General features: G+C 39.7%; 1 protein-coding gene across 1 annotated transcript; it reads right to left on the minus strand.

Annotated features, from left to right (window-relative positions):
- Positions 1–36,999: 36,999 nt before the first annotated feature.
- LOC145126165 (uncharacterized) lies at positions 37,000–42,710 on the minus strand. Its single transcript, XM_079061567.1, has 6 exons — positions 42,408–42,710; positions 40,122–40,582; positions 38,833–39,025; positions 38,311–38,363; positions 37,999–38,209; positions 37,000–37,517 (listed from the first exon to the last, which is right to left on the minus strand). The coding sequence occupies exons 1-6, from the start codon at positions 42,591–42,593 to the stop codon at positions 37,185–37,187; spliced, it is 1,437 nt and encodes a 478-aa protein (XP_078917693.1). The 5' UTR covers positions 42,594–42,710; the 3' UTR covers positions 37,000–37,184.
- Positions 42,711–72,089: the final 29,379 nt, after the last annotated feature.

Below are 72,089 nucleotides of genomic sequence, written 5' to 3' on the forward strand. Positions count from 1 at the left end.
TAAACTAGGTTATATCCAAAAAGAGAAATCGATGAGATTCTATCGGCGTCGAGAACTACTGGAGTGTGTTCTTGATTCCGACAGAAGGCGTTCTATGTCCCTTATACGCCTGCCAGATCTTACTTGCTGAGCTCGAAGTTCCCTGACTTCAGCTTGGGTTCCAGCAAGTTCTCTCTGCAGAGCTGCATTGTGGACCAGAGTCCTTTCATGAGCAGACTCTAGTTGGCGAATGCGGACTGTGTTAACGCCAGAGTTGGCGTCAATCTCCATGACTCGGTCGATGGCAGCTCAACCTTGTTCAGTGTTCCGGGAAATCCTACGAACCATGATGGGTAGGACTCTATCAGTTGAACCTCCCTCAGTGAGGCTGTAGAAGCTTCTGTCTCCATTGTAGGGAAAAGGTTGACCCTGTTCCTGACTCCATCTATTCAAGTTTGTGGCCTACAGGGGTGTGGGTCTTTGAAATACTGGGCGAGGGTTTAGGTTTGGGTTTTGAGCAGCTGGAGGTAGGTTGTTGACTTCAGGCTCCGAGTCAGAACTATCAGAAAAGCCTTCAGCATGGTGATCATCCAAAGGGATTGGGTGATCATCTTCTGGTTCTTCCTCTAGCCATCCAGCATTGCCGTGGTTTGGAAAGTACGGGTCGTCGTGGGGATGGAATCCAGCCATGATATCTACGCGAGAAAAGGGATATATGAATCAACTAGAATAGACGTACTAATTAGATAATTATAAGATGATCTTTATCAGTTACTCCAATACTTGGTTAGTGCATACCAGTTATATGTAATTAGGACGGGATAGACTTTCGAATAAGTGACCCTAACTTTAAGCCCACAACCAAACGAGGACAGGAAGTAAAGCAAAGATTCACAGATTCTAAGTCTATGACATACTAGTACCTATAACCTTAGTGTATCCACTAAACAACTATTGACATACTAATAAAGATCTATTTAATTCTCAGATAAGTAATTAAAGTAACACTAAATACCCCTATGGTAGTTCATTGTAGAAATGTTGGTAAGTTTTTAGAGTTGTTGCCACATCACAACCATTCTTGGGCATATGCTAATCACTCCTCGGACCAGCATAGTTGATCAGGCTATGCCACTCCCAGGACTGACCATACATCCCCGAGCTTACTTGTGATATTCAACAATCGTAATACTTTTGTTCTTGTCATTGTGACACTGATTTTAGTATGAATGCAAGCACATATACTTTATTAAATATTTTATTATTTAAAAGTATAAACTCTTGGTCAGAGTATTTTATTGTAATGCCCGTGTTTCTAGGCTAGGCATTTATATTGACATTATAGTCTAGGTTAACCTTTGTAACTTATTTTGAAGACATGAAAAGGAATTATGTGAATATTATGTGAATTATGTGTTTTATGCTTAATTATTAGGGCTTAATTAATTAAGAATAAAAATGAGCGTCAAAAATTAAATTTTAGATAAAGCCGATATCTATTAAGAAACTTGTAGGGGGCGTGACAAGGATTACGAATATATAAAGAATGCCGAAATCCGAGTTATAACGAAGAAGTTATGACCTGTCGAAGTTTCGCGACAAACCGGCACGGGGCCGAATGTCGTAAAAAGTGAGTTTTTGATAAACTACTTTTTGGCCTTAGTGATCTAAACGAAACTTGTAGTGTTCGTTAAACCGAGAGTAAGTATAAAAAGAACGCCCAAATCTGACTTCGTATGAGGAAGTTATGATTTTTCGAAGTTTCAGCTTAGTAGTAGACAGCTAAAAACTCGAATTTTAGATCGAGTGATTTATAGCCGACACGACCTAAACGAGAATCGAAGGTCTTGTCATTAGTAGCACAACGGTAAAAAGTCTGACAAAAACGGACGTCGGATGAAGAAGTTATGAATTTTTAACAGATTTCCTGTCCCGGTCTATTAAAAATAATAATTTAAAAATTAAATTCAAACTTAGCCGATGAAGTCCAAACGAAAGTTGTAGAGCGTAATTTTACCTACGCGTGCATATAAAGAACGTCAAAAACGGAGCTCGTATGCGAAAGTTATGGATTTTAGAAGTTTTGGCGCGAAAACCGAGGAATTTCGCATAGGTGGACTTCGGCCACGTGTCCTCGCCTCGCATGTGCCACGTGTCCGAAATAAGGCTGAGTCATCCGAAATTCTGCTGAGTCAACCGAGGCCACCTGTCGACGCGTGTCACCTTCTCCTCGGACCGAAGGCTCGACCAATCAGGAGTTGCCTCGTACCCCTCTATGACGCGTCCGAGCTTCGCAAACGGTGCCACGACTCCGAGCCTCGCACATGGGTCACGAGTCCGCGGTCCAATCAGCAACTGCCACCGAGTCCTTCGCACGTGCAGCCTCGTGCGAGCCATCCCCCTGCGAGCTTCGGATCTGCGACACGTGGATTCCTTCTCAGCCGTCGGATCAGGACTTCGGACCCCTATAAATAGAAGGGTCCTGCGAGCCTTCTCGGATACTTTTGAGATTTTGCCATCTTTCACCCCTTTCTTCATATTTTCTTCATCTTAGAATCCCCCCAAGCCCCGGTATCGATTATAAGCCCCTGAATACGCCACGAAGAGCCCATGAAGCCCGGAAAAATTATCTTTTCGGTTTCGAAGCCCGACCTTGCAGAGCCCGGTTTCTCAATAAAACTCTCGGTTTTATTAGAAACGAACGTTTTAGGAAACGAATTGCTGCCCGATTATCATCAAAACAAGTGAGTGTATAGTCACTTTCATTTTACACATAGATATGAAGTATTTACCTTATAATACGTGCTATGTGTAAATATATTAATTGTTTATTTGAGGTGACTATTGAGTTGATGTTTTATACAAGTTTTAAACTGTATATGTATTTTTATCTACAAATATGTTGGGTAGAACATGGGTAGATAGTGATGTGTGATAAAATAAAAGTGATGAGAGGCCTCGTTGTGATTTGTGATTCAGTCATCTAGCGGAGTTTGGATGACGACCACGGACTTTCTAGACAGTCCAGTGGGAAGCACTAGCAGGCCTGCAACCTGTAGGTGTTAATGAACTTGGGTGTTTATTCGTTGTACTCCATCCCCCTCATGGTTGCCTTTAGGACATGTATGGCTGAGGAAACACCTTAGCAGTAGTGTCCATCCCGATCATATTCTTTAGGCTAGGTCCCTTGTGAAAAGTGTTTAGGGACGTAAAGTAAGGATAACGGGAACGGGTAATCAGGGTTATTGTTGATTGGTGAACTTAATAAGTTTATTATTACTGTGGGTTGAAAACCCTATATGCTCACCAGGCTCCCAAGCCTGACCCACTCAGTTTTTTTATGATTGCAGGTAGTGGACCCCGAGCTTAGTCGGAGGATGACGTGAGATTTTTTGGATTATAGGCCAGTAGTTGTAAATAACTGTAGTAAGGGTTATAATGTCTTGTTTATGCTTTTGATCTGTATCGGAACATGACATCCCGAGGTTTTGATATATATGGAAAATATATACCTTCTTAATGAAGGGTTTTGATAAACTTTTATCATATGTTGTTTGGGGACCAATTCCGCAACATCTTTTGAAAAGATTTCTCTAATTTTATTTTAAAAAGCATAAATTAAATCGGTCTTTTCTGGCCGAGAAATTAGGGGATGTCACATTTATTCCCATTGTATTTATAGTCTGTGTATCTTTTATGGGTTGATACACTCAATTCACTATAAACAAAGCTCTGATACCAATCTGTCACACCCCAAAACCAAGAATGGCAGAAACATTCAGGGGTGGAGGACGTCATGTAAAGTATCATAACAGTGTAAAGTATCTTAAACATCGATACCTCTCATCACTTTTATTTCATCACACATCATCTAATTCATCTACCCATGTTTTACCCAACATATTTGTAGATAAAAATATATATACAGTTTAAAACTTGTATAAAACATCTATTCAACAGTCACCTTAATTAAACAATCAATATAATTACACATAGCACGTATTTTAAAGAAAATACTTCATATATATGTGTAAGGTGAAAGTAACTACACACTCACTTGATTTAACGATAACCGGGCAGCACTTCGTTGCCTAGAATGATCGTTTCTAATAAAACCGGGAGTTTTATTGAGAAACCGGGCTTTGCGAAGGTCGGGCTTCGAAATCGAAAAGATAAATTTTCCGGGCTTCTCAGGCACTTCGTGGCGTATTCTGGGGGTTATAATTGATACCGGGGCTTCGAGGGAAGTTAAAATGAAAGAAATATTGAAAAAAGGGCTAAAAATGACAAATTTTCAAAGTATACCCGGGAGGTCTCGCATCCTCCTTTTTATAGGGTTGCGTGTGCGAAGTTGTCACACCCCAAAACCAAGAATGGCGGAAACATCCAGGGGTGGAGGACGTCATGTAAAGTATCATAACAGTGCAAAGTAGTAAACAAGCAACAACATCATCCATTGCATTAAAAGTAAAGTTTTAATACATGAGTGTTCTTTCATTGTAATATGACACCAAAATATGTAATCAAAATAAAAGACGAGTCTTGTCTGTGCTCCGTCTTCTCAAAACCTGGTCATCATACCTGTCTACTGGTGACCTGAGAATACAAGTTATTTTGAAACTGTAGATCAACATAAAGCTGGTGAATTCATAAGTATTTAAGTGTCATTGATTTGGAAAGCTGTTATGAAAAACATGCAATTGTTGATGACACATTTGATATAAGTGTGAAAACCCTAGAAAATCCCATATTTCCTACTAGTATAAAAGTAGTCTTCTACCAAGACCTGACTGTTTTGAAAGTACATTTCCGTAACAAAGATGGTTTTTCCCTTGAATGACTATTATTATAAATATATAGTCAACCTCATTGTTCATGTGAATGTGTCACAAAATAAAAGAAAAAGGGAAATTATATAAGTATTATCCTTTGGTACTAGGATAAACACGACGTGGAAACTCGCCGTAAATGTATTAACCGTAGACATCCGTCGATGTGCATTTTCCATACTGTAGCTAACAGTCTTGGGTGTAGAATGGTTAGTCCCGTACGTATACAATAGTATCTACTCATATAACATGTAATAGTATCTCATCATATAGTATTTATGTAACAGTATCCCTGTAAGTATATCCATGTAAGTGTATCCATGTAAGAGGATCCATGTAAGTGTATCCATGTAAGAGGATCCATGTAAGTGTATCTCTTCATATAGCATTTAGTATAGACTCATAAATGAACTGACTCTGGTGTAATTCCTTGTAATAGGAATAATGTTTTGTATCCCCTAAACTATTCCTATAATAGTTTACTGGAATGTAAAAGATGTCCAAGAAGGTTTATACACCCTTGCTACTCAAGAGTGTGGGAAACTGAATGAAGAATGAAAGAGGTTTTGTAAAACATTTAAGAGTTTTGAAGAATAAATAACAATGACTTGATGTCATTTTATAAAACATTTCAAAAGTAATTCATTTGATAAACAAAGTATATCAGAACTAAAAGCCATTGCGTGTATCACATTTTGAAGAATGTGAATCGGTTGGTTGAAAACACAGATATAAATCACATGTGATTGATTCTATAACATGTTGTTTTCTACTTGTATTCCCCCCTTTAAAGCATTTAAAATCATTTAAAAGATTGATTAAGGGGTATGAACTCACCTGTAGTTGGTGGTTTGGATGAACGGATGATGTAGGATGTTAAGTGTCAAGTGAAGACTTGAACACACACTATGATCCTAGTTAACATATAATCACACATATATGTAACCAATTAGTCTTTAAATAACTAATTAACAAAGTTCAAGACATCCTAAGACATGTAAAACACCTTATTTAAGTGTTATAAGTCATAAGAATTGTATCTAAGTGTGGTAGGACATTGCTATTGAGTTTAGGGTTCAAGGGGACCCTTCTTTGGAGTTTACGGTTTTGTGACCATAACTCCTTGAGTTTACGGTCGTAAACACATGATTTTACGGCCGTAAACTCATGTTTCCTTGACCATTTGTTGTTTTGAAGCTCTAAAAGCCATTAGAAGCATTCCCCCTTCAAGTATAAGCCTATGGAAGTGATTTGGGCACCATTTCACTCCTAAAAGGAGTTTACGGTCCTTGGACCATTTCCTTTTGGGTTTACGGTCGTAAACCCCCCAAGGTTTTGGTCTTCTGATTGTTTTGAGTCCTAAGCACAATAGGGAAGGGGTCTAGACTAGTTTCCAAGGCTTGTGAAGGGACTAGGGACATTTGGGCACCCTTTATAGGGTTTACGGTCCAAGGTGTTCTTGGACCGTAAACACCTTGATCTTGTGTTTTCTTGTTGATTTCTTGATATATGGAAGTGTAACAAGCCTTAAGATACTCTATGATAGAAGTACTTACAAGATAGAGGCTTGAAAAGGTACCAAAAGGCCAAGAACACTAGTGTGTGTTCTTGGTGTTCTTGGTGAAACTTGAAGATCTAACCTTTTGGAATGATTTCACGGATGGAAGTGTGTTAGATCACTAGATTAAGTAGTATATCAACTTATTAGGGCTAGAAACACTTACAAGATGAAGATCTAGAAGGAAAAGTCGAAGATACTTGAGAGAGAATTGAGCTTTGTTCTTGAAAGGTGGAAAAAGTGGTAAAAATGACTAAGTGTCACTTATATACCCCCTTCCCTTAGGGTTTACGGCCGTAAACACCTTTGTTTAGCCCGTAAACTCCAAATTCTTGGAGTTTTGGAATGTTATTGTTGCATAATAACCCTAATGCATCCTCTCTCCTGTTATCTCTTGAAGTACTAATCTATAAACCCTTGAACTTATTCCTAAAAACTTGAAAGTTAGCAGAAACAGTTTTTGACTTCTATTGAAGTGTAAGGTTGTACAGAATAGAAATTTCGGGTTTTCACAGAAGTGGCTGCTGGCAGCTCCTGATTGAACCGAGGCCTAGGTCCGAAGTAGGAGGTGTCCGTGGCTTCATTCGAGGGCTCGGTCACGTGAAAGAGGGTAGGTGTCGCCTTCTTAGTGGACCGCTCCGGATCAGCTCACGAGATCGGATGACTCAGCAGTTCGGACACGTGTCTCGCATGACTCACCAATTTTGGACACGTGGCACGTTCTAAGCGAAGGTGACGTGGCCGAAGCCACCTATGCGAAATTTCTCGGTTTTCGCGCCAAAACTTCTAAAATCCATAACTTTCGCATACGAGCTCCGTTTTTGACGTTCTTTATATGCACACGTAGGTAAAATTACGCTCTACAACTTTCGTTTAGACTTCGTCGGCTAATTTTGACTTTAATTTTTATATTATTATTTTTAACAGACCGGGACAGAAAATCCGTTAAAAATTCATAACTTCTTCATCCGACGTCCGTTTTCGTCTGTCTTTTTACCATTGTGCTACAAATGACGAGACCTTCGATTATCGTTTAGGTCGTGTCGGCTAAAAATCACTCGATCTAAAATTCGAGTTTTTAGCTGTCTACTGCCAAACTGAAACTTCGAAAAATCATAACTTCCTCATACGAAGTCAGATTTGGGCGTTCTTTTTATTCCTACTCTCGGTTTAACGAAAACTACGAGTTTCATTTAGATCACTAAGGCTAAAAAGTAGTTTATCAAAAACTCACTTTTTACGACATTCGGCCCCGTGCCGGTTTTGTCACGAAACTTCGACAGGTCATAACTTCTTCGTTATAACTCGGATTTCGGTATTCTTTATATATCCGTAATCCTTGTCACGCCCACTACAAGTTTCTTAATAGATATCGGCTTTATCTAATATTTAATTTTGACGCTCATTTTTATTCCTAATTAATTAAACCCTAATAATTAAGCATAAAACACATAATTCACATAAAATTCACATAATTCCTTTTCATTTCTTCTAAATGAGTTACAAAGGTTAACCTAGACCATTATGTCAATATTAATGCCTAGTCTAGAAACACGGGCGTTACACCATCAGTAATATGCAGGGTCACGGGGGCCGGAGTCTGAACCTCCCTAAAAGCAAGCTGAGGACACTCGACCCTCATATGTCCTGTCTGGTTGAAATTGAAGCAAACTCGAAATCCCTTGGGGCAATCTGTGGCCAAATGCCCCTCCTTGCCACACAGGTGGCAAGATGCCCCTGCCCGACAGGGTCCCTCATTCCCCTTGCCGCACTTAATGCAAGTGCGGTCCTTCTGGCCTCTAACTCTTGAGTAAACGGGCTTGGGCCGCTTAGTCACTGTATGCGACTGTACTGGCCTCCTATTTCTCACCTGGGTCTCCCTATCCTCTCTAGCCTGGGTCTCCAGTTCAATCTCTCTCCCCTGCCATTGGTCTGCAACTCAGCCAATGTCTAATATGAAGTGTTCGCCACGAACTCATGAGTATCCCTCCTCAGAATACTCAGATACTGACTCACACGTGCATGCTCAGTAGACACATGCTCAGGACAAAACAAAGTCCCTATCATGTAACATCCTGGTGATCTCAGTCACCGTCTTTGTCTTCTGCTTGAGAGACAGGAACTCCTAGGCCAACCTCTCTCTCTCTCTCTCTCTCTCTCTCTCTCTCTCTTAACCACAGGTACAAACTCATCCCTGAACATCTCAGTAAATCTCTCTCAGGTCACCACAGAACGCTCTACAAGGGTGTAATGATCTGTTATAAACTTCCATGAATCCTTCGCTCCCATAGAAGCAATCGGACAGGAGCAAGTGTAAAAACATTCCTCGACATCAGAAATCCATCTCATAGAAGCAATCGGATCATGTTTCCCATCAAAATCGGGTGGCTTCGTATTGTTGAACTCCCGGTACCACAACGAATCACCCTTCTGCGGTCTCGCAACAACAACTACAGTGGATGCGGCAGCAGCAGCCTTAGTGATGGCGGCATAACGCTCGTCAAAAGTCTCAATCAGTATGGTCTTGATAGACCCAAAATCTATGGAAAAGCCCCTCTGATTGCTGCGGCCACCTTGGCGGCAACAATCTTACATATCTCATCATCACTGGCACTCGACCTCTCGGGGTTGCTGGAGCCTAAACCTCTGGTTACCACCATACTGAAACACACAAGAAAACCATCAGAATCAGGCTAAATCCCACACACAAACACCCACACACTCCTACAAGTTCCTTAGTTCCTTAAGATTCCTTCTTGAGCCGCATACGGATCCGGTGCTTTCAACAGTACGGGCCCAATACTACTTTCCACACCAACCCGTATATGTCCCAAGTCGTCCTCTCAAGACCCTAAGTCACAAGGACTCTATTTCCCCATATCAACTATACACTCGCCCTGTTGGTTCCTTAGAACCACGACTAAGCATCTAGACACTAACTCTAGAATGCTCCCCAACACTACTCCGCCTCACAAGATCTCCGCTATCCTCGCCATTTGCTTCGCGCATGCCAATTGTGCACAATACGAGACTCGATAGACATTCGAATAAATGATTCTACCTCAAATCCACAACCAAACGAGGAACAAGAAGAAAGGCTAAATCAGGCATTCTAAGGCTATAAAATCCTAACTATGTACAACTATACAACATATAAGAAGTAGATAGCAATGACGAATTCAATCTCATAATAACGAACTCCTAGGCCAAAGTCATCACAAACCAGGAAACACTATCACACCATTCCTGCAGGATCCTTATCCTACCACTAACTAGCATGCAGTTCTATCAACTCATAAAATATCAGCTCTACACTACTCATAATATAAATTGAGGTATTTTGGGAAACTACCGCTCCAGCTCTGGTTGATTGTAAATTTGTACACACTACTTCACAGGGTTTTTCTCCTGTAAAGTTTTCATTTCTTTGAAAATTTTTATGAAAATATTCAGATCCTTAGCTTGAGTTTGGAATTACCCTAGAGTTCATCCAAATCCCTCAAACCAGGGCTCTGATACCAAACTGTAACACCTCAAATTTTAAACCTTTTTTTTCATTTTTAAATTACCAAAATATTGTTCATAAACCAAGTCATCAAAAACATAAGTGTCAAATACAAATAATCATCACTAAATATCAGAGTATCCTAGAATGCCCCAATAACAAATCTCCCATCGAGTGTGTACAATTACACCTTTGCCTTCCTGTGATCCTCAGAAGTACCTGAAACACATATATCAACAACTGTAAGCACGGGGATTAGTGAGTTCCCCAAGATACTACATACATCACAACATAAGTAAACAACTATGGGTTATCAACAACCCTGGGGACGATCAGCAGCCCTAGTGGGCAACAGCAGGCCCTATGGGTTATCAGTAACCCTGGAGAATATCCGCAGTCTCATTCACAGAAAAACAACATAATACAAAATAACAGTTAGACCCAACTGGTCATCACAAATACAACTATTCTACCAAATAGGTAAGAATAAGTGATGAGACTCAACTGATACCAACGACAAGTAAATCTCACACCCAAACTGTCGGAACTAGACTCCGTCTAATAACACAATAATTAACCCTAATAATAATTAAGGTCCATAACTCAACTCGCGAGTCCAAATCCCACAACTAACCCCCTTAGGGGCAAAAAAACCATTTTTCCCCTCCCATGGCCCAAAACCCTAAATCTTGACCAAAGGTCAAAAGTCAGCAAAAGTCAACTGCCCAGCGCGTACGTTGGGCGTACTCCTTCTGACGCGGGGCGTACAACTCCAATCACTGACCAATGGGGACGGGCATGGCTACGCGAGACATAGCCAGGAGTATGCCCGTCATACTCTACCTGATCCAAATTTACCAACTTTTATGTCTTAATCCATTAAGACACCTATCCTAACTTCAGATATGACCATAACGGAATGTCTTAAATCATAAAGTCACCGACCTTAATCCTTTGCATGGCTAGAAAGGAACCAATACACAAAACTCTAACTTCCATCACACTCTAAGTCACTTAACTCGTGCATGGGCCAAGGGAAATGATCAAGTACCCATTTTTTTTAATCTAAAAGACCTAATATGCATGAAAGGACAACTAATATGCTCTAGAGTGCTCCATACTCACAAAGGTCCAAGATTTGGAACAAAAAGCTCATAAAAACTCATCTATGGAGATCTAAAAGGAAACAAATCAAGTTATAAACTTTATACCTTCAAAAGATGCACAAGGTGAAATAGTTTCTGGATCTAGAAGCTTGCAAGCAACACCTCCTTCTTTAATAGCCTTCTTCTTCAACAAATGATCACCAAAATCACTAATAAGCTCCAAACTCTCACACACAAAGCTTAGAATCGAGATTAGGGTTTTGAGAGAAGGGTGGCTGATAAGGAATGTCCAAGGGAGGCATAAGGTGGATTAAATAGGGAGCAAACCCTTAAAATTAGGGTTTAGAGGCTGAGCTAGTACGCCTGACGTACTACATGTATGCCCAACGTACTAGCATGGCTTTCGTGATCCCGGACTTCTCACGAGTACGTTACACCCAGTGTATGAGCTTAATTGTGATTCTTTAAACAAGGAGGGACCAATGTGCAAACTTTTATTAGATGAAGGGCTAAAAATAAAAGTACCTGATAATCCGATGTTACAATTATATCGATTAAATAATAGGGATTTATTTATATTAAGAGGGTATGCTACCATAGTAAATTAGTTTGTTATTTTGTTTCACTTTGCATGTTTACTTCCCTGAGTAATTTAAATATTATTCAAAATTCCACAATCGGTCATACTTTTGGGAGTAGGTAATGATTTAAGACTGTCATGAAGTATTAACAGAATCGTTCGTGGTAAAGGTGTATTGCAAGAGGATTGTTATTATGCTCATAAGTGATTGAAGGGATTTTAAGAATTAGATAAACTCATGCTTAGAGATTACTTCATGGATTCAATTACAAGTAATTCTAAGACGATAACATCTACTATTCTTCAAACTAAGAGGCATAAGGTATAGTTTATGGATCTATTATGCATTTGTATTGCATAAACGCATCCGTAAATGGATGTTATAAAATGTAGTTCCATGAATGACATGATGATTAAAGGTTATAAATATGTAGTCAAGGTTTATTTGTTCATTTTGCCTATTATGGAAAAGCGATATATTTGGACCCCTTGGTGATTTGAGTTGATCTATAAGAACCAGTCCTGGTCCGAACTAAATTGATGTGTTCGATTTCGTAGTCTGAATTAGATCATAAAATCGGAGACCGAGAAACAAACTAATGAAGATGAGGTTGACTATTTAATCCATGACTCTGTTCATGTGATATCTTGTAGAACGAAGGAATAGATGATCACTTATCTTAGGAACATTGTCATATTTAATCAGATTTTGGCAGTGGTTTGGAAAACACTCTTTGTTGGTTATTCAAAAGTATATACTTGCAAATTTCGTTCATATCATTCCCAAGAGACTTATCGCCAAAACTTTTCTTCCTTCTCACATCTCTTCAATTCTAGGGTATTGGGTGTGACACATTTGAGGGGTGACACTTGTGACCATTGCTTTCCAAGTCAACCAAAGAAAAGATTCAAGCAACAACAATCGTTGTTGACAAGGTACACACATTCTTTCTATTTTTATGTTTATAATTAAGTCAGATCTAGTTTTCATAAGTATGTTTCTATTAATGTGTAAAGACATAAATCCATTAGGTTACATGTACCCTAAAGTGTTAAGTGATTTTCTGCATGTACATTGATTTTATGACCTATAAATTCCATCAGTATAAAAGTGTGTTCCCGTGAGAGTAAATAAACAGGGAGGGATCAATCTTGGACCCTTGAAAACTTATAAAACGAAGAGCGGTAGAAAACCTATGAAAACACGCTCTAGGAGCATGCTTTAATCCATACAAAGATTTGTGAAGTAGGCAAACATGATCTGGTTTGGCTGGGTCAACAAAACCAGCTGGCTGTGTTAAGTAAACAATCTCGGTGGGGTCACTGTGTAAGAAAGCATTTTGCACGTCCAACTATCGAAGAGGCCATTTCTGGGTGACAACCAAGAAGAGAACAACACATATGGTTGTTGATTTGACTACTGGACTAAATGTTTCCTGGTAATCAATACCCAGTTGCTGTTGAAATCCTTTGGCAACTAATCTCTCCTTGTAATGGGTTGTAACGCCCGCTGTGACATCCCCAAATTTCACGGCTAGAAAAAACTAATTTAGTTTATGCTTTTAAAATAAAATCAGAGTAATCTTCAAAAAGGTGTTGTGGAATTTGTCCCCAAAACAAAATATGATAAGAATTTATCAAAGCATTTCTTAAAGAAATGTATTTTCATTATATAACAAAACCTCGGGATGTCATGTTCCGATACAGACCAAAAGGATAAACAGTACATTATAAGCCTTACAATAGTTATTTACAACTACTGGCCTATAATCCAAAATCCCTCGTCATTATCCAACTATGCTCTTGTTCCACTACCTATAATACAAAAAGCTGAGTGGGTCAGGCTTGGGAACCTGATGAGCATATAGGGTTTTCAACCCACAATAAATAAATTTATTAATTTTCATCAACCAACAATAAATTTATTAATTTCATCACCTAACAATAAATTTACTAATTTCATCAATCAAAAATAACGCTGATTACCCATTCCCATTATCCTCACTTTATGTCCCTAAACATCTATAAAAAGGGACCTAGCTTAAGGATCATCATCGGGCTAACAACACTGCTTAAGGGATACTTCTGCAGTTTCTTAAGGTTCCACCTTAAGAATCCTCTATCATTCACTCATTCATTCCAAAGGATTATCCTAAGGTATAGGCACAAAGTCCATCGTTAACAATAGTACAGCTGCCAACGTTCTCTATTAGGTAGAACTATCAATATTATCCTTTAGGCGCAGCTACCAGGATTGTGTTGTTCTCAACCAGGCGCAACTGCCAATATCATCTATTAGGCGCAGCTACCAATATTATCCTTTAGGCGCAGCTGCCAAGATTATGTTGTATCTATTAGGTACAACTGCCAATATTATCCATTAGGCGCAGCTGCCAGGGTATTTAGATTACAACTGGTGAACACGTAAATCAAAAACATCTAAGGGTTATGGTGCAACTGCCAATATTCATCTATATCATATTTTATCCCTCATTATTTATCTACCCATGTTCTACCCAACATATTCGTAGATATAAAATGCATATACAATTTAAATCATTTAAAACATGTATAAAATATTCATTCAACAACCATTTCAAATAAACAAACAATATAAGTATACACATAGCATGTATTTTATACAAAATACTTCATATCTATGTGTAAGATGAAAGTGACTATACACTCACTTGATAAGACGACGATTGGACAACGCTTCGTCCCATAAAACAATATTCTTCGATGAAACCGGAATGTTTTCTAAAAAACCGGGCTTCTCGCGGGCAGAGTTTCGGCTCGAAAGATGATTTTCTCGGGAACTTTGGGGCGTCGGGACTTGCTTCGGGTGTTAGGGACGATACCGGGACTTCGGGGGGTGTTAGAGGGGCTTGAGAGAGGCTAGAGAGTGAAAGAGAATGAGAATTTGTAACATAAACCCGAAGGGCTCGATTTCTATTTATAGGCTGAAAATTCGACTTTCACGTCGTGAACCATGTATGTTCACGTCGTGACTTTGATCCTGGTCATCCCCTAGGCTTGTCGTGTGTCTTCTAGGCTTGAAATGTGTCGTTCATCAAGTTCACGTCGTGAACGCAGTCAGGTCTCGAAGTTTGTGCTCCGAACTTCAAAAATCCATATCTTTCACATCCGAGCTCCGTTCTTGACGTTCTTTATATCCACGCGTAGGTGAGATTATGCCTTCAACTTTCGTTTAGACTCCGTCGGCTAATTTTGAATTCGTTTTTAATATTATATTTTTAACGGGTCGGGACAGGAAAAGTCCGTTAAAAATTCATAACTTCTTCATCCGACGTCCGTTTTCGTCTGTCTTTTTATCGTTACGCTACTATTAACGAGATCTTCAATTCTCGTTTAGGTTATGTCGGCTAACAACCGTACGATCTAATTATTCGAATTTCGGGCTGCATACTGCTAAGCCGAAACTTCGAAAAATCATAACTTCCTCATACGAAGTCAGATTTGGGCGTTCTTTTTATGCACGCTCTCGGTTTAACGTATTTTACGAATTTCGTTTAGATCTCTAAGGCAAAATATCGCTCTATCGTAAATTCATTATTTACGTCACGTTGTGTCGTGCCGGTTCTGTCGCGAAACTTCGACGAGTCATAACTTCTTCGTTATAACTCGGATTTCAGCGTTCTTTATATGTACGGAATCCTTGTAACATATACTACAACTTAATTAAGATTAACCCTTATAAATAATCTTCCATCAAAAAGTCATTTTGACGCTCATTGTCCTTAAATTGACTAGCCCGAATCTACGGGCGTTACAATTATCTCCCTCTTAGGATGATTACGTCCCGAAATCATCAACGAAATAGGGCTTGTATAATGATTCCATACGTTATCTTTTCATCCTAAGTATTAATCGTAACTTCTATGTTCCTTCGAATGAGTATCTAACTCTTGGACTTCTTGACCGCAGGCGGTGCTCGATCCTGCATATGCTCCGCGTATTAGGTCGGACTAGATTTGATATGACCACTAAGGTCAGATTAACAATCATCTCCTGAGTCATTACCGAAACGATGGTAACGACATACATGAATACAATGGAATCAATTACTAGCTTCTTGGTAACCTTGTGACTTTCCCTGATCCAAGTGTGAGTCATGTGCTTCCGGTAGTATAAGCCTCTACTACTATTCACACCTACTCATACTCGTCCCAAGTATTGTCTTGCAGTTTCCAAGTCACCATTCAAAATTTTTCACATAATCATTTAACACATCAGATAACAAAATCAAGGTTTTATATTATTTCTTGAAATAGTTACATAAACGTTCGAGTTCAACCTATACTACGCCTCTACTAGGCTACACCACCAGATTCTATCTGCATGTCTACATCTTATCTTGATCTTAGGATATAAAGTCCTTACTCCTGATTCCTTGCATTTCCACCTGCTTCATCAAGGATAATCTGGAATGCTCTCGCCTTTGGCTTTGGCGCCGCATTTTGCTTTGTAGCTCCTTTCCTCTGTGGGCAGTCTTGCTTGAATTGCCATTCCTCATTACATTCGTAACATACCCTTTTGTTGAATGTACACTCGTTGGCGTAATGCCCATGCTTTCCACACTTGAAACAAGTCACCTCTTCGCCACATTTTCCCAAGTGTTTCTTCTTGCACTTGTCGCACAACCTTGTTTCATCTCCTCCTCCTTCGAACTTCTTCGAACCTGACTTCGAGAATTTCCTCTTCTCGTTGGACCTTAAAGATACTTCAAACTTCCTTTTCTCGCCAACTTCAACCTTGTTGGCGGTTCTGCCCTTGATCATTTCTTCAATAGACTTAGCAACCCAGATGGCTGCCTCAAGGGTGGGTGCCTGGCGTACTGGCACCGTGTACTCCCATGGTAGTCCCTTTGCATACCTATCTATTTTTGCCAGCTCGTCTGGGACAATACGCAAAGAAAACTCCATCTTGTCTGTGAAGGTACTTGTGTATTCATCAATGGACATGCTGTCCTTCTTTAACGTCAGGAATTGGTTTTCTAGTTCTAGAAAATTTTGGGCCGAGCAGAACTTTCGTTTGAACTGCACCAATAATTCTGCCCAAGTCAGTTGCAGTGGCTTATTAGGGCTTAGGGTCTTCCCCAGAGTGTTCCACCAGCGAACAACGCCACCTCTGAACTGACGCACTGCAAATATGGTTTGTAACTTGCCTTGGTAACCACATGTCATAAAGGGTAATTCCATCTTCGAGATCCAATCCATTACTCCGACGGGATCTTCCTTTCCAGTAAAAGTTGACGGCTTGCAAGTCATAAAGTCTTTATACTTGCATCCATTTTTCTCAACTCCATCCTTTTGATTATTTCTCCTAACAACAAGCGGTTCATCTTGACCAACAGATCTACTGTAATTTCCTCCCTCCGACTGATCATCATTTAATTCAAGTTGTTCAACAGGTATTGAAGGTTCACTCATGTTGCTCAGCAATAATTGTCTCATTTCTTCCATTTGATCACTCATCATTGCCTGAATCATGGCTCGTACTCCAGCCATTGTGATGGGTTCTGGTGCAGCTTCTACTATCGGCACCTGTTCCACCACTTGGGGTTGGGGTTGCTGATTTCTATTTGCATTTCCATCTCCACTTCGGGTTCTCACCATTTGATCTATATACCAAATTTTGCGAATTTAGATCTTTATTCACGATAGATATTTAAATTCTCCTTATCACTCCGAAACGTTACATGTTAGTTCTAATATCGTAGTCATACGCTTAGAATCCTAAACACATAAAGTTTCTAGATCTGGTCGGCAACAGACCATAGACCCGAACAAATAATATCATATATGGCAAACATATAACATTTAGCACATAAAAGCATTTTAGGCATCCTTCCTAAAATATACTAGTGCTCTTGTCTAAAATATGGTATACACTCATCTCACAATCATTGCTTAGCATTCTAAGTTTAAGTCTATAAATCCTACAATTTCCTAGTTCGCTTAAACTAATGCTCTGATACCAACTGTGACATCCCCAAATTTCACGGGCAGAAAAGACCAATTTAGTTTATGCTTTTAAAATAAAATCAGAGTAATCTTCAAAAAGGTGTTGCGGAATTTGTCCCCAAAGCAAAATATGGTAAGAATTTATCAAAGCATTTCTTAAAGAAATGTATTTTCATTATATAACAAAACCTCGGGATGTCATGTTCCGATACAGACCAAAAGCATAAACAGTACATTATAAGCCTTACAACAGTTATTTACAACTACTGGCCTATAATCCAAAATCCCTCGTCATTATCCAACTATGCTCTTGTTCCACTACCTGTAATACAAAAAGCTGAGTGGGTTAGGCTTGCGAACCTGGTGAGCATATAGGGTTTTCAACCCACAATAAATAAATTTATTAATTTTCATCAACCAACAATAAATTTATTAATTTCATCACCTAACAATAAATTTACTAATTTCATCAATCAACAATAACCCTGATTACCCGTTCCCATTATCCTCACTTTATATCCCTAAACATCTATAAAAAGGGACCTAGCTTAAGGATCATCATCGGGCTAACAACACTGCTTAAGGGATACTTCTGCAGTTTCTTAAGGTTCCACCTTAAGAATCCTCTATCATTCACTCATTCATTCCAAAGGATTGTCCTAAGGTATAGGCACAAAGTCCATCGTTAACAATAGTACAGCTGCCAACGTTCTCTATTAGGTACAACTATCAATATTATCCTTTAGGCGCAGCTGCCAGGATTATGTTGTTCTCAACCAGGCGCAACTGCCAATATCATCTATTAGGCGCAGCTACCAATATTATCCTTTAGGCGCAGCTGCCGAGATTATGTTGTATCTATTAGGTACAACTGCCAATATTATCCATTAGGCGCAGCTGCCAGGGTATTTAGATTACAACTGGTGAACACGTAAATCAAAAACATCTAAGGGTTATGGTGCAACTGCCAATATTCATCTATATCATATTTCATCCCTCATTATTTATCTACCCATGTTCTACCCAACATATTCGTAGATATAAAATGCATATACAATTTAAATCATTTAAAACATGTATAAAATATTCATTCAACAACCATTTCAAATAAACAAACAATATAAGTATACACATAGCATGTATTTTATACAAAATACTTCATATCTATGTGTAAGATGAAAGTGACTATACACTCACTTGATAAGACGACGATTGGACAACGCTTCGTCCCTTAAAACAATATTCTTCGATGAAACCGGGATGTTTTCTAAAAAATCGGGCTTCTCGCGGGCAAAGTTTCGTCTCGAAAGATGATTTTCTCGGGAACTTCGGGGCGTCGGGACTTGCTTCGGGTGTTAGGGATGATATCGGGACTTCGGGGGTGTTAGAGGGGCTTGAGAGAGGCTAGAGAGTGAAAGAGAATGAGAATTTGTAACATAAACCCGGAGGGCTCGATTTCTATTTATAGGCTGAAAATTCGACTTTCACGTCGTGAACCATGTATGTTCACGTCGTGACTTTGATCCTGGTCATCCCCTAGGCTTGTCGTGTGTCTTCTAGGCTTGAAACTTGTCGTTCATCAAGTTCACGTCGTGAACGCAGTCAGGTCTCGAAGTTTGTGCTCCGAACTTCAAAAATCCATATCTTTCGCATACGAGCTCCGTTTTTGATTTTCTTTATATCCATGCGTAGGTGAGATTATGCCCTTCAACTTTTGTTTAGACTCCGTCGGCTAATTTTGAATTCATTTTTAATATTATATTTTTGACGGGCCGGGACAGGAAAAGTCCGTTAAAAATTCATAACTTCTTCATCCAACGTCCGTTTTCGTCTGTCTTTTTATCGTTACGCTACTATTAACGAGATCTTCGATTCTCGTTTAGGTTGTGTCGGCTAAAAACCGCTAGATCTAATTATTCGAATTTCGGGCTGCATACTGCTAAGCCGAAACTTCGAAAAATCATAACTTCCTCATACGAAGTCAGATTTGGGCGTTCTTTTTATGCACGCTCTCGGTTTAACGTATTCTACGAAATAGGGACGAAAAAATAAATTCAGAATTAGCTGATGAAGTCTATAGGAAAGTTGTAGATCTCGTCAATAGCTACGCGTGGATATAAAGAACGACAAAAACAGAGTTCGTATGAAGAATATACGATTTTCTGAAGTTTTTCCAGAAACGCCACACAGGTGGGTTGCACGGTGCGCACCTTCTAGAAGGTGAGGCGTGGACCACCATATTTACGACACGTGGCGGAAAATGGGAGGAGCAACATCTCAGGTGTGCACGGCGCACACACTAGGCGCGACGCGCAATTGTGCTATAAATATGTTTCGGTGCTCATTTGCTTCCTCACTCCCAATCCTCCTCTCTAACGAATTCCTCTTGATTTTATCCCATTTATATTAGTTTTAGCCTTCGGAGAAGCCCTGCGATCCATGAAGTAGTAGTAGTAGCCAGCAAGTAGAAGTTCTGCCAGCGCAATTTCCGGACTTTTGTCCAAGAAATCTCTGTAAGTTAAGCTACATTCTCATTCTTTCAGTGTAACTTATATTTATAGTCATAGTCGTTATTATGAATCTATAAATTAGATTTATCAGTGATTCAAAGTCATTATACTGATTAATCTACTTACTGGGATGATGTCTAGGCTGGATTTAGTGAGTTGTTTAAAGTGAGATTTCCAAACAGTATACTCTGTATACCAAACAGACCCTATATCCGATATGATCCTACCTGGTTATCCCTTATCAGCTATAGATTAGTATACTTTGTAATTAATGATGGATCTAGTCTATCTTTATTCATAAGGAATATTATCCTAAGACTTAGTGTTAATTGAACTTAGGTCATGTCAAAGGAAACGCCAAGTGCTAAAGCGAAGCGCTGACCGAGTTTCGAGTCATCACTTTAACAAGTGAGTGGATAGTTACTTTCAAGCTTACGTATAGATACAAATATTCTAAATGATTAACTGCTATGTGCGCTATCTTCGTTGTGTTTAATGTAGTTGTAAAAATATGATTATTACTTGATTTATTGGTATGTTTAACATACTTAATAATATGACTGGGTAGTGAGGGGCTGTGCAAAACAATAAATGAGAGGTTGTGATAGGGTTTTGTGAAATAGTGGTTGCGATAGGTTAGAGAGAGAGTCGAGTGAGATAATATGCCATGTTTTTCGTGTCTATCTCAAGTACTTTTGTATTGTTGGGCTAAAACCAAGTACTTTTGTATTGTCGTGCTAAACCCAAGTACTTTTGTACTGCCGCGCTAAACCCAAGTACTTTTGTACTGTCGTGTAAACCCAAGTACTTTTGTATTGTCGTGTTAAATCCAAGTACTTTGTACTGTCGTGCTAAACCCAAGTACTTTTGTATTGTCGTGCCTGCCATGATTATCCAAAAAGTACTAATGTACTGCCGTGTTGTCATGAGTATTATAATACCGCCGTGCCTAATCATCTAGGAATTATAGTTGTTCGCTGATAAATACCCTTTAGGAAAGATCACTCAAAATCATCATAATAGGATTAGTAAGTGAGAGTGACGGGAAATGGGGTAAGTGGGTTATTTGAATGTTGATGGTTATATAATTAAAAATTAAAAATTATAATATTGTGGGTTGAAAACCCTATGTATCTCACCAGGTTTCCCAACCTGACCCACTCAACGTCTTTGTATCAAATGAGACAATAATGATGATGCCTAAGAGATTTGAGGAACTTTAGAGTATATTAAGATGTTGTAAGTCTTCGTTTATACTTATGTTTCTTGTATCAGTTATGACATCTCGAGTTTTTAATAAATCAACGAAAAACATTCATTCGGGAATATTTTATGGGACAAATTCGGCATTTATAAATTAAAACCATGATTTAAAAATAAGCATAAACTGGTCTTTTATGGTCGTGAAAATGGGGATGTCATGAGGGTTGTTGCCCCTGTCTGGTCCCTTTTAATTTTTACAACCACTTGCAATCATCCATATTGGAGCCTAGAACACATGGAATACATATTAGCGCTGGATACTCTTCAGCCATGACATTACGCCAGTGAGGGTCCCTGTTAGTAATGGTAAAAGTTGTTAGCTCAATGTTTGGTTGGGATTGGGTATGACAAGAGGTGACATTATAGGGTTTGGTATGTTTGGGAATGGAACATAGATTAGCTGGACGAGTATGAGAAGGCTCAGCAATGGTAGTAGAGGGTGCAAAAGGTGTAGGTTGAGAAGATTGTGAGATTACTTTTAGGCGAGGTTGATATGTGTGGAGTAGAGGTGTTTAGGCTATACGAAGGGAAGCAGGTGGGGTTGTAGTTTATTCTGGTTGGGTAGGTTGAGTTGTAGTTGGTGGTTTAACCAAGAAACACACAAGGTGTAGACTAGAATGGGGATCATAGCACCGGTAGCCATGGTGGGCAGGGTTGTAACCAAGAAACACACAAGGAGTATACCAGAATTCTATTTTGTGTTTATTGTATGGACGAAGATGAGGGTAGCATTGACAAACAAAGACTCAAAGAAAGGAAAAATCCAGTTTACGGTGAAACACATGTTCAAAGGGTAGGGTGTTGGAGTTTGTTCTGGTTGGCATACGATTGATGGGATAAAATGTTTTTTCAAAGGCAAAGTTCCAAAAGCGTTGTGAGACATGGGATTGAGCGAGTACGATAAGACCTATTTCAACAACATGTCGATGTCGACATTCAACAAAGTCATTTTGTTTCTCAATCAAAATTCACATTTATACTGATCTTTTACACAATGAGATCCAATCACCTCTCATTGATCCATAATGTAAATCTCATGATCACAAACAAAAGTTCTTATTACTCAATATCATTATATTTACATCCTTTTCTCTCTCTTATCTTAACTCATTCGACATCTCTCTCATTCTCTCTCTCTCTCTCTCTCTCTCTCTCTCTCTCTCGGATTTAATCATTTCTCATCTTAATCAAAATTTCTCGTTATAGCTTCTCATATGTTATCAAATTAGGATTTATATCATTACTCCAATTCACACTCTCGTACTCTATATACTCTTGGCATTTATTCTCTTAACATTGCTCAATTTACATTTATATGTACTCTAACTCATTTTCCAATAAGCACCACACCGTGATAAACTTCTCGTCGCGTCGCGGTCTATCGTTATAAATCATATAATAATCTACTTTCAATCCGTGTCGCGGAAAACTCCATCGCGTTGTGGTAGCTCTAAGTACATTACTTCATTTACTCGCTCTTAATAACCACGTCGTGGTCTTTTCTTCACCGCATCGTGGTCCGACCACGTCGTAGTCTCATTCTCACAATGTCGTGTCCTCTAGTTGTTTAACTATAACACTCTACTTTATGACCGTGTCGTATTCACTCTCCATCCGCATCATGGTTAGCAAAGTACATTGTTATTTATTGATCTTACTGCATTGCATATCTCTAATTACTACGTCGCGTATCTCTAGTCGTCACGCCTCATATTTCGTTGTGGATCTCGCAATCCTTCTCCACAATGCTCTACGACATCATTTTTAGGGAAATTATATATATATATATATATATATATATATATATATATATAAATTCTCTAAATGTCTAATAGTGGACAAACTCATAGTCATCAGATTAGATCAATTATCATATGTACTCTATGGTTTAAGATTAGGAATCTACTATAAGAACCTAATTCACTTAAACCACAACTCTGATACCAACTTGTAACGCCCAAGTTTTCATACCATGTACACCCCAAAAGTTTCATTTCTCATTTAAAGTTTATTAATAACATTTGGTGTACACTGGCACTCTGGTATACAAGAAGTTATCACAAGGATCGTATTGGCTTCAATTATAGGATTGAGTCGGGCGTCACAATAATCTACCTACAAAATAATTATCACAGGAACGTAAGCCTCACTACTTAGTGAATAACAACTACAATAACATAATCACATAAATAAGACATATCGCAATCAAATAATCATCACTAATATGTAACAAATAAATTACAACAATTAGTGGTATTCTCATACTCTCTTATCAGCTAGAATAATAATCAATTTCTCAATAATGATCTATTACTCAGTAATGATCTCTCTATGTCTCTCTCAGTGTGATCTATCTCTCAGTAATGATCTCTCTCTCTCTCTCTCTCGCTCGCTCGCTCGCTCTCTCTCTTTTTATCATAATCGATCTCTCACTCGTGATCTGTCTCAATCATGATCAATCTCTTATTCAAAATATCTATCTCTATCATAATCTATCTCTCTCAATGTTAATAAATCTCTCTATCAATTATAATCTATTTATCAATATGATCAATTCCTCACTCATGATCTCGATAAAATCTATCTCTCAGTAATGAATAGTTTCTCAATAATAAAAAATTATTTAGATTTCTATATAATTCACATATCATATATCACAAATATAATAGATATCACATATATCACAAATCTAATACAAATCATTACTCATAAATTATCTATCTTTCAGTGTGATCTACCTCTCAATTTTAATCTATCTCAATCAGAATTTGTCTCATCAAGGATCTATTTCATTTATAAGTTATCTTTCAATTAATTATCCATCTCTTAATCAAGATCGGCTTATCAATCAGATATTAATCTCTCAGAATAATCAGTCTTTCAAATATTAAACGATTACGCAATAATAATTAATCATATAAATCATGTAATGTATATTAGAGTAGTGTTACTCACCTGGTTATTCAGTAGGCTATTTTCTAGTTTCAATTTCAATCCTTCACTTCCTATCTGCTTGTCACATGGTAACACCTATTTATCAATTAACAAGTTCCTCAAAACCTATCACAACTCACTACTAGCTATACCCTATGACCTCTCGTCACACCAATAATCAAATCTTATAATATAATCACAATAGGCTTAACCCATTAGATAATTCTCCCATAATGGGTATTTCTCAAATATTGGGGTTTATAACCTTTACAGTCTCGACTAAATCTTTAGTCGTAAGATTTGCTCCCAATTTCACCAACGGGTTCGTAATAGCGCCATATCACGAACACTTGCAACATATACTCAGGCCTATCAAATCTCATTATCTATCACATATCATAATTACAAATTAACGATGTAAAATATACCTCAACGAATCTCGTACTCGACCTCGTATCTGTCGTACAACGGTATATCTCCTATGGCATAATCTTCGGAGAACGATTCACGAGCAGCATCTCTGATTATGCGTGCCAAAAACTCTCAAATGAAAGGAAAACGCACATATTTATACTCTACAGTGTGCCACGTGTGAACATAAGCATGCCATATTGTGGTGATCATGTAAACTTCGGTTTTGCCACGTGTCGTACTCTCCCACCACGTGTCTCGGTGACTCGCCTCATACCAGGTCATGGTACATCTATTACCACGTCGTGGTGATTGAATAAACTCTGTCACGCCACATGTTGCTCTCCGGTAGACACATGTATTGATGACTTACTCATTGCCACGTCTTGGTAAACATTCCACCACGTCGTGGTGATCAAGAGTTTGACCGTTGACTTTGACTGTAACACCCGAGATTTATCAGGTATTATATTGCTTTTATTCAAGTTTATTCAGTATTGGGATTTTTAGGGCAAAGCATATGTTGGGCGTACAAGGTGTACGCACGGCGTACACATATGAGGCACAGATCGGGGGAGCCCCATGTGTACGTTGGGCCTACCCAAGCGTACGCTGGGTGTAGAGTGGCTAGATGCAAATCCTAAAATTCAGGGTTTGCACCCTATTTAAATAGCTTATAATCTTTAAAGCCCTTATCCTCTCAGCCTCCCTTGCCCTCTCAGTGCCCAACTTGAACCCTAATCCTCTTGTTTGTATTTTGGAGCTTACTTTGAGTTTTTGGTGTAACTTTGGTGATTTTGAAGAAGAAGGAGTTTGAAGAAGGAGCAAGATCTTGGAAAGGGCTTGTAGATCCAGAAGTTTGGCATCATTTCTGACCTATTGGAGGTATAAAGCTTTCAACTTGGCTAATGTATGCTTAGATTTGATTTTGGGGTGTTTTATGTTACTTTTAGACTCCATTGTTGAGGTTTCTTGTGTCTTGGTAGTTCCAGACCATAAGAGCTATCCTTTTGAGCTCTTGGAAGCATTTAGAGTCATAAAAATAGGACCTTGATGGTTAAGTCACAACCATGCAAGTGTTTGATGGTCACAAAGTTTGTTTAACGACATTAAATCATGTTTTAACCCCCATATATGCATGCAAAGACATAAAGTTTGTAACTTTATGGATTAAGACGTCTGAAAGGACCTGGATCTTTGTTTTGGATGTTAGGACTTAATGGATTAAGTCACAAAAGGAGTCTTTAGGAAACTGGCCAGTATGATGGGCGTACACCCTGGTACGCTGCACGTACTAGGTCAACTTCCTACTTTTGGTCAAGGCCAACGTACTTGCCAGGTACGCCGCGCGTATGCATACAGAGTGACAAATACGGGTTTTTGGGCCTTAGAAGTTTGGGCCTGGATTGTTGGGCCTCATGGCCCACTGTGGAGTAAGGACTCTGGGCCTAGAACTGATATGTATGATATTGGGCCTTTTGGGCCATAATGGGCCATCAGAAATTAATTATTTTGGGCCAAGTGTATGTTGGGATTAAGATAGGGCCCAATTGAGGAGTTGGGCCCAATTTAGAAAATTGGGCCATTGGTGGGCCACTAGTGGGCTTGGGAAGACCATTTAGATTTGGGCCTTTCATGTTATGGTGTTTGGCCTTGGGCATTGGCCAAATTAGATCAGGGGTAAAATGGTCATTTTACCCTAAGAATGATTATAAGTTTTTGACTAAGTGTTATTGTGGTACTGATAGCTCGAGGGGTCGTCGGAGCAGCTATTAGAGATTCATGTCGTGGGATTTTGCATTCACACTTAAGAGGTGAGTTACCTTCCCGGTAGCAGTGGGTCTAAGGCACCAAGGCCGGCCCACTAGTAGGAGTTTGTAGTTAGGTAACTGTATTTGTGATAATGATATGTTATGCCGATATCTGTTATGATTTATGTGCTTGTATGCTATGGTATTATGTGATAGTGGTAGGGGTGAGATAGATCCCGTATCCGGTCAATAAGACCGAAAGGGGTAGGTCAGGCACCCAGATATGCCTGGCACTATGATTATGTATACTGGTATTTGGTAGTGGTAGGGAGTGAAATTGTAACATCCCGACCCCTAGGTATTTCTTTTATTATTTATTATTGATTATTGTTGGGATTTCATGAGTGACTCGACGAGTTGTGAGTCTAACTCGTCGAGTAGAGTTCGATTTGGTCACATGGGTTAGATAATAGACTCGGCGAGTCAGAGATGCCGACTCGCCGAGTTGGCGCTGTGTGAGGAAACCCTAAATCCCCGGGTTTGGGGTCTATTTACGGAAACTTATGTCCTCATTTTCGCCTCACCATCTACCCTACTCCCCTGAGAGAAACCCTAATCTGCCATTGAGCTAAGAGAGAGTGATAGAGCTAATATTTGAGTATTTTGGTGAAGCATTGGAAAAAGGAGAAGTGAGATTCAAGCAACAAACGAGGAGATGTTGTGAGATCCAGTATTCATTCACTTGGAGCTTCTGTTGGAAAGTAAAAGTCGTCACCTTGCTCATCATGTTGTGTATATCTTGTTAATGAGAAACTTTGGGCCTTTTCCCCCTAATTCCTTGAGATTTGGTATGACTTGTGCTTGCCAAGCATTGAGACATCAGATCTGACCTTGTGAGGTCCAGAGAGTCCAAAGGTCCCAACTTTATCCATCCATAAAGAGTTATTGTGCTTAAACACCTTGGTTAGAGCTTATATTTGGCATTATGGAGCAAACATGCCATGCATGAATGTAAAGATCGAAGCTTTACGTGACATTCGACCCTTGGGAGGCTAGATCTAGAGTTTGGAGTGACAGATCTGCCTTGAAACGTCTGAATAAGAATCTGACTTAGGGACTCGACGAGTCAAAGAGCTGACTCGACGAGTCGGCTAGGGTTTTACCCGATGAGTCTGGACATGGGTAACTCGGCGAGTTGAGGAGACAACTTGATGAGTTAGGTTGAGTTTTCGCGAAGTTTTGAGGAACAGTGGGGACTCGACGAGTCACATAGGTGCACTCGGCGAGTTGAGTCAAACATGGACTGTTGACTCGAGTTTGACTTCTGTTGATTTTAGGGTTTGGTCAAGGCAGGGAGTATGGGGACCGTGGATGGGTAAAATGGTCTTTTACCCATTCCATGAGTTTGAGAGAGATTAACCTAGTTTGTTTCGAGTAGTGATTTAACTGTTGATTAGAGATTATTATCTTATGTGTTAGGCGGAGGCTAGTTCGAGATTCGTGTACGGGATTATTACTTACTTGATTACGAGGTGAGTCTTCTCACTATACTTACCTAGAGTGGTAACTTTTATGTGGCCGGAGGGTCTTATGTGCTTATATTGAGTATTGTGATATCCTGCATTATGTCTATGTGATTTATGCCATGCATTACTCCGAGCTTACTGAGTTAGGACCGGAGGGTCCCACTGAGACACATTGACCGGAGGGTCTTATCTGAGTATAGCCATGAGAGGCTAATGAGATATGTGTGGTATTTTGGGGAACCCACTAAGCTTCGTGCTTACCGTGTTATGTGATATATGTTTCAGGTTCTTCTCAGGATCGCGGGAAGGCGCCGGCTTGATAGTACACACTGGAGCGAGATTATTTTTATGATTCTGGGACAGTGACATTTCATGTGAATTTGTGTTGATACTTGAACAATTATGTTTTTGAGAATATATATTATGAGCTTTATGGGTTTAAAAATGGAAATTTTGTTTTGAAAATTTACGGTGTTACAAGTTGGTATCAGAGCCTTGGTTTGAGGGATTCAGATGCACCTTCGGGGGTGTCTGGACTCAAACTGAGGATTTGAGAAAAAATTTCAAAAGAAATGATTTTTCTAAATTGAGAAAGAGTTTTAAGAGGAAACGAGTTGGAGCAGTGTGTACAATCAGCCAGAGCCCGAACGGTGATTTCCCAAAATACCCTTACTTATTTGTGTTATGAGAGATATTTACAAGATATTAGAAATGCATGCTATAGAATAGGCTAGGTATTTCATATTCTAGGGCTAGAGTTTCCTGATTTATGATGCCTTAGCCTAGGAGATGCTATTGATCAGTGTTATCTGTTATTTTCCCTGAGTAGGTGTTGAGTTCTGAGTTGAGAGGTAATCTAGGAGAGATACCTAGATGAGCATACGAGTAGCCTACTGAGAGAGTAGTCTGATATTATGAGAGATAGAGTACTTATGAATTAGAATCCTAGGATGAGGACTTGGGATGACTACAGGTTACGTGTGGAAGGTAGTATTGGGCCCGTACTACTGAAAGCACCAGATCAGTATGCAATCCAAGTAAGAATCCTTAGGATGCTAAGGAACAAGTAGGTCGAGTGTGAGTATGCTGGAGCGAGTCTCTGATGATTTTTGTGTTATGTTTCAGAGACATCATGGTGGGTACACGCCACAATCGTGAGAGCAGTGGGACTAGCGATGATGAGATTCGCAGGATGGTTCATGATGAGGTGGCCGCAGCCATTCGAGAGGCGATTCCTGAGATGTTTGGGTCTATTAAGACCACAATGATTGAGATGTTTCATGAGCGATACACTTCTGTTTCTGAGGCGGCTGCTGCTGCAACCACCGCAGCTGTCGCCGCTGCCAGGCCACAGGGAGGTGACTCGTTGTTGTATCGGGAGTTCAGCAACACGAAGCCACCATAGTTTGATGGGACACAGGATCCGATTGCCGCTATGAGATGGATCTCTGATATTGAGGGATGTTTTTACACATTATCATGCTCGGAGCATTTAAGAGTTCGGTTCGCGCTGAACCAGCTTCGCTTGGGAGCAAAGGACTGGTGGAAGTTTGTGACAGCCAGTTTTACTCTTGTAGAGCATACTGCAGTGACATGGGAGAGGTTTACACTGATGTTCTGAGATGAGTATGTTCCCTCGGTGGAGAGGGAACGGTTGGCCCAGGAGTTTCTGTCTCTCAAGCAGAAGACAGAGCCGATGACTGAGATTACACGGATGTTTCACGAGAGGGCGTTGTTCTGCCCTGAGCATGTGTCTACTGAGCAGGCATGCATGAGCCGATATTTGAGCATTATGAGGAGGGATATTCGAGAGTTTGTGGCGAACTCGTCTTATCGGACATTTGCTGAGCTTCAGGCAAATGCCAGGAGGAGGGAGATCGAGCTGGAGACTCAGGCTAGGGAGGAGGTGGAGTCTCAGGGGAGAGCTCGGAGGCCGGCATAGTCGCAGCCGGCAGCGAAGCGGGCTAAGCCCGCTAATTCGAGATCAGGAGGCCAGAAGGGCCGCAATTGTGGAAAGTGTGGCAAGAGTCATGAGGGATCTTGTCGGGTAGGGATTTGCTACAAATATGGTAAAGAAGGGAATATGGTGAAGGACTTCCACAAGGGATTTGCAGTTTTCTTTCACTGCAATCAGACCGGCCATCGGAAGGCTGAGTGCCCTCAGCTTATTCAGGGATCAGCCTAGGGTTCCACTCCTGCTGCTTTACGTGCTACTGATAGTCGGCCGGTGAAGGCCGAGGCTCCGAGGGCTCGTGGGAGAGCTTTTCAGCTGACAACTGAGGATGTCCGCGCAGCACCTGATGTCGTGACTGGTACGTATTTCCTTATTTATTTATTTGAGATTTATTGTGCTTAATCTGTGTTGTATTTAGGTACGTTTCTTGTGAGTTCTGTACCTGCTTTGGTGTTATTTGACTCGGGTGCGAGTCGATCCTTCGTATCTTTAGCTTTTAGTCGTCACATTAGTATCCGACGTGAGGTATTGAGTCGACCTCTGAGGGTTTCCATAGCTAACGAGCATGCGGTTTTTGCTACTGATGTATTCTGAGGATGTGCATTGGAGATTTTTGGTGTCGAGTTCCCGATAGATCTGGTGCCGATAGCAATGGGTGATGTATGTGTCATCGTGGGCATGGATTGGTTGATCCGTTTTGGAGCAGTGATCGACTGCGAGCGTCAGTTGGTGACTATACGAGACCCTAGTGGGGGAGTGCTTATAGTGTAAGGCGAGGGTACCAGATCTGGGTCAGCTTTCTACTCTGCTGCCAGAGCGAGACAGCGTCTACAGCAGGGCTGTATGGGCTTTTTGGCGTATGTGATGGATACGCGGGTTGCCACAGAGAGGCCGAGTTCTACCACCGAGGTTTCGATAGTGTGCGAGTTTACGTATGTTTTCCCCGAGGAGTTGTCGGGTGGGCCTCCCGAGAGGCAGGTGGAGTTCCGGATAGATTTGGTTCCAGGAGTGGCACCTATTTCCAAGGCACCTTATCGCCTTGCGCCGCCAGAGATGCAAGAATTATCCTCACAGCTCCAGGAGCTGTTGGGCAAGGGTTTTATCAGACCGAGTAGCTCACCGTGGGGAATGCCAATACTGTTCATCAAGAAGAAGGATGGTTCACACCGGATGTGTATTGATTACCGGGAGTTGAACAAGCTGACGGTCAAGAACCGTTATCCGCTATCGAGGATCGACGATCTGTTTGATCAGTTGTAGGGGGCGTCTTGGTTTTCCAAGATTGATTTGAGGTTTGGATATCATCAGATGAGAGTCTGTGAGGAGGATATCTAGAAGACGGCCTTTAGGACTCGTTATGGGCACTACGAGTTTGTGGTGATGCCTTTAGGGCTCACCAACGCACCGAAAGCGTTCATGGACCTCATGAACCGGGTGTGCAGGCCTATGTTGGATCGATCGGTGATCGTGTTCATCGACGATATACTGGTGTATTCGAGATCCAGAGAGCAGCATGAGGAGCATCTTAGAGAGATTCTCAGAGTATTGAGGACAGAGAGGCTTTATGCCAAATTCTCCAAATGTGATTTACGGTTACGAGAGGTTCAGTTCTTAGGACACCTCGTAAACCAGAATGGGATATTGGTCTATCCAGCCAAGATTGAGGCTGTTATGAGATGGGAGGTGCCGAGATCCCCTACCGAGATCAGGAGTTTTCTGGTATTAGTCGTCTACTATCGGAGATTTATTAGAGATTTCTCCAAGATCGTCGTTCCTCTCACTAGGTTGACCCGGAAGGGTGTTACTTTTGTTTGGGGGCCCGGAGCAGCAGGCCTCATTTGAGACTCTTCGCCAGAGATTGTACGAAGCCCCAGTGTTAGCCCTTCCCGAGGGAGTAGAGGACTTTATAGTTTATTGTAACGCATCCATATCAGGGATGGGTGCGGTGTTGATGCAGGGAGGGCACGTGATAGCATACGCATCGAGGCAGTTGAAGCCCCATGAGACGAGGTATCCTACCCACGATCTGGAGCTGGGGCGGTGGTGTTCGCCCTCAAGATCTGGCACCACTATCTGTACGACGTCCGGTGTACCATATACACGGACCACAAGAGTCTGAAGTACCTCATGGATCAGCCCAACCTGAATATGAGACAGAGGAGGTGGTTGGATGTAGTGAAAGATTATAACTGCGAGATCTTGTATCATCCGGGTAAGGCTAATGTGGTAGCCGACGCCCTAAGCCGTAGAGCAGTGAGTGCTCCGATCCGAGATGTGTGTATGATGATGACGATGATGAATCCAGTCTTAGATACTATTCGAGAGGCCCAGGTGGAGGCCGTGAGACCGGAGAACCGCAAGAGGGAACCGGTGGTTGGGCAGGTTTTTGAGTTTGAGACGGACAGTCATGGGCTTATGACTTTCCGAGGGCAGATTTGGGTGCCCTATACGGGTGGAGCACGGCGTATACTCATGGAGGAGGCACATAGATCGAGATTACCGATCCATCCAGGGGCCACTAAGATGTATTTGTACCTGAAGAGAGATTACTGGTAGCCCTGTATGAAGAGGGATGTGGCATGGGTAGTTGAGAGGTGCTTGACCTGTCGTCGGGTTAAGGCGGAGCACCCGCGTCCACATGGCCCGCTACAGCCCCTAGAGATTCCCCAGTGGAAGTGGGAACAGATTTCTAAGGACTTTATCACCAAGTTACCGAGGACTGTGCGTGGGGTTGACGCGATATGGGTGATTGTAGACCGGTTGACGAAGAGTGCTCATTTTCTCGCTATCAGTGAGAGCTCTTCTGCAGAGACTGGCCGAAATTTATGTGAGGGAGGTGGTGGCACGGCATGGAGTGCCGACCTCTATAGTGTCAGATCGAGATGTGCGCTTTACTTCCAGGTTTTGGAAGAAGTTTCATGAGGAGTTGGGTACCCGATTGCATTTCAACACCACATACCACCCGTAGACGGACGGGCAGAGTGAGCGGACGATTCAGACGCTTGAGGACATGCTGCGTGCATGTGTTATGGACTTTGGAGGAAGTTGGGACACCTATTTGCCCTTGGCTGAGTTTTCATACAACAACAACCACCATTCCAGCATTGGTATGCCTCCCTTTGAGCTTCTATACGGGAGGAGGTGTCGGACTCCCATCTGTTGGGGAGAGGTAGGGCAGAGGGTGATGGGTGGCACTGAGATAGTGCTCAAGACGACCGAGCAGATTCAGCAGGTCAGAAAGAGGTTACTGACAACCCAGAGTCGCCAGAAGAGTTACGCAGACAGGCGACGATCCGAGCTAGAGTTCCAGGTTGGAGATTTTGTCCTCCTGAAGGTATCCCCGTGGAAAGGGGTGATCCGATTCAGGAAACGGGGCAAGCTGGGGCCCCGATACATTGGCCCTTTCAGAGTGATCGCAAGAGTGGGTAAGGTAGCTTACTGGTTGGAGCTACCTGAAGAGTTGAGCCAGATTCATAACACCTTCTACGTGTCTCAGTTGAGGAAGTGTGTAGCCGATGAGATGGCAGTGGTACCCTTAGAGACATTCAAGTGGATGCGAGCCCGAATTATATTAAGAAGCCGATTGCGATTTTGGATCGGAAGGTGAAGGTTTTGAGAAACAAAGAGGTGCCCCTGGTTCAGGTCCAGTGGCAGCATCGGAAGGGGTCCGAGTGTACCTGGGAGCCGGAGTCCGAGGTGCACGAGCAGTATCCAGAGTTGTTTCCGGAGCCCGACTTCGAGGACGAAGTCTGATTCTAGTGGGGGAGAATTGTAACATCCCGACCCCCAGGTATTTCTTTTATTATTTATTATTGATTATTGTTGGGATTTCATGAGTGACTTGACGATTTGTGAGTCTAACTCGTCGAGTAGAGTTCGATTTGGTCACGTGGGTTAAATAACAGACTCGACGAGTCAGAGATGCCGACTCGCCGAGTTGGCACTGTGTGAGGAAACCTTAAATCCCCGGGTTTGGGGCCTATTTAAGGAAACTTATGTCCTCATTTCCGCCTCACCAGCTATCCTACTCCCCTAAGAGAAACCCTAATATGCCATTGAGCTAAGAGAGAGTGATAGAGCTAATATTTGAGTGTTTTGGTGAAGCATTGGAAGAAGGAGAAGTTAGATTCAAGCAAGGAACAAGGATAGGCTGTGTGATCCAGTATTCATTCACTTGGAGCTTCTGTTGGAAGGTAAAAGTCGTTACCTTGCTCATCATGCTGTGTAGATCTTGTTAATGAGAAACTTTGGGGCTTTTTCCCCTAATTCCTTGAGATTTGGTATGACTTGTGCTTGCCAAGCATTGAGACATCAGATCTGGACCTTGTGAGGTCCAGAGAGTCCAAAGGTCCCATCTTTATCCATCCATAAAGAGTTATTGTGCTTAAACACCTTGGTTAGAGCTTTTATTTGGCATTATGGAGCAAACATGTCATGCATGAACATAAAGATCGAAGCTTTACGTGACATTCGACCCTTGGGAGGCTAGATCTAGAGTTTGGAGCGACACATCTGGCTTGAAACGTCTGAATGAGAATCTGAATTAGGGACTCGACGATTCAAAGAGCTGACTCGACGAGTCGGCTAGGGTTTTCCCCGATGAGTCTGGACATAGGTAACTCGGCGAGTTGAGGAGACAACTCCACGAGTTAGGTTAGGTTTTCGCAACGTTCTGAGGAATAGTGGGGACTCGACGAGTCACATAGGTGAACTCGGCGAGTTGAGTCAAACATAGACTGTTGACTCGAGTTTGACTTCTGTTGACTTTAGGGTTTGGTCAAGGCAGGGAGTATGGGGACCGTGGAGGGGTAAAATGGTCTTTTACCCATTCCATGAGTTTGAGAGATATTAACCTAGTTTGTTTCGAGTCGTGATTTAACTGTTGATTAGAGATTATTATCTTATGTGTTAGGCGGAGGCTAGTTCGAGATTCGTGTACGAGATTATTACTTACTTGATTACGAGGTGAGTCTTCTCACTATACTTACCTAGAGTGGTAACCTTTGTGTGACCGGAGGGTCTTATGTGCTTATATTGAGTATTGTGATATCTTGCATTATGTCTATGTGATTTATGTCGTGCATTACTCTGAGCTTACTGAGTTAGGACCGGAGGGTCCACCCGAGTTGTGGGACCGGAGGGTCCCACTGAAACACATTGACCGGAGGGTCTTATCTGAGTATAGCCATGAGAGGCTAATGAGATATGTGTGGTATTTTGGGGAACCCACTAAGCTTCGTGCTTACCGTGTTATGTGATATGTGTTTCAGGTTCTTCTCAGGATCGCGGGAAGGCGCCGGCTTGATAGTACACACTGGAGCGAGATTATTTTTATGATTCTAGGATAGTGACATTTCATGTGGATTTGTGTTGATACTTGAACAATTATGTTTTTGAGAAATATATTATGAGTTTTATTGGTTTAAAAATGAAAATTTTGTTTTGAAAATTTACGGTGTTACAGAAATAGTCCCCGTAACCAGTTGCAATAGACCGAAGGGGTAGGCAAGCACCCTGATATGCTAGGCGGTTACCGGTTTAAAGAGAACGAAGGGGTAGGCCAGCACCCTGATATGCTAGACAGTATGTTATTGTATGGTATGTGGTATGATGGGGGAACTCACTAAGCTTTGTGCTTACGGTTTTCAGTTTTTGTTTCATGTACTTCTAGCTCGAATGGGAAAGGGTCGGCTTGATCGTATCGCATCACACCATGGATTTTCCGTACTAGTGATTTTGGGATTATGACTCTGATGATGATTTTATATGTACCATGAATTGCACAACTAAACTATATTTATGTTTTCATGGTTTTAGGAGAAATGAAATGGTTTGTTTTACGATTGTTAAATTTAAAAATGATATTTTTGGGTTGTAATTTTAAGGGTGTTACATTGACTTTCATTGACTTTCTCAAAATAGCAATATACTTTCATCTCAACTTCAAACGACCATAATTTTATCATCGTTTGCGGTGATCTTTATATCTAATCGTTCGTCTTTAAAAGATCTATCACTTTCTCAACTCCATTTTGCTAAACAACAAATATCCAATTTAAAGCAACTCTATGCTTTATCTTACTTACTCATCTCACATCAATTTACATCTTTCGAAAAATAGGTGTTACAAAACTCATTAGTAAATAGGTGTTACAAAACTCATTCGTAAGTCTGGGGACGCGTTGCCACCAATGGAGCGGTGATGTGTGACTATTGCTACTGATGTCCATCGGTGACCTGCTGCTTTCGATTATTTCTATGGTCGCTTAGCCAGTCATTCCGCCGGTCAGGGCACCTATCATATTGGCGTTCATTGTTGCCGTTGCGAGAGGAATCACCGACATGAAGAATCGTTGGTGAAGAAGGATGGTCAGTGTGAGGTGAGAAAGCCAGAGGTCTGGTGGTTTCGAACTCGACTTTTTTTTTGTCAAGGAAGCCTAGAAAAATCAAGACTTAGCTTACTAATTATAATTTTTTTGAACTAATATGTTATTTAGCTTCAGCTTGTTTTGTATTTGCAACAACAAAAGCAAAGAAAATCCTATTTAATTTAAAATTATGCCAGCTATTCACCCACTTACAACGTATATTATTTCTTTTTATACTCCCGCTTTCTATTCATACAAACTTCTCATCTATTTCTTTTTATTTGAGTAGTGATGTGGGAGAATTCCCTCTCAAACAAATATTTCTCTAAACATGAAAATCTCTATATTTATTTACCCACTCACAACGTGTATTATTTCTTTTATAGATTCAAAGCTTTATAACTAAAATGTAGTAGTTAAAAGTTAATTAATATAAGAAGACATGCACACAATTCATGGATGATCTAACTGATGTCCGACCAAACTGGAAGCCTGGGCGATCGCCCAAGACCACTGGCACTACCATGCACACATTTCATGGATGATCTAACCGATGTCCGACCAAACTGCATGTTTTCACTAATAAAAAGATTCACTCTGAGCATCTGAATCATTTAAAGGTTGTTAAACAACCCCAAAATGAGCTTGTTGTATTACTTGATGGTGATTAATTACATGTGTTAATGGTCTTTTTGGTAGATGTTTGATTAAATCAACTATAAATAGGTACGAAACTCATATTTTCAACATATGTACTTCGAGCATGTCACATAAAACCTTTATTATCTATTTTGATGTATACATATATACCATAATACAATTACACCAACACCTCGTATACTAATAGGAAAGTTTAAATTGCTCCGATTTTTCGCCTCTTGATCAAAATTCTAAAACAAGTCCTATAAACAATTTTGCCTACGTTAAATACGCCCGCTTGCTTCCCAAATTCTGACTTGCCTTGTTAGGTTTAGTTTTTTAAAGAGTAAAGATTCAATTTCGGAATCGTCATACGGAGGTTGCATAGTGCAAGGACTCGCCTTTGCTGCACCCATCACCATGGATATCTCCTTAAACTCCTTCACTAGCCCTTTTCCAAAACACGAACAAACTTCAACTGCGTTTTTCGTGATAAATGGTTTGTATTTGAAAAGCTTCGAGTATTCTGTTAAAAGATGGAGCATGTAATCGTATACAAACTTCATTTGTAGCTCATTTTGAACAAATTCACTCCCTCTTCTTCCTATTTCTTGTGCCTGTAAAAACAAATTTGTTTTGTATAATTAAATATTTTTCTTCTCTTCCCTCTATGCGAGTTGAAAAAAAATATGAAAAAATCGTTTAATTATGAGTTATCCTAATATTTCATTGGTAGATGTTGCTAATATGATAGATTAATATGATAGATTCCGGTTAACGACTTGAACATGAGACATCATTGGTAAACTCGTATCTCTTTACAACTATGATAGTCATAAAGCGACATGATTTCATTTTATGAAGATTTAAAAAGGATGTAAAATCTTAGACTATAAATTTGTGATCTTTAGGGTCTTTTGACTGTTTCCTTTTCGGGTTATAATACTTTTATTCTAACTTGGTTAGTGAGATTTGAATTCGAGATGTGTAGGTTATCTTGAACATGTCCTAAGCTACTTGAAAATGGATGGTTAGAGAAAGTTTTATGATATCCGTGGATAGTTTGTATTTCTAATATAAAATTGTGAGTGTGGTTACCTTTTCTGTATTTTTGTTTCCCCAGTCAACTGCAAACTTGATCGAGCTGCATTTTTTGTGTTCGTTTATAGGCCAATAGTGAATGGTTGGTGTTAAACCTCTTGTGAAAAAATCATAGTAATGTGGAGTTATGACTAGACTCATCGAGTCACATGCCAAAATGTATTTCTCGCTAACCGACCATGCGTTTCCTTCTACATATACTTTGTACCTAATAAACAAAAATAAGAATTGGGAAGGGGGAAGAATTTACTAACTAGTTTTTTAAGTTGTACAAAAAAAAATTATAATGGTAATTTATTTGTCACTTACCTATATGTACATTGGCTTGCTAGATCGGTCTCCTTAAATCCTTTTCTCCAATCCTGCAAAATCACATCAATACAAAATAATTTTCCAAACTCTTATTCACAAAAAAGGTAGATATGGAGTAAATTACAAGTTTGGTCCCATGTGATATAGTGCATTTTTGCATATACTATCCCTGAAAGATTTGTTTATTTTTTTAATCCTCGTACATTCATTTTGTTTTGGATTTAGTCATTGAGTCGTTAAATTAGCAGAACACCCTACCTGTAAGCCCTTGTAAAATAGCCATTTTGCCTGTATTTTTTGTGTTAACTTGACTTTTATTATTATATCTATTCAACTCTATATATATATATATATATATATATATATATATATATATATATATATATATATATATATATATATATATATAGGAGTCTACAATCTCTTGATAAATAAGAGCTTTTTAGAGCGAAGACTAAGGACTCAATATATATAACTTACAAAAAGGTATTCAAATTCAAGACTCTTGAAATTACTTACCAAATGGTGGATTCTGGCATTCCATTCATGTGTGCCATCAGAATTGCACTTTGCAAGATCTCTCCTGGCCTTTCCGGTGTATGTATTCCCTTTCCAATAAGCATAGGGTTCCCTGTCCTTCCATTTTATCTTCTGATTCCCGTGTTCCAATTCCTTGCTCAAGTTCAACCATGGCTTTACATTAACTTCTGGCCTGAAAATTTTAATCCCCTTTAACAAACTTATAAAACAACCAATACATTTTCAACTATAATTTTTTGGTTATTTTTAATAATTGGTTCATCTTGCGAAAATATTTAAGAAACGTCGTTTCTATAGGAATTAGTGGTTTTAAACAAAACAAATGTTGAGTAGAATTTTCAATTTTGTATTTACGTCTCCACATTTAGTCCAAACCACTTGTTTTTCTAACATTAAACTTTTTTGAAGTTATATCACATAAAAATATTACTTTTTAACAATAAAATCAAGTATGATGGTTTGAAAAAGCAATCACTCAAGGTAACTATTTATATCATATCAACTTACAAAAATAATCACAAAAATGACCACATTATTTTTTCGCCATTTACTGAAATGAGCACCATCGCGAAATGAGGCATTTTATATTTTGATTATATATAATGTGTATTTTCTTCTTATTTCCACCAAACACTAATAAAAAGTTATCTCTATGCCATTAAATTTGAAATTTTATTATCATCATTTTTCAACCAAAATGACATATTTTATGCCAATGTATCCTAATCTACTTCATGTTTCCTATATTTACTTCACTTCTTTGAAGGATTTAGTAAAAAACAAATCATTTTCTTGACATTTCGGATAAATTCATTCAATTTTGAACATGTTTATGAAATCTCGGAATACGTTGTTTTCTGTTAACAATGTTTAGTCCCAAATCCAAAATATTTCTTTTTTGTCAGAAAATATATTTTTGATGTGATATATAATTAATATAAAAGTCATTTCTGACATGGTTCTCATTTTGATATATTCAAAAAGTTTGATTATTTACTCTTATTCCCAAATTTGGATGGTTTTATTAATCCTTGATTTTTTTTTTATTTACAAATCTACGTTGTTTCTAGAATTAAAAAGAAAAACATTATGAGCAAATTTGGGTATATTTTAGAAAGCCAATATAATTCATAATTTTGTCCAAAACTACTATATATTTTAAGCATAGTTTTTTTTTCCATAGAATATAATTTATTTTTAATTATTACTATAAAAAGTTAACCTTTTATATTTACTTAACATTAAAATGAATAAAATATAAGTATTACCATCCCCAGAAGGACCAATCAGGGAAAACAATATCATAAGTCAAATCATCACCACAATAGTGAAATAATGGTGGTATGGTTGTGTTGTTGTCTGGATAATCTGCTTTACGGATTAAAGGCCAGTCATGGCACATAAACATCAAATCAAGGTCGGGGATTTTTCCAGGGTAGAGTTTGAGGAGTTGTAGAATTCCCCAAATGGTAAAAACATCCCGAGTTTGGAAAACATAATCATATTTCTCCATGTAAAGCCTCCCATCAACTATGATTAGTCTGAAATGCGCTTTTTCTCTAGCTTTTTCCACCATTTCTTTGGTGATTCCCATGTTTTTCCATGGCTTCAAATCCTCATGAATCCATCGGAAGTATTCCGGACATGATTCAACTGTCGAATTATTGGTAGTTTCGAAGTCTTCAAAGGGAAGAATATCTTTTTGACGAAATTGAGCTGTTATGATAGACTTTAAGAGAATAAGGAGTGCATTAGTAAATATTTGAAATGTTTTATTATGCAAGGTGCGACACCGATTGTCCGTATATATATATATATATATATATATATATATATATATATATATATATATATATATATATATATATATATATATATATATATTACACACACACAATTAAGTCCCAAAAACCGGTAATCATATTCAATTTGACCATTTTACACGGTCAACAGGTAATCTAACTTTTAAAAATTACATTTTTGGCGCAGATTTCAAAAAATTTTATAATTTTGGTCCAAATTTTACACTTTTGGCCAAGATTTTAAATTTTATTACACATTTTGTCTAAAATTTACCCTTTTGGCCTAGATTTCAGAATTTTGTTATGAATTCATCATAAATTTAGTTTTTTTACAATATTTTTTCTCAAAAAAATTTCGAATACGTTATTTCGTGAAAAAACTGATATTTATACAAAAAAAACATATTTTCTAATAAAAAATCTTATATTTTCTATATAAAAACTTTTTTTTTAAAAAGTTTTATGTATACGTAATACCTATTTATAAAAATATGTATTTATTAAGTACATAAATATATACAAATTCACTTTTATATAAAAATTATATATACAAACACATATTTTACAAGAAAAAATGTATACGCACATCTATTTTATTATAAATACATTTTGTAAAAACATATTTATATATTTTTTATAAACACGTATTTCGTATAAAAAAAAATAAAAATAAAGTTTTTATATAGAAAATATAAGAATTTTATGTGAAAATATGTTTTTTTGTATAAATATGTTTTTTTTAAAAGTCATTCGAAATTTTTTTGAGAAAAAAAGTTATAAAAAAAACTAAAATTATTATGAACTTATAACAAAATTTTGAAATCTAGGCCAAAAAGGTAAAATTTTTACCAAATTTGTAATAAAATTTACAATTTGGGCCAAAAGATCATTTTTGGACCAAATTTGTAATAAAATTTGAAATTTAGGCCAAAAGTGTAATTTTTAAAAGTTGGATGACCTGTTGACCAGGTAAAAGAGTTAAATTGAATACAATTATCGGTTTTTAGGACTTAATTAAAAAAAATATATATAATGACTAGTAGTCAACTTTTGTTATTTTATTATTTAAGATAAGTAATTTTTTTGTCCTGGAAATAGTGAAGTTTCAAAAGAAATTATTTAAGGTGACCAACTTTTAATGTGACAGATTTACGTTTTTATTTTTATTTTAGTTGATCATTAATTACTTTTGATCTACCGGTTATCTGATATGTAAAGTGTAAACTATCGAATATGAATTTAAATGCTAAAACAGGACAAAAAAATATTTAGACTACTACCAAGCTTATGATGAATATAATTTATTACAAATACACTAACGAATAGCATATTTTTGTTTTATTTCAAATTTCTACTAAATTTTAAAACCAACACAGCTATTGTATATTTTATTGTTTTTAAAATCAATTAATTTGTGTGATTTCAATTTAATAACCTATAAACAGTGACCGAAAATCGAATAGTTTTAATAAAAAAAAAATCGAAAATTAAATGCGTTTAATTTAAAAGTTTAATGCTTTTGTATAAGTTTAGTTGCCAAACTGGAAAACTTTAATAAAAGTAGACAAGTATGACCCTTGTACGATAAAATCATGTTATATATATATATATATATATATATATATATATATATATATATATATATATATATATATATATATATATATATATATATATATATAATTGAAAGGCAATTAATAAAGAAAAGATTAGAAAAAATCAAAGCAAAAATAGGATAAATATAATACTTACAACATCAACCCAACGAGTGAATACAGCTGCAGTGATGAAAAGGGTGACTAAAAACACCGAAAGGAATATGGGTACGCCGGGGTTCTTGACAAGCATGCCGGTGATGTATGACTGTTTCCTGTTTGTGGTGGCGGGAGATGCAGAACCACCGTCCACAGCACCATCACCCACCGTTAATTCTGCCATTGAAGTTTTGAAAAACTTAGGTGGTAATCATCATGCCCCTGGTTTAAAGAAGTGGGAATTATATATTTAAGTAGAAGAATATATAGGAGACGGAGAGAAAAGAGAGAGGTTTAAATAGAAATAGGTGCGTGAAACGTGGGATTCTTTGATTATATACTCCATCAAGTTAATCAATATCTTTCTATATGTATTAATTTTTTATTTAAGAGAAGTCAAATCCTTATTTAATAGAATTATAAATACAACATTATTTAATAATGTTATAAAACTACGAATACGATATACACAGACACAATGTTCATCACCCCTTAACTACTACTTTGATCACTATGCATGATCCTATCTCTAACTTCTACCAAGTGGAAAAAGAGGGCACGCTAGAGAGTGTAATTAGTATAAATTGTGGTATGCATATCTAGAAAAGGTTTGAAATGCATGAGTTTTGTTGTTGCCAAAAGCTCAAGGAAAACATACTAGAAGTTAGAGGATGTCTAGATATGATCAGGGGCGGACGCAGGATTCTACGGTAAGGGTTGCACGAGAGAGTTAGGGGTTGCACAGTAGTAGAAAAAATAAAATTTTCGAAAAATTTTCCACTTGTCTATTTTTATGATTTTCGAAAATAGACAAGTATGACCCTTGTGCGATAAAATTTTCTACTAGTTAAGGTTGCACCCCTAGGTCCGCCCCTGGATATGATCATAATGATCAATATAATATAATTATATTAGTTAAGGTTGAGGTGGTGAATTTTGTTTATGTATGCTCCTCATGTCGTCGTGGATAAGGAAAAAGAAAAAGAGGACCTTGTAAGAGTAATTTTATGATTCTGTAGGACGTATTACGAACCAATGAATGTTTTTAGGAGGACACTTCAATCGACGACATATAGTAGAGAGGAACATGGTTACGGTTCTAAGAAAGAGGAGGGTGTTCTACTTCTTAATTTAGTCATGAGACCCTATTTGGTGGTCGATAACTCTTTATAAAGATGGATGCATATTTGATTCATTTCTTAATTTAAGTGGTGTTTGTTTTTGTCCACAATCTTTTTGATCTCTTTTGTATGTGTTACGCATATCATGTGCATACATTAACTTTCGTCGACTTGTTTGTTTTTTAAAAGACCGCATACCTACAAATATATGTACGTCATCTTCTTGACATAGATATGGACTAGAGTCTTCTAATCTCTTAAGACATCTCCTAACCTAAAAAACACTACTTCATTAATATTTTTTTTGGAATGACTATTTTTTGTAACCTTTTCAGACATTAATATTTTTTGTTCAAATGCCTCTTTTTTGTAACCTCTTTAGAGAATAACATTTTTTGTTCAATGCCTCTTTTTTGTAATATTTATTCATTTTAACTATAACGAAATACAATAAATATCAAATATGTTAGTTAATTCATACCGATTTACTTTCATTTTTTATATTACAACACACTGTTTAAAAAATGACATAATTATCATATTCTCAATAAAATACAAAATAATTTAGACAGACAAATTAATCATAATATAATGTCACAATAAAGAAATAAAATAAAAGTGGTTATAAAAAATGAAATGTTATACGATAATACATAAAATTTGATATAGATTTATTAACTATATATAACAGTCATAAAGTGTTAAGTTTAAAAACGGATTTTATTATAGAAAATACTGACCAAAGAAAAAGGATTAGTATGATTTCAACATAGAATCTTTTAAATGAATTGAAATTGAAAAAAATTTGAATTTGATGGAACCTTTCCGTGTTAACTACTATTGAAAAACTCTTTTAAGTTTAAAAATCAGTTTATTTTAGCAGCCTATAAATGTTAAAAAAAACAACTTTCTTCTAAGGTTAGTGGGTGTAGTGTCACACTTGTCACGGTCCACGTAAGTGTCACGTCATATTTGTCACACTTTAGCCAAAACTTGTCATTTGCATGACGCGAGTTGCCACATTTGTCATGCTATTTTTTTAATTAATATAGTAAATAAATATTTCAAACATATTATTTTTTTAAAAACGTAAATGTCATTAAACATAAAATAAAAATACAACACACCAAAAAAACATATAAATTCAAATTACAAACCTAGAAATGTAAAAAAAAACGAAACCATGAAAATTAAAAAAGCGAAAGTTGGATGTTATATTTTTTGCAAGCTCCTCTTTGGCTTTTATCGTAATTTCTCGTTCGTATCTGGATAGCTCGTTTGTGGGTCTCATTTAGATGGACATGGCACGAGTTTTTTCTTTCTCATACGCAAGTTCCAAGTATCGCTCCAAGGACAACTTCAGATTGTCCATTTTTGTTGTTAGTTGATCGATGTCGCCGGAACTAGTTGTCGCCGCTTTCCCATTTCGCTTGGCTCGGTCTCTTTCCATGGGACGAGTGGCTCTTGGAACCTCAATAGGCTCCTCTTCATTGAGTTCAATCCCAACATACGCATCGGACGATTGACTATGTATCGTTTCAGATGTTTTGGTTCTTTTTGAAGAACCACCCGTATAAGTTTCGGAAGAGCCGACATCTTGCCGTTTTTTTGACAATTTTACAATGTTCCAAACATGTATAAATTTAAATGGCCCCCCTTTTGATTCTGATACATTTCAAGAGCCTTTTCCAAAATGGTTTCGTCGTTTGCACCACTTTGCCATTTCCGTTTCACACTCGAAAACACACCATTAAACTCCGTCACCACTTTGTTGACATTTCGCCACTTCAAATAAACTTGGTATTTTTTCCGGTAATCACCAAGATTCATCTCGTTGAGAAGACGTCGTGTGATTTTCCGAAAGAAAGTTGGACAATCTTGGTTGTTTCCGATCACCGGATCTTCCGAAACATCCACCCAAACACGAGCTAACGCCTTTTCTTCGATCGGTATCCATTGCTTTGGAACCTCCCTTCCACTTTTTTGGTTGTGGGCGATTCTCTTCCGGCTCCGATTCCGTTTCGGGGACGACTTTGGGTTCCACTTGACTTGGAAATTGAGTTTGGGTTTCCAAATTCATTAGCGAGTTGGGAATATCATCAAATGGATTGAAGTCATTGCCCATTTGGGATGAGAAATTCATTTGTGGTTGGTTTTGAAATTGGAGTTGCCTTTGAAATTGTAACATTCAAGTTTTTGGTAACTTTCCTTTTTGCCCTTTTATGCAAAATTCCTTTCATTTTGGTCCTTGGCTAGTACGCAGGGCATACTCTATGAGAACGCTTAGCGTACTAGCTATTGCTGGTCGCAGGCATCACCCACGTACGTTGGGCGTACATGGGATTACGATGGGCGTATGCATGGTTTGGGAAAACCCTAATTTTTAGGGTTTACACCTTATTTAAACCTCATTATAACACCTCTTGGACATGTTTGACCAGCCTCCATCATCTTGTGCCCTGAAATCGAACCCTAAGTGCAACTTGTGAGATTTTGAGCTTATTAGTGAGGTTTTGGTGGTGTTTTAGTGAAAGAAGAAGAAAAAGAATAAGAACTATTGGTGGTTGCTTGGGAGTGGCTTGGGCTTGTAGATTCAACTTCATCATCTTCATTTCAAGCCATTTGAGGTATAAAGTTCTCACCTTGATGGCCTTTTGTGTTAGATCTTGTTTGTGGTGTCTTTTATGCACTTTTGAGTCTTTTGTAGTTAAAGATGAGCTTTTGATCTACTCCACAAGCAATTGATGCTAGATCTTATCTCCATTTAGGCCCCTTGTTCATAAAATGCAAACTTTATGAAGGATATTGGTCCATGCATGTATTAAGATCTCTTTTAAGCTTCATTTTGAGTATTAGGTCCCATTAAGCCATGCATGTGTGTAAAGTTGCCAACTTTACGTGATAAGTCACCCTTAGGAACCAGATTTGAGAGTATAGAAAAAGGTCCTAACCGATTAAGTGCTCAATGAAGAGGAATAGTGGTTAGGGGAGTATGTTGGGCGTACGAGCGGAGTACGCCCCGCATACTCAACAGTGGGCGTTTTGGGCTTGGCCTTCTCGGTTTGGGCCATAGTTAGGCTTTCTAAGTTTGGGACTTGTTGGGCATTAGACTTCTGATTTAGGGCCTTTGGCTAGTATTTGGGCTTCCTTGGATTTAGGCCCATGATGGGTTTTTGGCCCAATTTGGAAGATTGGGCCATAATTAGACCTTGGAGGATTTGGGCCTTTTGAGTAGTTGGGTTGGGCCTTGGTTTTAGGCCAATTAAGAAAAAGGGTAAAATGGTCTTTTACTCTGGTTATGGGCTAAGTAGCTTAGATTCTTGGATGGGTTGAGATCCAATTAATAATTGGATATTATTTTGATGATGATAGCGTGGGGATTTTTCGGACCAGCAGACAGAGATTCATTGCGTATTTCAGCAGCTAGAGGTGAGTTTCCTCACTGTGTTTGGCGGGTCGAAGGCACCAATGCTGACCCAATATTTGTTATGTTTAGGATGCTAGATGTATACGTGACTCTTGCATGTGTTATGTGCTGGTATGCTTACCGGGTGGGGCCCGATGACCATTATGTATGTTATGTATCTTTGTGATTATTGCATGTGTTATGTGTTTATATGTTTATATGTATACTGTGCGGGTCCCGATGTCTGACAGATCTGTATACCGAGTGGGGCTCGATGCCGGGTGGGGCCAATTATGTTTTTATTATGTATGGTATGTTGTATTTTGGGGAACTTACTAAGCTTTGTACTTAACGTTTTCAGTTCATGTTTTCAGGTACTTCTGGTTTGAAGGGGAGGAGCACGTGATGATTGCAGTGCACACACCACCTCGTTCTGCATTTTATGATTACTCTGATGTTTTATGATGTATTTGATACACTTTGTTCCACCATGGTTTTATGATGACAATTTGGATAATAGTTTTATTAATTTAAAAACGAAAATTTTTTGTCTTAATTTTGGGACGTTACAGAAATTGTGATTGATTTTGGAATGGAGGTTGGTTTTGGTATGGTGTTTGACCTTGAAATGGGTAGCAAACTCCACCAAATAGACCGATTGCGTTGATTTTGAACAAAGTTTGGAGAAGAATGTGAAATGTTTGGGTTTTGGGTGATTTTTTTGGTATTTTTTGAGGTCTTGGGTTGGAAAGGGAAACCATTTTTTTTTACAAAATTTGTATTGGTTAAATGAAAATATAAAGATGGTTAAGTAAGATAACTTATAAGATATAGTGGTATTTATATAGGGTAAAAAGTAAGGATATTTTGAATTTTGAATTTTTTTTTTTTTGAAAAAAACGGTCACAAAGGACTCACCAACGTTCAAATCATCAAACCCAATACCCTCTCTCTCATCGATAACATTTAGCCGAGATACCGAGCCGAGCTCAGCACGCCAAGAGGCCGGCCCGGTGTGCGCCGAGATAGCTGAGCTGGTTGCCGATGTCATACCGTCTAACCTAATAGACTACAAATATTTAGTCCACTTCTTCCACTAAAAAGGTATGTAAATATAATTTGCAGATTGCATATATTTTGTCTCTAAAAAAATAACACATTGATCATGACATCGTGTTTCTTTAGATTTATTCTACTTTTTTGGAGTGTCTTCTAAAAATTGCATCATCTAATATTGTGGTAAAGAATTTCTTTTAAATTATTTGTGCATCCGTTGAATTTCTTTAAACAACATTGACACTAATTTTTGTTTTTATTTTATCTTTATTAAAAAACCATTTACATATTTTTAGAAATCAGTTAACTTTTAAATTTCTATTACATTTTTTATAAAAAAGTTAAATAGAAATAAAAAGCAAATCACATTTAGGAGTAGAAGTTTACTATAAAGCGTTACACGTATGATCATGTCAAATTTTATACCTAATTTAGAACAAACTAAAAAAATTAAGCCTAACATTAACAAAATTAATTGCCTAATTACCAAATGGCTAATTTTATAAAACTAGAACACTATATACCTAAATTTGTAACAAACTAATATAAAGGATGCCTAAACACCCTAAAGAGCACAACTAATCCATGCTCTTTTACTTGAAATTGTACATTGCGTAACTATTTGACAAATTATGAGTTTATGTATCCGAGAAAAGTTGTCGCTTGAATATTGTACCAAGAGATTAGCTCCTAATTTGTGCCCATTTTGTTTAGAACGATTAATACAAGACACCCTCTAAACTTACTCTTAAACTACCTCAACCTATAAGAAAATTACTTCTTTTCATACATCTATACCGCTTTTATCCACGCTTGAGACTATCATTTACTAACCCACTTTGGATCTTTCCAGCTGCGATTCACATTTCACAATGTAAGCTTTATGCTTATTCCTCAAATATAGACTCATGATCTCAAAATTCTCAGCTAATGAGATATGTTCGGTGTGCCGCAAGGCATGTTTGAACTATTTTGGAGAGCATGCAGTTCACTGTAAAGAGACTGATGGATTCAAATACATACACGATATGATTGTGGATGTTTTGCTTCATATTTAAGCGTGTCGGACTTTCCGCCAAGAAAGAGGCTCATGTGAATTTCTTGACTGACCCGGTAGAAGGAAGGTCAAACCTTAGACCGAATGACGTTTTGATTTTTGGATGGTTGGAGGGAAACACGCATTGTGGTATCCCCTCTCGTAGGCTTGAGAGCTGGGGGTTTCACGGCGGGACAGGTTGATTTAAAAGCTGTTGCAGGCAAGGTCATCAAACATGAAAAATCGTGCATGAAAAATCAACACGTGTTTATATCATTTGCATTTGATACGTTTGGTTTTTTTGCGTCGATGCGGTGGAGCTTCTTAATAGAGTATAATGGATAATGCATAACAATGTTATATTCCCTAGATCTATGGATGTAGTATTCAAAAGAATTGGTTTTACCATACAAAAAGGCTTGGCGGCACATCTTGTTGTCTATTTTTCATCTCACTCGTTGTACGATGATAACTAAGTTCATTTATTAAAATTGATATAAACATTTAGCATAAAAAACTTAATAAAATCAGTATCATGTAATAAAGTTATTGACGTGTCATCCATTATGGTTAGTCTTTTTGATTTTTTATTGACAAAATTGTAAAAATGGTCAATTGGTTGTTAAAAATATGTGGTTTTAATCCAAAAACGTTTGGTGGTGCATCGGTGGTTCAATGTGGGATACATTATACGGTTTTGGTCCCTATCTTGTTAACTTTAACAACTTTGATGTTAAGTTTTTTAAAGATAAAATTGCAAAAATGGTCTCTATAGTTGTCAAAGTTATATGGTTTTGGTCCAAAAATGTTTACTGTTGCATCAATGGTCCAATTTTGGATATTTGTAGTGATTTTGGTCCCTATCAACTTGAAAAGACTATTATACCCCTTCTATTTATTTTTGTCTTTATTTTATTTATCTTAATGTTTTTTATTAATCAAAAATAAAAAGGGTCCTCTCTCTCTCTCTCTCTCTCTCTCTAGACGCCCCCACCGCTGGAAAAATTCACTGCGACTGCTAGACATTGGCATTGTGCTGTCAGACACCTATGAAAACACATCTCACTTTCCTCATCTCCTTTATCATGTAACACCCTTGTTCCCAAGTATTTTCATTTGTGGCTTAAATTATAAAACTGTTTGCATTGTGGTTCATTATGCGGGGCGTAGATTGCAGGTACGCAGGGCGTAGCTAAGGAAGTTGGACGCATGTATTTCATGCAGTACGCAGGGCGTAATGCCGCTGAGCTCAAACCCTAATTTTTAGGGTTAAGACCCTATTTAAAGCCCTTATAACCCTTGAGGCCTCCCTTATCACCAGCCTCCATCCTCCTTTCTGTCATTTCGAAACCCTAACCTTCTAGAGCTTGTTTAGGACCTTTAAAGTGTTCTTGGAACATTGTGAAAGAAGGAAAAACACACCATCGAGGGCTGTTGGGCTTGGAGCTTGTAGATCCAGAGTTTCATTCACCTTTGCAAGCTTCTGGAGGTATAAAGTTCTCACCTTTATGGTTCTTTTGTATAGATCTAGGTTAGTTTGGAGATTTGCATGATTTTGGTCCCATAGTTTTGGATCTTGTGAGTAAAAGCTACTCCAGAGCTTAGGATTAGCATTTATTGGTGTTTCTGAGGTTCTTATGTCATAAAAATTGGATTTTGAGAGTTATATTCCTCCCATGCATGCATTATTGGTCATTTTGTGAAGTTATAGACCTAGGGTTTGCTTTTAGGCTCTATTAAGCCATGCAAAAGCTTAAAATTGTCAACTTTATCAGTTAAGACCTTCCCAAGATTTAGATATGTGAATTGGACGTATAGTCTTTAGGTATTAAGAGCTTAAAATGGAATTTTGGCATCGAAGTAGTACGTCGGGCGTAACCTTGGGGTACGCATGGCGTAACGGGTTTTGCCCTATTTTCTTCTCGATGGTAACTCAATACGCAGGGTGTAATTAGGGAGTATGCATGGCGTACTCCCATAGGTGCATTTTGGGCCTTGGGCCATGTTTAGTTGGGTCTAGTATGGGAAGGGTAAAATGGACTTTTACCCTAGTAAGAGAGAGTATGAAATGGACCTTTGAATATGGGTTATTACCCTAATTATAAATTAAGGTTATTTTTGGATATGCTTAGTGTGAGGAGCCTTCGTATTAGCAGTTCAAGTGTGTGATTTGTTATCATCGGATTGAGATGAGTCTCTTCACTGTACTTGTGGGTCGAAGGCACCAATGCTGGCCTACTGGATTATGTTTGTAGGATGATAGTTGTCTTTGTGACACTTAATGAGATGCATGTATGTGCTTGTTGTCTTTTTGACTCTTGCTGGTATGATTGTATGCTTAGATGTAAGGGTGAAATAGACCCATACCGGTTGAAAGATACCAAAGGAGTTTGAAGGGACTCAGAGAGTCGGAAGAGACTTAGGGGTGAAATAGACCCGTTGCAGCTTTAGGCTGATATGTATGTATGGTATGTAGTATTTTGGGAAAAGTCACTAAGGTTTGTGCTTACATTTTTATGTTATGGTTTCGGGTACCTCTGGTTTGAAGGGGAAGGGCCCGACATGATCGCACAACATCCACCCATGTTCTACATTTTATGATTTTGGGATTGTACTCTTATAACTATTTTCTACAGTGACATACTTTCATGTTTTTTTGAAAGGCATCGACTATCGAGAGCTGAACAAGTTAACGGTGAAGAACTGTTATCCACTCCCGAGGATTGATGATTTGTTCAACCAGTTACAGGGTGCGTCTTGGTTCTCCAAGATTGATATGTATTAAGAATACCATCAAATACGGGTTTGAGATGAGGATGTTCAGAAGACGGCTTTCAGGACTCGTTATGGTCATTACAAGTTCATGGTGATGCCTTTTGGGCTCACCAATGCACCAGCATCGTTCATGGATCTCATGAACAGGGTTTGCAGGCCGATGCTGGATCGGTCGGTGATTGTTTTCATTGATGATATCTTGGTCTATTCTAACACCAAGGAGAAGCATGAGGATCATCTGCGAGAGGTTCTGGAGACTCTAAGGAGGGAGATGATTTATGCCAAATTCTCCAAATGTGAGTTCTAGTTACGCGAGGTGTAGTTATTGGGGTACCTCGTCAATCAGAAGGGTATCTTGGTTGATCTGGCCAAGATCGAGGCCGTGATGCAGTAGGAGGTTCCGAAGTCTACATCTAAGATTCAAAGTTTCCTTGGTTTAGTCGGGTATTATCGGAGGTCCATTAAGAATTTATCCAGGATCATAGTTCCATTGACCACGTTGATGAAGAAGTCGGTTACTTTCCGTTGGGGGCCTGAGCAGCAGGCGAAATTTGAGACCTTGAGGCAGAAGTTATGTGAGGCTCCGATTTTGACTTTACCAAAGGGCATGGATGATTTCTTGGTGTATTGTGATGCATCAAATTCGGGATTGGGTGCAGTGTTGATGCAAAGGGGTCGTGTGATAGCTTAAGCTTCGAGGCAGCTGAAGCCTCATGAGGTGAATTATCCCACCCATGATTTGGAGCTGGGGGCGGTGGTTTTTGATGGGTTTTGATCACTACATCAATCCTATGGTGTACATGCAAACCTAAAGCTTTGGATCTAGTTTGTCTAATATACATGCAATAATCATCCAAAGCTCATAAACCCTAATTCTAGCATACAATAATCGAAATTGACAAAAGAATAGAGTTTAGATCTTACATTGATTGTTATGTTATAATAACATCTGAATCCTTCCTGTAATTGACTTCTGAAAGCCTAGTGCCTCAAATGTTGCACCTCTAACGGAGTCACAAACACCATAAGCAACAAGATGAACAAGGAGAGAGGGAGGAGGCACCAAAAATGTCCTAGGGTTTCTCCTAGAAGGTTAGCCACGTTTTTGGGAGCCTTAGGGGTCCTTATATAGTTGGTGCCACTAGGGTTTTCAACTTTGAAACCCTAATCCAGCTGCTTAGGCCCTAAGCAGCCCAAAGATCCTTCCAGAAGGCCCCTTTGGACGATTTCTATATGGACTCTCATATAGAATTCGTCCATGCTTCCTTTATGGATCCTAAGCCCAACTCTGTAACTATCTTATAATTACAATATCAGTCCCCTTTATTTAATTAATCTCTTTTAGCCAAAAAATAATTCCTAATTAATTCTTGACTAATACTAATTAAACAATATGATTCCTGTTTTAATATATTATTCATATAATATATTAATAAATCATAATTAATCCTCTTTCTACTTAGTTCATCCTATCAGTTGCTATGGTGAAGGCAACCTAAAAGGACCATGCTCATAATCGGGTCAAGTACATACCAAAATAGTTATGGGCTTAGACACCTAATCCAACAGTTTTCGCCCTCAAGATTTGGCTTCATTACTTTTATGGGGTTCGTTGTATCATTTACACAGACCACAAGAGTTTCAGGTATTTGATGGACCAACCAAATTTGAACATGAGGCGGCACAGGTGGCTCGATGTGGTGATGGATTATGATTGTGAGATCCTTTATCACCCTAGGAAGACCAACTTTGTGGCCGATACTCTTATCTGCAAGACAGTTGGTACCTCTATAGGGATATATGTTTGAGGATGACAGTTATTACCCCACTCTTGGAGCAGATCCGCGAGGCTTGGGTTAAGGCTATGAAAGAGGAGCACTGGAAGAGTGAGTGCATAGTGGTCCAGGTGTTCTCTTTTGATTATGAAAGCCCGGGATTGTTGACCCTTCATCAGAGAGTTTGGGTTCCATATTTCGGGGGCACGCGATAGATTTTGATGGAGGAGGCGCATAAGTCGAAGTATTCTATTCACCCAGGTGTGACAAAGATGTATAGAGACCTCCGGTTTGATTATTGGTGGCCCTGAGGGGTGTCGGTCGGGTAAAATTTTCGGGTTTAGTGTAGAACGGGTATTTCCTTAAAAAAATAATATCCGATACCCGACCTATATTGTAATTCGGGTTTTTGGATTTCGAGTATTCGGGTTTTAGGTCGGGTCGGGTAATTATCGGGTCGGGTCGGGTCGGGTAATTATTTTTTTTATTTTTGCATTTCGGTTGGTTTAATAAAAAATTGGGTAGCAAAATATTCCATTTCAAGTTAAAGAAGCCAAAGGTATGTGAGTATTTTGAGGAGCATACGCATGTCATTCTAGTCTATTGAATCTCGAAGAAATTAACCCCATGTTTAACACACATATTTTGAATCCAACTAATTTTGGGTTATATTGTAATCTCAACTACAACAATTTATCATGTTTATTATTGGATTAAATAACTCTTATTGGGTTATATTGGATTCAAAACCAGAATCTGCTTCACCACTTCATTGTTACTGTTGTATAATGTATGTTCATGATGCATGGCTAGTGAGAATATGCATTAGGAGAATTTTCAGCCTATAACGAAGATGGAGGCTGAGAATTTTTAGCCTATAACAAAGATGGAGGCTGAGAATTACGTCTTTGAGGATCGGAATTCGGAACAAGAAATATGGAGTGTGTCTGTGTTTGTTTGTGTCGATCAAGAATAAGTGAAGGGTTTTAATTTTTTTTTCAAGCGTGCTTCTGCCTTCTGTTACCAATAGTCCAATACCCTATATAATATATGGGATATGGGATATACTAATATTTAAATATATTATGTATTATTTTAAAAAATGAATTCGGGTATTCGGGTATACCCAAAAATTAATATTCATACCTAAAATCTGATTTATACTATTATCGAGTTAACCTATTACCCGAATGTTCATACCCGTTACCCGCTCTACCCGACCCATTCTACCCAAATTCGGAATGGGTCGGGTGCGTAGAACGGGTTTCGGTTATTTTGACAGGCCTACCATGCATGAAGCGGTATGTAGCGTGGTATGTGGAAAGGTGCTTGACTTGTAGGAAAGTCAAGGTCAAGCATCAGGGACCTCACGGCAAGATGGAGCCTTTAGGTGTTCCCGTATGGAAATGGGAAGAGATCACAATGGATTTTATCAAGAAAAGCTACCACGGACAGCGCGAGGGGGGATTCGATTTGGTTCATTGTGGATTGGTTGACCAAGAGTGCGCATTTCATTCCTATTCAGGAGAGCATCTCTGCAGAGAAGTTGGAAGATGTTTATATTTGGGAGGTTGTGGCACGTCACGTCTCATTGGTTTCTGATCGGATGTTCGGTTCACTTCCAGGTTCTGGAAGAGATTTCATGAGGAGTTGGGTACTCGACTGTTTTTTAGCATGAATTTTCATCCGCAGACGGATAGGAAAAGTGAACGGACTATTCAGACCTTGGAGGATATGCTTCGAGAATTTATGCTGGATTTTAGCGGTAGTTGGGATACATATCTCTCATTGGCTGAGTTCTCTTACAACAATAGCTACCACGCTAGTATTGATCGACCTCCTTTTGAGATGCTCTACGAGAGGAAGTGTCGAACCCCGATTTGCTGGGGAAAGGTCGCTCAACGAGTCATGGGTAGCACGAAGGTGGTGCTCTGGACTACCGAGTTGATCCAACATGTGTGTGGGAGGTTGCAGACCGTGCATAGCCGGGAGAAGATTTATGCTGATAGGCGCCGATCGAATTTGGAGTTTCAGGTCGGGAACATGGTACTCCTGAAGGTGTCATATTGGAAAGGTGCCATATGGTTCAGGAAGTGGGGCAAGTTGGGTCCCAGATATATTGGTCATTTACGGGTTATTGCCCGGGTGGGCAGGGTTGCTTATCGTTTGGAGCTACCCGAGGAGCTCAGTCAAATTCACAACACTTTTCATGTCTCTCAGCTACGGAAGTGTTTGGTCGATGATTCCGCAGTGGTGCCATTGGAGGATATTCAGGTGGACGAGCGACTGAACTACATAGAGATACCGGTTATGATCCTCGATAGGAAGACCAAGACCTTAAGGAACAAAGTGGTGAACCTGGTGAAGGTGTAATGGCAGCACCGGAAGGGCTCTTAGTGGACGTGGGAGCATGAGGATGATATGAGGGAGCATTACCCTAAGTTGTTTGTTGCGGCAGACTTCGAGGACGAAGTCTGATTCAAGTGGGGGAGAATTGTAACACCCGTGTTCCCAGGTATTTTCATTTATGGCTTAAATTATAAAATTGTTTGCATTTTGGTCCATTACGTGGGGCGTAGATTGCAGCTACGAATGACGTAGCTAAGGAAGTTGGATGCGGGCATTCCATGCAGTACACAGGGTGTACCATGCGTACACAGGGCGTAATGTCGCTGATCTCAAATCCTAATTTTAGGGTTAAGACCCTATTTAAAGGCCTTATAACCCTTGAGGCATCCCTTATCACCAACCTCCATTCCCCAATTTTGTCATTTCGAAACCCTGACCTTCTAGAGGTTGTTTTGGACCTTTAACGTGTTCTTGGAGCATTGTGGAAGAAGAAAAAGCACACCATTTCTAACATCTACATTTATCAGGTTTGCTTTTGAACCATTGAGTTTTAATTTTGTTGCAATTTGGGTCCCCGAAGTCAAAATCATGAATTTTTGGTATTGTTCGTGTACGCGGGGCGTGGGTTCCGTGCGAGTACACTGCACGTACTCTAGTACGCACGGCGTACGTGGCTCAGACTAAAACCCTAAGATTTAGGGTTTGTCAACTATTTAAACCTCATTGTGGCCCAAGACCCTCCCCTACCCCAACCTTTATTTCCTTTCTCGACCCTCTTAGCAAACCCTAGTGAATTTTGATCATTTTAGAGCTTTTAGAGTGATAGTGTGTGCGTTTGGTTGTGAAGAAGGTTATTAAAGAAGGAAGCTTTGCTCTCAAGACTTTTGATCTAGCATTTCCTCTTCAGTTTGCACCACTAGGAGGTATAAAGCTCCAAACTTGATTCGTGTTTCATAAAGTTCTGGTTTCAGGCTAATTTCTTCCATCTTGTCCCTAAAGTTTAGATCTTAGTGAGTATGAGTTACTCCTAAGCCTCCAAGTTGTATTTTCAGACGTTTCTAGACATCTTATATCATAAAGGTGCAAGCTTGGAATTTTTTTAGTCCCCATCCAAGAGTTAGAGTGTAGGATGGGGTGAAATAAGCTAGGTTTTAGAGTTTGGGCTCCTTGTATCCACCCAAAGGCATAAAGTTTGCAACTTTATGGCCTTAATGGTCTTAATGGGTTCAGATCTGAGTTTTAGTCTCTTGGTCTTAAGGCGTTAGGACGTTTTTGCATGGTTTGCATGTGGGCCGCGTACGTCGTGCGTAACTTCCTGTACACCGTGCGTACTGCCTCCCTAGTCACGATCTTACACGTCGTCCTGGTACGATACGCGTACCATTGTGTATGCCGAGCGTACGGCCCAGTTCAGCTCGAAGTTTGTTTTGGGCCCAAATCGATGGGCTTGCTCGTTGGGGTTGGGCCTTAGACTTCCTTCTGTTGGGCCACTTTAGTTGATGGACTCCTTTTGGGCCTTGGATTATCCTTGGGTTTGGGCCTAGGATTTTATTGGGCTTGAGGTCTATTTTGGCCCATCTCACTTTGGAAATTAGTCAAGTGTTGTAAATCTTAGTCCGGAATTTGACCCAATTGTTTTTGTGACTTTATTGGTTAGTTAGCACGTGAATTTATCCAGTCTAGCAGTACGAGCGTTTGTCTGCGATTTCAACAGTTGAGGTGAGTTTTCTCACCATGTTCATGGGTCGAAGGCACCAATGCCAGCCCATCTCTTGTAATGTGGAATGTTTGTTGACTTTGTGATAATTATATGGAAGACCATGGGGGTATCCCATGTCACTTGTGTATAAGACCGGGATTTGGCCCTCGACATCGCAAGGAAAGACCATGGGGTAGCGCATGACACTCACATGTAATACTGGGATTTGGCCCTCGGCATTGCATGAAAAGACCATGGGGTTAGCCCATGGCACTTATATGTTTTATGTATGTGGTATGTTTGGGAAACTCACTAAGCTTTTGCTTACAATTTATATTTGTGGTTTCAGGTACTTCCGGTACTAAAGGGAATGGCCCGACTTGATGGTGCAGCATTCACTCCTCACTATTTTCCGTATTTTTGATATTATACTCTGATGATTTGACATTATTATTATGGGTTGGTTTTGGAACAATGTGATGAATGTAACTCTTGTGTTTCTTTTAAAATTAAAAATTTTATTCTGGTTTTTGGGCTGTTACAATATGATCGATTGCGAGGGCCAACGGGTAGTATTTCGAACCCCAAGTGGGAGAGAACTGGTTATTTACGGAGAGGGTACTAGATTGGGATCAACCTGTTGTTCTGCTGCCAGATCTCGACGGTATATTCAGCATGGGTGTATGGGTCATCTTGCTTATGTGGTTGATGCCTGATTTGGGAAGCAAGTTCTGGATTCAGATCTGCCAGTTGTCAGAGAATTTGCTGATGTGTGCCCGGAGGAGTTGCTTGGTGTGCCTCCGGAGAGGCAGGTCGAGTCAGGATTGATTTGGGTCTGGGTGCGGCCTCAATTGTTAAGGCGTCGTACCGATTGGCACCACCTGAGATGCAATAGTTGTCCTCTCAGCTTTAGGAGCTGTTGGGCAAGCATTTTATTAGACCGAGCACTTCACTGTGGGGAGCACCGATTTTAATCGTCAATAAGAAGGATGGTTCACACCGGATGTGCATTGATTACTGGGAGTTGAACAAGTTGACAGTGAAGAATCATTATCCCCTTCCACAGATTGATGACCTCTCCGATCAGTTGCAGGGTGCATCTTGGTTCTCCAAGATCGAATTGAGGTCAAGGTATCATCAGGTGACGATTAGAGAGGAGGACGTGTAGAAGATGGCATTTCTGACTCGATATGGTCATTACGATTTTGTGGTGATGCCATTTGGGCTCACCAATGCGCCTGCGGCATTTATGGATTTGATGAATCGGGTACGTAGGCTGATGTTTGATCGATCACTTATTGTTTTCATGAATGATATCTTGGTGTATTACAAGACCAGGGAGCAGCATGAGGAGCACCTTTGAGAGCTTCTGGAAGTTTTGAGGTGAGAACGGTTGTACGCCAAGTTCTCAAAGTGTGAGTTTTGGTTACGAAAGGTCCAGTTCTTGGGACACCTTGTTAACCAAAATGAGATTTTGGTCAATCCGGCCAAGATTGAGTTCGTGATGCAGTGGGAGGTTCCGAAGTCTCCCTCGGAGATCAGGAGTTTCCTGTGTTTAGCAGGGTATTATCGGAGATTTATTTAGGAATTCTCCAAGATTACAGTACCCTCACTCGTCTGACAAGGAAGGGCGTGGATTTCCATTGGGGCCCTGAGCAGCAAGTGGCATTCGAGACACTGAGACAAAGATTGTGTGAGGCCCCAATGTTGACCTTACCCGAGGGTATTGAGGAATTTGTGGTATTTTGTGATGCATCCATCACGGGTTTGGGCGCAGTACTTATGCAGCGTGGGAGAGTTATTACTTATGCTTCTCGACAGCTGAATCAGCATGAGGTCCGTTATCCGAATCATGATTTGGAGTTGGGGATAGTAGTGTTTGCTCTCAAGATTTTGCGGCATTACTTGTATGCGTTTCGGTGTACTATCTATACGAATCACAAGAGTTGTCGATGTCTCATGGATCATCCAAAAGCCAATGTGGTGGTTGATGCTTTGAGCCGCAAGACAGCTAGTTCTGTGATCGGATGCCTATGTATGAGGATTTCGACTGATTTGTCATCGTTGGATTTGATCGGGGAGGCTCAGGCCGAGGGATGCAAGAAGGAAAATTGGAAGCAGGAGAGGCTCAGGGGTGATATTAATAGGTTTGCTACTGAAAATCGTGGATTATTGACCCGGTATGGACGGGTTTGGGTGCCATATTTTGGTGGGATCAGACAGACTGTATTGGATGAGGCACACAAGTCCAGGTTTTTGATACACCCTGGAGCCACCAAGATGTCCTGGTATTTGAGGGTTAGCTACTGGTGGTCGTGCATGAATAGGGAGATATTATGGTATGTTGAGGGGTGCTTCACTTTTTGGATGGTCAAGGCCGCACACCAGAGACCGCATGGCAAGTTGCATCCACTGGAGGTTTCCATGTAGAAATAGGAACATATTACTATGGATTTCATCACCAAGTTACCTCGTACGGCTAAGTGGCATGATGCAATTCGGGTGATAGTGGATTGGTTGACCAATAGTGCCCATTTCTTAGCTATCTGCGAGAGCTCATCGGCCGAGAAGTTGGCCGATTTGTATGTGCATGAGATTGTTTCTCGGCATGGTATTCCAGTCTCCATTGAATCTGATCGAGATGTTAGGTTCATATCTCGTTTCTGGTAGAAGCTCCACGAGGAACTGGGTACGAGGTTGCATCAGCACTGCTTATCATCCACAGACGGACGGTCAGAGTGAGCGGACCATTCAGACACTTGAGGACATGTTGAGAGCTTGTGTCATTGATTTTGGTGGGAGTTGGGACTCCTACATTCCCTTAGCTGAGTTTTCATACAACAACAACTACCACTCCAGTATCGGTGTGCCGCCATTCGAGCTCCTCTATGGGAGGAAGTGTCGCACCCCAGTATGTTGGGAAGAGGTTGGTAATAGGGTCATGGGAAGAACTGAGGTCGTCCTTCAGGCAACAGATCTCATTCAACAGATTATGCAGAGACTTCAGACAACTTGGAGTCGGCAGAAGAGTTATGTCGACAAGCGTCGATCCGAGTTGGAGTTCCAGGTCGGGGACATGGTCTTACTAAAGGTATTACCCTGGAAGGGTGTAATACACTTCAGGAAGAGGGGAAAGTTGGGGTCCCAATATATTGGGCCATTTCGGGTGGTAGCCAGGGTTGGTGTAACATTCATAAAATTCTCAAAAATTTTAAACTTTTAAAACATACTCAAAACCATCATCGTTACAAATTGTTTTCAAAATAAGTTCAACATCAGAGAAATCCCAAAATCGTGAAATAAAACATGAGGAGGTGCACGATCACGCCTTCGCCTTCCCGCGGTCCTCTGAAGTACCTGAAACATAATCCAAAACTGTAAGTCCAAAGCTTAGTGAGTTTCCCCCAAAATACTGATACATAACAAATAGCACAAATATAGTAACAACATGCAATGGGTCCACAGCTAACATACTGGTTTACCCCTGAGCCCACGGCATAAGTCTGGTTTGCCATCTGGGTCCACAGCTTATGTCTGGCTTGCTCCATGGCCCTCGGTACGAGTCTGGCATGCCCTACCCGGGCCTCAGCTCGTATCTGGAATGCGCATGAGCCCTCAGTATGAGTCTGGTATGCCCTTCCTGGCCCTCAACTCATATCTGGCATGCTCCAGGGTTTGTTGGTTACAGCATGGAGCAGTACAACCTCAACCCAAACCACACCATATGTCGACATAAATCAGATAATATCATATACATATAAACAGGTAGTAATACAGGTAGTCCTACAGATCTATCAAACTAGCATATCAAGACTAGCATGCATATCAAGACTAGCCGGCATTAGTGCCTTTGACCCGAAAGTATAGTGAGGAAAACTCACCTCACAAGCTGAAAAGAACTGATAAGGCCCGACTCCGAATCTCAGCTCTCTACTCAATGTCTACATCAACCAAGTGACCAATCCATCAAAATACAAAAATACCCAAGTACCTTTAAGGTCAAACTTATCCAAACGGTCAAAAGGTCAAGAAAAGTCAACTCAGCCTGACCGCCACATCGTGATACCCTTGTACCACGTCGTGGTGCCGGATATAACAAAGCAGTCGTGAACCAACCCGCCACCACGTCGTGGTTACATGGTTTTCAACAGCTTAATGCATTCAGCTACTTCATTCGATTCCAAAAGGTCTCCAACTCAGATCTGGTCCAAAATAGGGTCTAAATGGATAAAGTTTTCAACTTTATCCAATAGAACCCTCCAAAATGTATAGATCTAGACTTTTAAGATCCAAAACACTTCATGGCTTCACCAATACTCGTCCAATCCATGGGGTTACTTGACCAAAAGCTACAAGAGAGTCTCTAACTCCAAACACACCATAAAAGTCGATGCTTTTCATACATGCATGTCCAATGCATGTCTTAAAATCTTATTAGGTCAAAATATGGCAAAAAGGCCAAGATTCCATGCATGACCCTCAAAACTCAAATCTAGACTAGATCCAAAGACCGAAATGCTCCAAATGGACTGGAGACTCATAAAGTTGCAAGCTTTATGAAGTTTAACCACCCAAGGCAACAAGAAAAAGAGAAAAAGGGGGAAATCCATAGATCTAATCATAAACTCGTCAAGATGAAGACTTTATACCTCCTTGAGATGCTAGAGGAAGGTAAACTCTTGGATCTTCTTTGCCTTGGACTCTCAATGAGGTCTTCCACCACTTTTTTCCTTCACAAGCACCAAAAACTCACACTTTTAAGGCTAAAACTCACAAAATGGCTCTAGAGTTACAAGGGACGATTTGGAGATATGGAGGCTGATAGGAGGGGGCTAGAAGGGGGCTAAGGATCTTTAAATAGGGCTCAACCCTTAAACTTTAGGATTTTCCCCCAATAGCCACCACCATGTCGTGGCGCAATCACCACATCGTGGTGGTTCATTAAACCCCGCGGCACAAACCGATCGCCACGTCGTGGTGAGGCTTCACCACGTCGTGGCTTCCAAACAAGATTACCATACATACTCTAAAATAAAACCATGCCTAGAACTGGTGTTACAGTTGGCAAGGTAACGTACAAATTGGATTTTCCTGAGGAGATTAGCCAGATCCATAACACTTTCCATGTGTCTCAGCTTGGGAAGTGCGTGGCGGATGATTTGACGGTTGTTCCTTTGGATGATGTTGTAACACCCAAAAATTCAAACCAACTTAAACTTTTAAAAACATTTCAAACCACTAAAAATCATTACAACTTTGTTTTCAAAATGTATAATATCAGAGTTTTCCCAGAAACGTAGACAAAACATGAGGAGCCGTACGATCACGCCTTCGTCTTGCCGCGATCCCCTGATGTACCTGAAACAGTAAACTACAACTGTAAGCCCGAGAGCTTAGTGAGTTACCCCCAAAATACCAACCCCATACAGATATAACCATATCATATAAACATATAAGCAAACAATACAGCATGCGTAATGAGCCATCAGTCTGACTGGACCGAATCCCGGTCCTCAGTCTATCTGGACCGCTCTCCGAATCCTCGGCACGTCTGGACCGCCCTCCTCGGGGCCTTTAGCCTATCCGGACTGCTCGTTGGGCCTTCGGCCTGACTAGATTTGCCCGGCCCAGGCCTGCAGTCTACCCGGTCCGCCCAGGGTGTCTTGGCCTACTGCACACAGCAGGACCTGCCTCAACCCTTTCCCCAAACCAATAAACATGTGCATATACTGTGACATCCCAAAAATCTCGGCCAGAAAAGACCGGTTTCATTTATGCTTTTAAAATAATTTCAGAGTAAATCCTTTGATTTAAAAGAGTTGCGGAATTTGTTCCCAAAAACAAAACATGATAAAATAGATTTTTATCAAAACATTTCATAAAGAAATACATTTTCATTTCATAATCAAAAATCGGGATGTCATGTTCCGATACATACCATAAAGCATAAACGATAACATTACAAGTCATTCAACAAATATATACATATACAGACTTGTAAACAAAACAACTTGATGATTCATCCATCTTATACCCTCGCGCCACTACCTGTAATACAAATAAACTGAGTGGGTCAGGCTTGGGAGCCTGGTGAGCATATAGGGTTTTCAACCCGCAATAAATAATTATATTTAATTTCACCAACAATGCAACAATAACCCGATTACCCGTTCCCGTTATCCTCACCTTACGTCCCTAAAACCACATCTATTATAAGGGACCTAATCTAGGAATTTCATCGGGACGGACATTACTGCAAATGGGTTTCCTCAACAGTAGATGTCCTAAAGGCAACCATGAGGGGGATAGAGTACACCGGTGAACACATCGTTCACAACACCTACAGGTTATGAGCCTGCCAGTGTTCCACAGGACTGTCTAGAAAGAGTCTGCGGTCGTTATCTATACTCCGCTGAATAACTAGATCAACAACAACAACATCGAGGCCTCTCATCTGTTTATCACACATCAACTATCTACCCATGTTCTACCCAACATATTGGTAGATAAAAATATATATTTTTATACATAGTTTAAAACCTGTATAGCATGTTCAATCAATACATATTCCACATAACATATGAGGCACACACACATAACACGTATTTCATAGAGAATAAATCATAGAACAAATTACTGAAATCATCCCTATGGTTTGGTTAAATTTGCGTGTTTGGTCCCTAACTTTTGTTTTGCACTCGGACCGTCCCTATTGTTTTATTTGGTTGCATTTTTCGTCCCTCACAGACATGAAAAGACTATATTACCCTTGGTCATTTCTTTTTTGATTTTTTTTAATTATTATTAAAAATAAAAAATGTGGGCCCCTCACCTCATTATCTCTTTCCCCTCCCTCGTCATCACTCATCTCCCTCATCCCATTCCCGTCCTCTCATTTCTCACCGGGAGCCACAACCACCAACGAAGCATCACCGGGAAACCACCTAGAAACGTCACCAGAAGACGCCACCAGGAAACCACCGATCTGCATCATCAATCCCTTCTCTTCATCTTTCCGCCCCCATCTGCTCCATCCTCACTCTTCCTTCTTCGCCATCTACCTGAATAGATGGAGCATCGTGTCCGGTAAAATCCTCCAACCACCACTATCCTTCACTGAGTGTTGTTCCCATTTAATCCCATTCTTCTGAAAAACCGTATTTGATTTCAAGGATTTCATCAATTTTTTCTTTCATTGTCGTTTTCAGATTAGGTTTTGCTTTTGGGTTTTGATTCCATATTTGGATTTCATTTCAGTTTAAGTTTTGATTTGGGGATATTGGTATTTGACTTTCGTTAGGTTTTTAATTTCAGAATTTGATCTTATTATGGTTTTGATTTTTATGTTCTGGTTTTGATTTCTATGTTCAAGTTTGATTTTCAGGATTTGATGTTGGGGTGTGAATTAATGAAATCGATTATGTGGTCTGTATTAGAGCTAAAATTCGGTGGATGCTAGTGATGTTGGAATCGCTTGGTGGTGGTTACTAGTGGTGGATGGTGGCTTTCAGTGGCTGGTGGTGGTTTTCAGTGACCTATGGTGGTTGTCGGTAGCTTATGGTGGTTGTGGAGCAAGTGGGAGGGACGATTTCAGTAACTATTTTTCTTTAATTAATAATTAATAAATAATAAATAAAATAGCAAAAAAATGAAAAAGAAGAATAGAAAGGGTAATATAGTCTTTTCATCTTGGGGGAGGGACGAATATAGTCTTTTCATATATGTTAGGGACGAAAAACGCAATCAAATAAAACAATAGGGACGGTCCGAGTGCAAAACAAAAGTTAGGGACCAAACACGCAAATTTAACTAAACCATAGGGACGATTTCAGTAATTTGTTCTAAATCATATCTATGAGTTAGAAGAAACTGAATATACATTCACACATATAACCAACAAAATATACACATAACACGTATTTCGTATAAAATACTTCGTAATTATGCGTTAGAAGAAAGTAACTACACACTCACTTGATCAGAAGATGATCAGACAGCACTACGACTTGTAGAAGTAGTATTCTTCGGTAGATCTGGAAGATCTTCACAAAAACCGGGCTCCTCGCGAGCAGAGCTTCGGCTCGGGAATTGCACTCCTCGGGATCTTCGGGGCTTCGGGACTCGGGAATGATACCGGGGCTTCGGGACAATTCTGGCACGAAAAACGAGGCAAAACGGGAGAGAGAGAAGAGAAAAGAGCATAATGATCGGCTGCCCTCGCAAGCCTTTTATAGGGGCTGAGCTTCGGGGTTACGCTGGGCGTAACTTCGGAGTACGCGGGGCGTACGCGACCAAAAACGTCACTGCTTACGTCTTCGGACTACTCGAGTGCGAGGCTGGTCACGCTTCGCTGTACGCTGGGCGTACAGCCTTACGCTGGGCGTAACCCGGATAAGTCCGGTGACTCCCCTTCGGATAATATCGGTATTAATAATTAAATTTTAATTTTAATTAATTAATAAACTTCAAAAATTCATATCTTCTTCAAACGAACTCTGTTTCCGACGTTCTTTATATCCACGCGTAGGTGAGACTACGCTCTACAACTTTCGTTTAGACTCCGTCGGCTAATTTTGATTTTATTTTTATTATTTATTTTTAGTAGGCCGGGACAGGAAAACTCCGTTATAAAATCATAACTTCTTCATCTGACGTCCGTTTTCGTCTGTCTTTTCACCAATGCACTACTATCAACGAGATCTTCGATTCTCGTTTAGATTGTTTCGACCAACAATCACTCGATCTCGAATCGAGTATTCGGACTGCATACTGCTAAGCTGAAACTTAGAAAAATTATAACTTCCTCATACGAAGTCAGATTTGGGCATTCTTTTTATGCACGCTCTAAGTTTAACGAACTCTACAACATTCGTTTAGATCACTAGGGCTAAATATCGCTCTAACGTAAATTTCACTTTTTACGTCATTCAGCGTCGTGTCGGTTCTGTCGCGAAACTTCGACAAGTCATAACTTCTTCGTTATAACTCAGATTTCGGCATTCTTTATATTTTCGGAAACCTCGTTTCAACTACTACAACATTATCCATAGATATCGGCTTTATCTAACATTTCATTTTGACGCTTATTTTTATTCTTAATTAAATTAAGACACACAATTAAGCACATAACACATAATACTCAAATAATACACTTCTATTATTTCAAAACGAGTTACAAGGTTAACCTAGACTATTATATCAACATTAATGACAAGCCCAGAAACACAGGCGTTACAATTCTCTCCACCTTAGAATGATTCCGTCCCCGGAATCACACATCAACAAACAAATGCGGATAGCGACTCATCATGTCACTCTCCGTCTCCCAGGTGAGATTTGGCCCATTCAAATGTTTCCATCGGACAAGCACTAACTCGACCATCTTGCATCACAACTTCTTAGTCTTTCGGTCAACGATTGCCTCCGGTTCTTCAATCAACCTTTTGTTCTCATCGATTCTCAACTCCGAAAGTGGAATCATGTCGGGAACTTCTCCCGTGAACTTCCTCAAATAACACACATGGAAAGTGTTATGAATTCCATTCAGTTCTTCTGGTAGTTCGAGCTTGTAAGCTTGGTTCCCAATCCTCTGAAGAACTTTAAACGGTCCAATAAACCTTGGACTTAACTTTCCCCTTTTACCAAATCTTATAAGTCCCTTCCACGGCGAGACTTTAAGCAAAACCGAATCTCCAATTTCAAAAGTCATCGGTCTTCGCTTGTTGTCAGCATAGCTCTTTTGGCGATCCTGAGCTGCTAACATTCTTTCCCTGATTATTTTCAACTTTTCAGCAGTTTGATGGACTATGTCCGGTCCCATAAACTGCTTTTCCCCAGCCTCAAGCCAACAAGACGACGTACGACACTTCTGTCCGTATAAAGCTTGATAAGGCGCCATCTTTATGCTCGAGTGGAAACTATTACTGTAGGAAAATTCTACCAAAGGTAAATGTTCATCCCAATTACCTTGGAATTCTAGGGTACATGCTCTCAGCATATCTTCAAGTGTTTGTATCGTCCGTTCGCTCTGACCATCAGTCTGTGGATGGTAAGCTGTACTCAAACACAACTTGGTACCCAATTCCCCTTGTAGACTTTTCCAAAATCGTGAGGTGAAACGGTTGTCACGATCTGACACAATCGTTAACGGAACACCGTGAAGCCTCACAATTTCCTTCACATAAGAATTCGCAAGCTTATCCATACACCATTTCTCCTTGGCTGCTATGAAATGCGCACTCTTAGTGAATCGATCAACGACCACCCAAATCATGTCGTGACCATTCTTTGTTCTGGGTAGTTTAGTGACAAAATCCATAGCGATGTCTTCCCATTTACCCATAGGCACAGGCAAAGGTTCTAAACTCCCGTATGGTTTCTAATGTTGTGTCTTGACTCTCGCACAGGTCACACAATCGGCCACATACTTTGCAACATCAAGCTTCATCGTCGGCCACCAGTAGTAGGGTTTCAGGTCCCTATACATTTTAGTGCTACCGGGATAAATCGAGTACATGGTTTTGTGAGCTTCTTCCATCAGAAGATCTCTGACTCCTCCTGTCTTAGGTATCCAAATCCGATCTTGGAACACCTTCAGTCCATGACTGTTTATACCGAACACCAACGTTTTGCCCAAACGTTCTTCCTTTCGGTCATTCTTCTCAGAAGCTTCCTCTTGAGCTTTCTTTATACTCTCCACAATTCTCGAGACAACTTCAATTCTCAACGCTCTTGGCCTTTTTCTTTCAAGATTGACTTTCCGACTGAGAGCATCGGCAACAACATTAGCTTTACCGGGGTGGTAAAGTATCTCACGTCGTAGTCCTTAAGTAGTTCTAGCCAGCGTCGTTGCCTCATATTCAATTCTTTCTGACTAAAGAGATATTGGAGACTCTTATGATCAGTGAAAAGTTTGCACTTCGTGTCATAGAGGTAATGCCTCCATATCTTTAGAGCGAAAACTACCGCCGCCAACTCCAAGTCATGAGTCGGGTAGTTCTTTTCATGTTCTTTCAACTGTCGAGACGCATATGCGATCACCTTTTCCCTTTGGGTCAAAACACAACCCAACCCAACACCTGATGCATCGCTATAAACAGTGAAGTCTTCAACTCCATCGGGTAGAGAAAGTATCGGTGCCTCGCATAGCTTCTTCTTTAGCTTCTCGAATGCTTCTTTATGCTTATCACTCCAAGCATAAGTAGCTCCTTTGTGGGTTAAAGCTGTTAATGGACTAGCGATCGAAGAAAAGCCTTGGATAAACCTTCGGTAATATCCGGCTAATCCTAAGAAGCTTCGGATCTCCGTGGGACTTTTCGGTTGTTCCCACTTCATTACAGCTTCAATCTTTGCTGGATCAACCATTATCCCTTCTTGGTTGACCACGTGACCCAAGAATTGGACTTCTCGAATCCAAAAATCACATTTGGAGAACTTAGCATACAACTTCTCCTTCTTCAAGACTTCTAACACTTCTCGCAAGTGTCTACCATGCTCCTTTTGGCTTTTCGAATAAATCAGAATGTCATCTATGAACACTATCACAGATTTATCAAGGAATGGATTGCAGACCCTGTTCATTAAATCCATGAACGCTGCTGGAGCATTGTTTAATCCAAACGACATAACCAAGAACTCGTAGTGTCCATACCTTGTTCTGAAAGCAGTCTTCTCGATATCCTGCTCTCTTACTTTTAGTTGATGATATCCTGACCTTAGATCGATCTTCGAGAAATAGCTCGAACCTTGCAACTGATCAAACATGTCATCAATCCTTGGCAACGGGTATCTATTCTTTATTGTTGCTTTGTTCAGCTCTCTGTAATCGATGCACATTCTCATACTTCCATCTTTCTTCTTCACGAATAACACCGGAGCTCCCCAGGGTGATGAACTAGGTCTAATGAAACCTTTGTCCAATAACTCCTGAAGTTGCATCATCAGCTCCTTCATCTCCGTCGGTGCTAATCGATAAGGTGTTTTTGCTATTGGCGTCGTCCCTGGTAACAAGTCTATTCTGAACTCCACTTGTTTATCAGGTGGTAATCCGGGAAGATCTTCGGGAAATACTTCCGGATAATCACACACGACAGGAATGCTCTGCATCTCCTTTTTCTCCTTCTTTGCGTCAATCACGAATGCCAAATATGATATACATCCTTTGGCCAAACACTTTCTGGCTTTCATTAGAGAAATGATTCCAGAATTCACTCTACGTTTATCCCCATACACCATAAATGACTCTTTCCCTGGCGGGTTTACTTTTACTATCTTCTTTCGGCACAATATCCCGGCGTCATTGGCGCTAAGCCAATCCATTCCCAATACGATGTCGAAACCGTTAAGTTTGATAGGCACTAATTCCTCGTGGAACTTATTCCCATTCAGGTCGATTAAGATGTTTTTCATACGATGACTAACATGTACAAACTTGCCACTAGCAACTTCGACTAATAAAGCATTATCTAGTCTATCAACAGGCAAAGCTAGTTTTCTACCAAATTCATGCGATATAAAGGAGTAGTTGGCTCCTGAATCAAATAAAATTTGGGCAGGCAAATTGTTTACGAGAAAGGTACCTGAAGGGACATCAGCTTCATCTTTTGCAGCTTCCAATGTCATCTGCAAGGCTCTCGCCTTCGGCTTTGGTGGAATGTTGGGCTTTGCTGCCTCCTTCTTTTTCGGACAATCCCTCGAGATGTGCCCCTCCTCACCACTTCATAAAGTTGCAAGCTTTATGAAGTTTAACCACCCAAGGCAACAAGAAAAAGAGAAAAAGGGGGAAATCCATAGATCTAATCATAAACTCGTCAAGATGAAGACTTTATACCTCCTTGAGATGCTAGAGGAAGGTAAACTCTTGGATCTTCTTTGCCTTGGACTCTCAATGAGGTCTTCCACCACTTTTTTCCTTCACAAGCACCAAAAACTCACACTTTTAAGGCTAAAACTCACAAAATGGCTCTAGAGTTACAAGGGACGATTTGGAGATATGGAGGCTGATAGGAGGGGGCTAGAAGGGGGCTAAGGATCTTTAAATAAGGCTCAGCCCTTAAACTTTAGGATTTTCCCCCAACAGCCACCACCATGTCGTGGCGCAATCACCACATCGTGGTGGTTCATTAAACCCCGCGGCCCAAACCGATCGCCACGTCGTGGTGAGGCTTCACCACGTCGTGGCTTCCAAACAAGATTACCATACATACTCTAAAATAAAACCATGCCTAGAACTGGGTGTTACAGTTGGCAAGGTAACGTACAAATTGGATTTTCCTGAGGAGATTAACCAGATCCATAACACTTTCCATGTGTCTTAGCTTGGGAAGTGCGTGGCGGATGATTTGACGGTTGTTCCTTTGGATGATGTTGTAACACCCAAAAATTCAAACCAACTTAAACTTTTAAAAACATTTCAAACCACTAAAAATCATTACAACTTTGTTTTCAAAATGTATAATATCAGAGTTTTCCCAGAAACGTAGACAAAACATGAGGAGCCGTACGATCACGCCTTCGCCTTGCCGCGATCCCCTGATGTACCTGAAACAGTAAACTACAACTGTAAGCCCGAGAGCTTAGTGAGTTACCCCCAAAATACCAACCCCATACAGATATAACCATATCATATAAACATATAAGCAAACAATACAGCATGCGTAATGAGCCATCAGTCTGACTGGACCGAATCCCGGTCCTCAGTCTATCTGGACCGCTCTCCGAATCCTCGGCACGTCTGGACCGCCCTCCTCGGGGCCTTTAGCCTATCCGGACCGCTCGTTGGGCCTTCGGCCTGACTAGATTTGCCCGGCCCAGGCCTGCAGTCTACCCGGTCCGCCCAGGGTGTCTTGGCCTACTGCACACATCAGGAGCTGCCTCAACCCTTTCCCCAAACCAATAAACATGTGCACATACTGTGACATCCCCAAAATCTCGGCTAAAATCATCCAAACATGGCTAAAATCATACAAACTACCCAAAAAGATATCTAAGCAAATATTAAGCAAGGTTAGAACTTTATACCCGAAATGTGCTAGAAATGGAACAGAGAATCAAGATCTGAGAGCTCCTACTTGAACCACCACCTTGCACTAAGCTTCTCTTCCTTCAATGAACTTCAACCACACCAAAACACACCCACAATGAGCTCACAACACTCAAGGAGGCTTTAGGGTTTCGAGATTAGGTTAGGGGCTATGGAGGCTGGGAATGAGGCCAACACCTAAGACTTAAGGTGTTTAAATAGGGTTCAAAACCCTAAAATTAGGGTTTCCTTCCCAGCTGCCAACTCGGCGAGTTGAGGCACATCAACTCATCGAGTTGACTCATTAAACTTCGCGGCCAAAACAACTTCGACACGTCGAGTTGAGGCTTCCAACTCGACGAGTCCTCCAAGAAAAATGCAAATAATTGGAAATAAATTCATACAAGAAACCAGGCGTTACATATTAATTGGGTTTTTATTTG

This window comes from Lactuca virosa, chromosome 7, assembly GCF_052849685.1.
Source record: "Lactuca virosa cultivar CGN04683 chromosome 7, Lactuca_virosa_CGN04683_v6, whole genome shotgun sequence".
Taxonomy (NCBI): domain Eukaryota; kingdom Viridiplantae; phylum Streptophyta; class Magnoliopsida; order Asterales; family Asteraceae; genus Lactuca; species Lactuca virosa.

Excerpts from the sequence above, each read along its gene's own strand:
- LOC145126165 (XM_079061567.1), bottom strand. The coding sequence starts at position 42,593 with ATGGCAGAATTAACGGTGGGTGATGGTGCTGTGGACGGTGGTTCTGCA. Across the intron at positions 40,583-42,407 it reads TCACTCGTTGGGTTGATGTT|TCTATCATAACAGCTCAATT; the intron begins GTAAGTATTATA and ends ATTCTCTTAAAG. Across the intron at positions 38,210-38,310 it reads GCAAGCCAATGTACATATAG|GTACAAAGTATATGTAGAAG; the intron begins GTAAGTGACAAA and ends TTTGTTTATTAG.